We start from the raw sequence: 60,948 nt of genomic DNA on the forward strand, positions 1-60,948 counted from the left end.
CTTTAACTTGATTCCATGACCTCTTAGGCATATGTATTGAACCCATAAAGCATTGGAACCATTTCATGCTTCTCGGACTCTAAAAATGTACCAAAACAGTCACCCGGGTCCGTATCGGCTTCCACCACTTGGATGCTTGGAATAGGCTTTGTGTCTTCAAGTATGGACAAGCTCTGTTGAGATTGATTACCCCCTGTATAAATACTCCCAGTTTGTCCTTAAATCTCTTAATTTGAGCTCTTGTGATTGGCCTAGATTTCATCTGTGTCGAGTCAGCACCACAGCGGGTTATCGGTGGAGCGGGCTCGGGCAGAATCACATCAATAATCTCGTGTAGAAGCAAAAAAAAAAAAAAAAAATGAATGAATTGAAGAATGAAAAGTGCCAGCCCAAACTAGCTTCGCCAGAAGCGACTAGTCGCTTCCCGAATGCCTCTTTACTTTTTTATGGAAAAGTCTTTCCAATGCTTCCTTCCCTGCCATTAGGGCTTAGGTACGAGAACATAATTGGAAGAAATAAGGGTCAAAGTTTAGACCGCTCACAATAGTTCTACCTATGGAAAAGATCCTCACAACCATATTGCGCTGAACACTCACAAAAGCCGTGGCCTTCTGCTAGAGAACAGGTAGTTTACTACTTGAATATAGCTATGATCTGTCATCCCAGGAAACCTTTTTGGAAACTCACGATCAAAGATGTCCATTAAAACTATATTGAATAAGAATGGAGTTACCGAGCGGAAGCATCACCATATATGCATCATTGGCTAAACAATCATTTGGTTTTCCATTTTGGGTTTTGCTCTAACCGAAGCTATTGCATCCTTTGCCTCCTTCCAAGTCCTAAAAATGAGATAAGTGGACTGGATGGAATCAGCGGTACATAGATCCAATACAATGGTAAGGTCGAAATAACTAATAGCACCTTTCTACCACACTATCTATTGTATGAAGTAAGGAGTTTTTCTCTATGCCTATAATTTCTTTCCTTTTGTCCCCTCTTGGCTATCAATGACCTTCTCATCTTAGCCAATGTTGTGAGAGAAGCGAGAAACCTTCTTGAATCATGGTATCCCTAAAACAAGTTCTCAAATGAGTTGATTAGCTTAGAACTTTTATTACGTACGACAAGGAAATTCAATTAGAAAACTCTATCTTCTAGAAACTCAAAACTCAGAGTGAGACTTTACTTCCTCTTTGCATCAATTGGATCAAGGTTAATTGGTATAATGATCATAAATCCGGACCTCATGGACCAATTTCGTCTCAATTCATATTTAGCTATGAGCAATCTACGTTTGTGATCTCGTATATTTCGCTTCACCGATATCTTACTGAGTTTCCCCCTCATCTTTTTTATTCTTTTTTAGATATCAAAATCAAAATAGGATAGGATAGATGGATGGATCTATCTTTCTATTCATATATATTACTGAAAAAAATGGATTTTTTTTATATAGATTAGAAATAGAATAAACCACTTTTGCTTAAAAAGATAAGGATCTGCCACTTTGCAGCGTCTTTCAAACAGAAATGGTATCACTACATGGAACAGTTATGTCCCTATCTTTTATGCCGATCTCAGCAAGCAGTTCCAAAACAAAGGAGTGATGGTTTTAAGACTTGGTTGCCTGCCACAAGGCATAAGGGGCTATTGTTTGGCATGAGCTTCTGTCGTCAAACCCTTTTCCTGTTCCTGGTTTGGAGAGACCTACGTAGTGTAGTGTCGGTCGCACATTCAACATAGCGTTCGAACTCATGTGCCTTCTATGATTCACTACATAGGTCTAAGGAAAGCAGGATAATCCAATTCTTCATCCCTCAATATAAAGAAGGCAAGAATGATGAGCATTCGGGCCTCTAAAGCAAGATTAAAATGTCCCGTTGGATAAAGAGACCTAAAACACCAGTCAAGTAGATCAGCCAATAGCCGTTAGATCCGCTTCCTTTAATGACTACGGATCAGCCTGGAGGAATGCTTTTGCACAAGCGAAATGATACCTAGATTCGGCTGGGAAACAACAATATTTCTTAGGTTAGATTGGCCTATTTATGGGATATTAAAAGAATCCCCTTTCTACAAACCTTTCTATAATATAGGGGAACCACCCAATTGTTCTTCACCTTGGTATCTTCGGGCCTCTAGGAAGATGTTTCAAATACCAAATGGCTTCTTTAGTTTTTTTTTTTTTTTCTGATGGAAGTAGCCTTGTCTCATGGCACCCACTTGAGCTTGATTGAGAAGGGCCTCCTCCCCCCGCTGGTATTTTGCCAGTAACAAATGTCATTGTAAAGCGTCAAGTCTCCTGATAACACTCCATCACCTTAATTGATTCTTTTGTTGAGGGTCTGGCACTTATTCTGGCCTCTATCTACATAGTCCCGAAGTCTTTTACTATGTTGTCTGGTCCTTTCGCCTAGTATGTATGATGTACATAGCACTAACTCGAATTTAGAGGGCATATCTAGTGCACCATCTTCAACGAATGAGCCCGAATGGGGGTGGAAGACTGCTTTGCGACTCTCTGATGCATTCTTTTCGACACAGTACCGTATACTGAAAGTCGTAGGGGGGATATGATATAGAAACAGCCCATCATTGAAGTCAGAGTGTGGGACTGTGTCATTTTTATATGTGAGCAAGCATGGAAAGTAACAATTCTACTAATAGAATGGTATTTCCTGAGAGAAGTTATCCGAGTAGCTAGATTGTTGCTATCTTCTTTTTGGCAGTGGGATAGGGAAACTGTGAGGACTACCCATTAACTTCCTCCCATATATGGTATTGAACCATAAAAGGAAGGCTTAGGAAGGTAAGCTTATCTCTATAATTTGCTTTCAGCCGAACAAGAGAGGTTTGATGCTTTTGAATCCATTGTTAATTCCACTTCCTATTCGCAGTATGCTCTTTATGATCTTGGCTCATGAATAAAGTGCTATTACCCCTTAAGCAAGCAATGGCTTTTGCACTAAGGGGTGCTCATCTACCTACTGTTGCTATGCTACCTTATTGTTACAAACAAACGACCAAGCAAATGGAAGCGAAGCCGGAGTGCGCTACTAGGCTACCCTGACTTGAAAAGTAATAAAACCTGACTACCGGCATGGAATCGATAGAGAGATGAGGGAAGGAAGCTCGACCAATGCATCTATTGATGTTACCTATAAATGCCTATTTTATTGCTTTATTCCTTCATTCATGGAATTATATCATCTTCTTTAACGAGACTTGTTACAAGTGATGAACCTTCCACCTATTGGTGGAAGGTTCATCACTTGTAACAAGTCTCGCATACAGGCTTTAAGGATAGCTTGGTACCCAAACAAACAGTATCAATGATTGTGATCCTCATTGTGTTGATTGAAGCTTGCAAGTGATCCTTCATTGTCTTATGGGAATGAAAAAAGTCCATACTCTGGAGATACTAAAGAATTGGGAGGCCTATGAGGCTAGGAGCAATGACCGGTCAAGGTCAATCAAAGTGGGGATTCACAGATTATTCTCAGCCTTAAGAAGTAAGTGGGTAAGGGTAAAATTTCCTCTAAATGAGAGTCAGCCGAAGATGAGCCTATTTCTTCTCTTCTCTATCATTTTTGGCGGATCCTTTCTTTCTTTTTCTATATGAAAGATAACTTAGCGCTTGCGAAAAGGATCTAGTCAGATCAGGGTCAAACATAGATTTGAAAAAATGAAACTTTTCTGTTATTTTATTTCAATCTATCATAGGTCGCTCTGTCATTGTCTGATTTCTCGTTGTCTGATCACAGTCGAAATTATTCTCTTTAGCTTTTCCTTAGCCTTTAGAGCTAGTTGATAGGCCACTTTCCACATCCGATGCATTGAGATCTCATCTTGGATTTCTCTTTTTCCAATTTCAGTCTCGATTAGTTTACAAGATTGAATGGCCAATTCTCCTCCAGTATCCGATCAAAATCTTGGCTAATTGATCGAAGTGGGTAGCTACTATTGTTTCTATACGAAAATTATGTGAATTCATTTTGTTAGCAGCAGCTACCCATATCTTACCATTTCTTCGAAATTGTCCACTCATAGTACGATGGAATTGTCCGACAAAGGAAGATGGTGTGGATGAATGAGCTGCTTTTTCAATTATAGTTGTAGGACTTTCCGTATCAGTAGAATGGGGAACATCATTAATAAAGCTAGCGGCAAATTCTTTAGCACTCGTGCTTACATTATGGATTAACTAGCACGAGCAGTGGCTTCAGTAGCTTATCCGGGGTACCTCCTGTAGTGGAGGAGGCAAAGCACCAGTGGCAGCATCAGTACCAGACTAGATAATCATCTTTAATAGAAATTACATTAGTAGGAATATAAGCCGAAACATCTCCCGATTGGGTCTTAACTATTGGTAAAGCAGTCATACTTCCTTCACCTAACTGAGAACTTGATTTAGCGGCTCTTTCCTACTATCGAGAGACTGATATACTATCTTGCCTCACTTTCACTGGGGGCTTATCTTGATTTCTGATTTCTGAACAAGAAGGAAAATGGAACTATTGGATTTTTTTTTTACTTGCCCCTTTAAGAGACTATTTTAGCCCAGAGTGATCCCCCATTACCAAAAAAAAAAGACGTGGAGACCCATTTATCTCGTCAGCTCCTTACCTAAGGCTACCTTCACGTCACCACAAGATCCTATATCAGGTATACGTCCTCCTTGCATTTATTCCGAAGACGTCGCCAGCCCACAGCTTCAGTAGATTGCTTAGCCCCGTTCATATTCGGCTTAAGAGCGCTCGATCATTTTCTGCAAGTCATCTCGAGGCTTTGAAATGCATCCAAGCAATTGGTGCCGATAGTATGGCACATTCTTTCTTTAGTAACAAACTATACTAACAAGGCTTGTTCAAACAAAAGATTAGAGGTCGTGCGACATGAAGACATTAATAGCAATATAAGGGAAGTTCCCATCAGGCAACAACGGTTTTGCCTGACCCTACTTAGGCGTGCATATTATGTCAGTGAAGACTTGCCACACTTCTTGCTCTAACCACCACCAGCCATCAAAACAATCCAGACGAGTCACACAAAATCCTTTCTATCCCTATAAAAAAGAAAATATCATTCATACATAGCATAGTCCAAGCGAACCCACCTAAAGTCTCCTTTATCAAACCTTCCCCTTTCTCTAATAATAAGGTAAGCAAAGCATCAAAGCCCAAAACCAAATAAACCGAGGAAGCTGTGACCCATTGCACAGCCGAACAAAGCAGACATCATAGTCATGGATGCGTAATCTCATTTGCTAAATGAAAATTTTTATGACATTTTTTTTTTCACAAAAACCTACGGACCCCCCCTCCCCAATCCTGCCACTTCAGCAACTTGCGAGGGACCCCCCTCCCCAATCCTACCACTTCAGCACCTTGCGAGCCCTCTCCTAGATCTGTAACCTATAACATCATTAATAGAACATTCGCCTTTACTAATATAATAGAAGGGAAGGCAAAAGCAGTTGAAGCCCTTCTGATCACCCGAGAAGCCCTCGATGGACTGCCTATAGTATTATATAGAAAAAGCTCATCCTTTCATTGACTAGACTGCCTTTCATAGATAGATATATGATTCATAGAAAGGACGATGAAGGATTGAAATGGATTTCATTCTACTTACTTAATAAAGAAAGAAGGCTATGACTAGAATTTGGCCTTTGGGGTCAACCCAGCGACTTCTATGAGGAAGGCAGCCCAAAGGCCTAGACCAAGCTCCCTCTCAGAGTGAATATAACCAAATCCTTGATTTTGAGATTCATGATCTTTAGATCTGGGAGAAGAAACACTCTGTTTTCGCTGTTTCCCATTCCAGTCTCAAAAAGCACCAAATTTGATGACTTATTAAGGGAAAGACAAAATAAGAGCATGCTATTGAAGACGTTGCAACATATGTCGGGGCAATCAAGATATCGAGAAAAAGCCTAGATAAGAGGCTATTCTTCTTACCGTACTTTGGGTTCTATGATTCACCTCCGAATAATGAGTAGGTAGTTCAATCCTTTTGATTCTTCTCTTCATAGTAAACTGATGGGGGCGATTGCTAGTTAGCTTTCATTTTATTCAATAAATGGTAGGGCCCCTAATTTTCTGTTAGTATTATAGGCATTCCATTCGGTCTAGCTATTGATTTGAAAGCATAATCCAGGCTAATACTAATTTGAATACTTTAAAGCCCCTCTGGTCAGGTCATCCCCACATATTTGAACCAAATCTAGATAGTCGGCCCTTCTGTCTATTAGTTCAAGCGGAATCCAATACCTAATAAATTAGGGTGAGGTGGACTATTCTTGTCTACATGCCACTTAGCTAACGAAATCCTGAGTATCAACTGTCGAGTGAGTCTCGACCAATATGTAGCTTCCGTTAAAAGGCTATAAGTGATGGCATTCCCAGTTTATCATTAGGTCAATAATGTTAACCCCTCTTTTGCCACTCCTACTCCTAGGGCGGGATAAATCAATAGGAAATGCTATTTGCTTTGTAAGAATAAGAAAAAAATTCTATGAAATGAAAAAGTTTCGCGGGAATTGTCTTGATCATGTGAAGAAAAGGGTAGTAGATCTATTCCAGCTTTTTACATGTGTGTCTTATAAAAAGCTTTGACCTACTCCCTGCTGCTGGTGATGAAGTTAGTTAAGAAAACTCAGTTGTTAGAGAAAGAGCTACTATGTTTTCACGAATCCAACTGACATAGGGGGGTCTTTACCAACTTGAAAATATTCGATTTTAAGGAAGCCAAAAAAAGTGTGAGTGCCCCTACACGAGCCTTATTGAAAAGGCCCTTTACCTTTGGAACAAGCTTTGGGTCTAATCGGAGGGTATCAATTTATCCCACAACCTTGATCGCATCTTGTCTCATGTACTTCCCTATGCCTCCGATCTCCTCTACGCTTAGGACGTTGTCTGGGCCAAGAGCCATAGTTAGTTGTTGTTTCCATTTAGTTCTTTTTTATTTGCAGCTGCCATAAAAGTCAAGCCTTAGATTATTACAGGAATCTCACCACCCCCTTATCTTATTGAGCATAGCGAAATCAAGGTTTATGATAAATGATGGAATTTGGTGTAGGTTTATGTTGTTGTACCCTAGAGCACAATCATTGAAGGTGTTAGTCAAGAACGATTGTTGTTGGTTCTTGGTTCTTGATTTTGTTTTTTGGGTTTGTTAAGGTTTTGTTTCTGGTTTTAATGGAGGTTTGGGGTTCTTGAGAAGGTTGTTAGCTTTTGAGAAGAAGTAGAAAACAAATGTAGTAGTTGAGAGAGAGAGAGAGAGAGAGAGAGAGCCAAAATTGTTGTTTTTTCAAAATATGTTTTTTTTTTTTTTTTGGAATATTACTTCAACTTCTTTTCATTACAATTTTCATACTTTTAAATACATCAAAAAGGCAATAACACATTCTGCCATATTGAGCAATAAATACAAAAGCATTAAAAGTAACCAACCAAGCCAAACTACCTCAACTAACTCTAATCAATATGCTGGGCATGCAGGAAACCTTCTTTAATGGGCAGTTCGGCTTGTCTAAGGCATTTGAATTTGAAAACCAGCTCCATTTGAGTTGAAAATTGGAGGGAAGCCTTTTATATTAAACTGTGTTCTAGCCAAAAAGTAGATAAAACAAAGTCCATTTTCCCATTCAAAAATAATCAAACCCGAGACAGTTTTGCCTAGTTTTCTGGGCAACAAAACTGCACAAGGGTCAGATTGTTTAGGGCTTAACTCAGCCTTCCCAACTCCAAATTGGGCCATTCTTTTTGTTGTCGCTTTCTCTGCGTTTCTAGATTATTATATCCAAAATTCAGATCCAAATCTCAAACCTTCTTCAAATGGCATCAAAGGAAGTGGACTTATGTTGCTGGAAATACAATTCCAGCAACTAGACAAAAAGGCCCTAAGCTTTAGTTAATGAGCTTAGGGCATTACAAAAAAGATATTGTTCTTAAAAATTACAAGATAAAATAAAATGCATAAACATAAATAATGTTTGGTCTTTGATGTTGTAAAACAAAGAGTGCAAGTGTAACCGAACTACCTTGCACATTGTGGCAAGATCACCACATTTCAACACTCCTCCTTGATGTTGTTACTTGATATATTTAGAAGCTTCCTCAAGGTCTCAAATCTTGCTTTTGGAAGTGGCTTGGTGAAGAAATCTGCAAGGTTATCTTCGGTCTTGATATATTCCAAGCTTACTTCTCCATTTTCTTCAAACTCCCTCAAAGAGTGATACTTCATCGGTATGTGTTTTGTCCTTCCATGTTGAACGGGGTTCTTGGCTATTGATATGGCTGAAGTATTGTCACATTTGATGATGGTTGAACCCTCTTGAGGATAGCCAAGGTCCTCCAATAATTTCCTAAGCCAAATGCATTGATTTGCACATGAAGAGCAAGCAATGTACTTGGCTTCGGTGGTGCTTTGAGTGGTTGTTGCTTGCTTGTTTGCATTCCATGAGAATGGTCCACTACCAAGTGAGAAAAGATACCCCGAAGTGCTCTTCATATCATCCAAGCATCCAGCCCAATCACTATCCGAGTAGGCCATTAACCTCATCACATCTTGCCTATCATACCAAACTCCAAAGTCTTATGTTCCTTTTAAGTATCTAAGAATTCTTTTGGCATCTACAAAATGATTTTGGGATGGTGCTTGCATATATCTAGACAAAACACATGTGGCATGCATAATATCCAGTCTTGATGAACATAAATAGAGCAAACTTCCTATCATGCTTCTATATAGGGTCTGGTTTACCTTTGGTGTGCCATCCTCCTTCTTGTGTTTGTCTCCTTGGCTCATTGGTGTTGACATTGGCTTGCATTCATCAAGGTTGAACTTTTTCAAAAGATCTTTGATGTATTTCTCTTGGGATATGAAGATACCCCTAGAGCATTGCATCACTTCCACTCCAAGGAAGTAATTCATTTCACCAAGGCTTGACATGTCAAACTCTTTTTCAAGTTCATTTTTCAAAACTTCCACATTCTTTTCATTTTCACCCGTGACCAACAAATCATCCACATAGAGTGAGATAACAATCATGCCTTCTTCATTCCTTATGTATAGTGTTGGCTCATTTGAACTCCTCCTAAAGCCTTGGTAGATCAAGTAACCATCAATCTTGCCATACCAAGCCCTAGGTGCTTGCTTTAACCCGTAAAGTGCCTTGTGTAGATGGTGGACTTTGTCCTCATGTCCTTGAACAATGAAGCCCTCGGGTTGCTTGACATAAACCTCCTCTTGAAGCACACCATTCAAGAAAGCCGACTTTACATCAAGGTGGTACACCTTCCATGACATTGAGGCCGAGATGGATAGGATGAGCCTTATGGTCTCCATTCTTGCAACCGGTGCAAACGTCTCTCCATAATCTACACCCGCTTGTTGTGCATAGCCTTTTGCCACAAGCCTTGCCTTGTGCTTGCATACTGTTCCATCTGGGTTGAACTTCGTCCTAAAGATCCACTTTACACCAATTGGTTTCTTGTTTTTAGGTTTAGAAACCAAAGACCAAGTTTCATTCTTTTCTATCATATCCATTTCGGTTTGCATGGCCTCCATCCACTCTTTCTTTTGCATAGCTTCTTGAGCATTGGTAGGATCACTCAAGGCAACATTGCACCTTTCATATATTTTGGACAATGGCCTTTCTCCTTTAACACCATCTCCAATCTCCAATTCGACTCCAATGGTCTCAAGTGCATCCTCCTCATCATCTTCATTTTCTTCATTGTCATTGTCATTGGTTTCTTCTTCTTCATCATCCAACCGAGCATTATCTTCATGGACAAGAAGCTCCTCCTTTGTCCAATCCCAAACAGCATCTTCATCAATCCTCACATCCCTTGTTACCACAAGTTTCTTGGTTTCCAAGTTGAAAATCCTAAAACCTTTGGTAACCTCACTAAAGCCGACCAAGATGCCCACATTTGCCCTTTTCTCAAGCTTGTCTCTCATGTGTGGATGAACATGGAGAAAACAAACACTTCCAAAGATTTTTATGTTGTCCAAAAATGGTTTTTCTCCATACCATATCTCATAGGGTGTCTTGGACTCATTTGCTTTGGTGTACGCTCGGTTTTGGATGTAGCTAGCCGTGTATATGGCTTCGGCCCAAAACTTCTTTGGCATGTTCTTCTCATGTATCATGCACCTTGCCATCTCCATCAAGGTCCTATTTTTCCTCTCACAAACACCATTTTGTTGTGGTGTGTATGGTGTTGCGAATTGATGCACCATTCCATTTTCTTTGCAAAAATCCTCCATAGCCAAGCTTGTATATTCTCCACCATTGTCGGTTCTCAAGAACTTCATCTTTTCATTGCTTTGGGTTTCCACCATCTTCTTGAATTCTATGAACTTCTCAAGCACTTGTGACTTGGTTGTTAGAAAATATACCCAACACATCCTTGAGTAGTCATCAATGAAGGTTAGGAAGTACTTACAACCTCCAATTGATGACAAACCCATCGGTCCACACACATCCGAATGGACTAGCTCAAGCTTCTCCTTAGCTCTCCATGAACCGGCTTTAGGGAATGGAAGCCGTGTGGATTTCCCTAGTTGGCATACATCACATAGGCTTCTCATCTCCTCAATCTTTGGCATGTCCTTCACAATAGCATTGGTGTTTTTCATGGCACCATAACTAGAATGCCCAAGCCTTTTATGCCAAAGTTGAGAAATGGACTCCACTTTGGTTTTTAAGGCTTGTTCATTCTTAACTAGATCCAATCTATAGCTTTTGTCCTTCAATGGTACCTTAAATAGCTCATTACCACAAGCATCATATATAATACATCCATCTTTTGCAAAATTTAAAGCAAAGCCTCTTTCTACCAATTGTGCTACACTAAGCAAGTTTTCACACAAACTAGGATCATATAGCACATCTTTTATAATTTTGGTACCTTCCTTGGTGTTCAAGCACATATCTCCTTTGCCTTCTACTTCCATGAACCGGCCATCACCAATCTTCACTTTGGTTTTGTAGTTTCGGTCAAGCTCCATAAAACCATCCTTTTGGAAACTCATATGGTGTGAGCAACAACTATCCATAAGCCAACCGAGACCACTACTTGTGGCCTTAAGGCATGAGGCCAAAAATAGGTTCTCGGCTTCTTCATTAACCACATTGGCTTGCTGTCTCCTTTGCTTGCATACTTTGGCAATGTGGCCTTTTCCTCCACATCTTTCACAATATGCATCCAGCCTCCAAAAACACTTGGATGGTGGATGTCCAAGCTTCTTGCAATGAGGGCAAGGTGGATGCCCTCCTCGGTTTTGATGGCTTTGTTGTTGTTGTTGTTGATTCCATCCACTTTTGTTGTTGTTGGTTGTAAAACCAGTTTGGTTGGTGTTGTTGCTCTTCCTTCCTTTTATTCTTCTTTTTGTTGCCGTGGCCACCATAGAATGCACTCTCTATGGTCTCATCCTTTCTAATGGATCTCCTTTGTTCGGTTGCTTGAAGAGCATTGATGAGCTCACTCAAGGTTATTTCACTAAGATTTCTAGATTCTGCAAGGGAGGAAATCTTAGCTTCAAACCCTTCAGGTAAGCTCACCATACTTTCTCTACTACCCTTTGATCGGTCAATTGCTCACCAAGGACCAGAATTTGATTTACCACTTTGAGCATCCTTTCTGTGAAATCCTTGACAAGCTCATTCTCCTTCATCTTCGAGGTTTCAATCTCTCTTCTTAGGTTTAAAACTTGCATTTGCCGAGTTCTAGTATTTCCATGGAACTCCTCTTGAAGCTTTATCCAAACCTCTCTAGCACTTGTGCATGACATTATCCTTGTAAAAATGAAATCACTCACGGAGGAGTGCAAGGCAGTGAGGGCCTTGAACCCCTTGGCAACTTTGGCCTCATGTGCACTTCTTTGTGCTTGGGTTGTATTAGCTCTCAACTCTTCCACTACATAACCTTCTTCTATGACTTCCCATAAACCAAAGGCTTGAAAGTAGGCTTTCATTTTTATACTCCAAATGGAATAGTTTTGGCCTTCAAACTTAGGTGGTGTTGGGGTTGCAAGGGATTGTGAGGCCATTTGAAAAATCGGTTTTTTGAAAAGTTTTGAAAAATGGACACAAGAACAAGCTCTCGGGTGGTGGTGTTTTGGTGAGTTTCAACTAGCCTTTTTGGTTTCGGTTGGAAGGCTTTAGGTGGGGGATCCTCTCACAAATAAAATGGTCTAGGTTGAAAGCTCACAAGGTCCTAAGAAATTACACTATGCTCTGATACCATGATGGAATTTGGTGTAGGTTTATGTTGTTGTACCCTAGAGCACAATCATTCAAGGTGTTAGTCAAGAATGATTGTTGTTGGTTCTTGGTTCTTGATTTTGTTTTTTGGGTTTGTTAAGGTTTTGTTTCTGGTTTTAATGGAGGTTTAGGGTTCTTGAGAAGGTTGTTAGCTTTTGGGAAGAAGAAGAAAACAAATGTAGTAGTTAAGAGAGAAAGAGAGAGAGCCGAAATTGTTGTTTTTTCAAAATATGTTTTTTTTTTTTTAATATTACTTCAACTTCTTTTCATTACAATTTTCATACTTTTAAATACATCAAAGAGGTAATAATACATTCTGCCATATTGAGCAATAAATACAAAAGCATTAAAAGTAACCAACCAAGCCAAACTACCTCAACTAACTCTAATCAATATGCTGGGCATGCAAGAAACCTTCTTTAATGGGCAGTTCGGTTTGTCTAAGGCATTTGAATTTGAAAACCAGCTCCATTTGAGTTGAAAATTGGAGGCAAGCCTTTTTGAATATTAAACTGCGTTCTAGCCAAAAACTAGATAAAAAAAGTCCATTTTCCCATTCAAAAATAATCAAACCCGAGACAGTTTTGCCCAATTTTCTGGGCAACAAAACTGCACAATGGTCAAATTTTTTAGGGCTTAATTCAGCCTTCCCAGCTCCAAATTGGGCCATTCTTTTTGCTACTGCTTCCTCTGCGTTTCTAGCTTATTATATCCAAAATTTAGATCCAAATCCCAAACCTTCTTCAAACGGCATCCAAGGAAGTGGACTTATGTTGCTGGAAATACAATTCCAGCAACTAGACAAAAAGGCCCTAAGCTTTAGTTAATGAGCTTAGGGCATTACAAAAAAGATATTGTTCTTAAACATTACAAGATAAAATAAAATGCATAAACATAAATAATGTTTGGTCTTTGATTTTGCAAAACAAAGAGTGTAAGTGTAACCGAACTACCTTGCACATTGTGGCAAGATCACCACATTTCAACAATAAAGTCAGCGAAGTTTCTATGATGTTCGCGAAGACTAAAGTGGATAAGACAGCGTCTTCTCCTCTATAACAACCTAACACTAGCTACCTAGCTTTTCATAATGGATGACGCTCAAAACAATAATCTGTTGATATACGACGTAGATCCGGATGATTGATGGAAAAAACACCAAACATATCACAGAGGCCGCAACACGGGAGTTATGCACAACCTCAAAATAAGACTCAAGGAAGATTTTATCCAAAGAAAGAATTTTCCGGAGTCAAAAGAGTGGAATGAATTTTTAGCAAAAAGAAATAGGGGAGGGGGTATACCTTAAGCGAGGAGACCCAAACCAGTTATTGCATGCGTACCTTTCTGACTATTAGATAAAATTGATAACCTTTGTAGGCTTTTGCCTGCTTGAGAATCAATTGCTCATAACAAGAATGCTAGATGTCTTTATATAATTAAGTATTCCCTCTTCTCTTGGATGAGGCTCACATCCAGAAAGAATCTTTTTCAAGACCCTCTTATCGCAATGCAAGGGAAAGCCTTTTCTGGTAGACCTAGACTCTCGAGCGATAGTTCCACGATCTCTTCAAAACAACCTTCACTACAATAGAACCGACAATGAGTTTACAAGGGCTTCAATTAGTGAGAGATAGGCTAATCACCAGACTACTCTGGAATAGGTTAATCACCAGAGGCATGAACTGAATAATTGTGTGAAATAAGTGAATTTATCCAATTGACGAGACAATTAACCAAGGTTCGCACAGGGCTGATGCTGGTCCATAAAAATCTCCACCAGATTCTCTTATTGGACAGGCCTCTTAATTGCGCAGGAATATGAACAAAACACATGCATCCAAACACTCGCAAATGCCTATATAGGATGGTGCTGCTCCAGTAAGAAGTTCATGATTAAATGGAAAGGGGGAGCTGTTCAGGCCTACTCTTGTACTTTTATGCAATTTGAAAGTGGAAACAAAGGCAAAATATTGGCATGTAACTGAGAAAGATAGGATTCGGTCAACAAACAAAGGAAATTAAAACACTCCCTTCTTTCTTTTCTGTCAACAATGATGAAAACCAGATCAAACTCTAAAGGTCCTTGACTTGTCCATGATTGAAGCCAATGCCCAATTCATTTCTACCAATGCGAAGAAAAAATATTAAAATACTAAAGGCAAAAAAGTAGCTTAATCCCTATTCCATTAGGTGCTTAGAAATAGTATCCTGCCGAGCCTCTTCATTTTTCCTTAGGCTACCCTTCATGGAAAGGATGATTCATTCGGATCGACATGAGAGTCCAACTACATTGCATTTAGGCCTCCCTCGATAAGCTGATGCCAGAACTGCTGTGGCTAACCTAGGAGTTAGGTTGTTAGGGCACGAACTTCTTACTGGGGCAGCAACATCCTATATAGGCATTTGCGAGTGTTTGGCCTACCTCTATCTCCAACCACTGCTCGCCCCAATCACATATTGGCTGATCGGATCTAGTCGATCCAATTTGAATCGGAGGTCTTGATCAAAACTACACTAAGGAACAAGGAAGCTTGACCGAGCAAAGAAGTCAAGCGAAGGGAAACCAACCACTAGTAACAAAGCTCCAATAAGGTATCAAGAGGGCTATCACAGTAAGGTGCGAAGCAATTACCCTTTATTTGTAAAGTACCCATTCAGGGATTCCATTTTTTATTACCCCAAAATGAAACTCTAACAGCTAGGTTTCGAGAGGGCTATATATATCTCCGGAACAGCTTTAGGTGAATTATCGATGCTTGATGCAATAACCAGTGTGATAGTAGGGACTCCACTCTTGGTCTTATATCAGTTGCTACGGTTAGCTTGAGGAATTACTAATTGAAATGCCAAATGTCGTCCTTCATGCAGGCTAACTAACTCAACTCAGATGCCAAAACTCTTTTTTCCTCAAATGTGGGACTCTCTATCTTTTTAGGTAGATAATCGATTGTCTTTCATTTTTATAGTGAGTAGTTTTTTTTTATAATAAAAATTCAAGAATAATAATAGAACTGGAGGAGCTTGCCAGGATGGCAATTTTTAAGACTGAGGGGTTTGATGTGATTCCGCCCGAGCCCTCTCAACCAATAACCTGCTAGGGTGATGACCCGACACGGATGAAGACTAGGCCAATCACAAGAGCTCAAATTAAGAGATTTAAGGAAAACCTGGGAGTATTTATACAGGGGGTAATCAATCTCAATAGAGCTTGTCCATACTTGAAGGTACAAAGCCTATTCTAAGCATCCAAGTGGTGGAAGCCAATACGGACCCGGGTAGCAGTTTTGGTGCAAATATGGACAACGGGCAGCATGAAATCGTTCCAACTCTTTATGGATTCAATACATATGTCTAAGAGAATATGGAATCAAGTCAAGCCAGCTTCAAAGGCATTCAAAAAGGGGTTGTACAGACAGCTTCAAATTTGGCCTATTTTTTACTGTATTTTGTGCTGGCTTTACCGTATTTTGCTGAGTTGGCTTTTTCTTCCTCTTCCAAGCATGGGCAACGTGTGGGACTTCATATTCAGCTTATTTTGCATCCTAAAAAGCATATTGAAGCTGATTTAGAGCTCAATTTGGTCAAAGATTGGTCAAAGTCAACTTAGTCAAAAAGCTGGTATTATAGTTTCCTAATTTGATTCTACTTTTTTTTTTAGGAAATTACCATTACTTTTTAGTTTTTATTTATTTATTTTCTGGAACAATAAGTTTAGGAAAGTTATTATTTTATTATTTTCATTGTAAATTAATTAATTCCTAATTCAAAATAAAGGAATTAATTAATCCAAATTAGATTAAGAAAGGAGTGAGAATTTCGGCCACCATAGGAAACTACTTTGTATGGCCGATTTTTCCTTTGTTTTTAGGGTTTTATTTCGTGGCTTTGTAGCCTATTTAAAGGCTTATTTTCAATATGAAAACAACTTTGATTTGATTGACAAAATACTTGTGAGATTAATTATCTCTTTGTTCTTTGAGAACACCTAAAATACCATTAGAGAATTGGTTGTTTTAGCTTGACTTATCAATAGGTTTTCCATCCCCTATTGTGGCGTCTACATTATACCAAGGTTTCTAACCACAGGTTGGTTAGGGGTTGAGGTCAAGTCCATTAGAACTTGAACTTAATTAAGATCCGGGCTAATATAATACGGGTTTAGGAGCAGGTCGTCCTAGATTCGTATCATTTGGTATCAGAGCTAAATTTTGTTCACGTTTGATCTATCTTTATTTGCTTTATTTGTTTTTGTGTTATTCTGCAATTTTAGCATTAGTTTAAGGTTGCTTCTATCATCATACACATTGTGCATTTAAAAAAAAAAATTCATTCCTAGTTGAATTAGGATTTCCTAGTTTTATCGTATTTTTGTTTCCTAGTTTGTTGGTTGTTTTTTTTCATCATTGTTCTTGATAATTTTGGTTTTTGTTGATTTTCCTTTGCTGTTTTAGTCTTAGATATTTGCATTCATATATTCAAAAAAAAAAAAAGAGTTTGCGGCAACATTTAAAAAAAAAAAAAAAACTGCACATTTGTGTTTATTTGGAGGTCACGGGTTTGGTGAATTTTTGGAGTTGGAATTGCAAATTTGTTGTTTATTCTTGCTACTGCAGTTATGTCTAATATTCAGTGAGTGAAAAGAAAAAAAAGAGAAGAGAAAAAAAAAAAAAAAAAAAAAGAAGAAAGCCGAATATTAAAAAATATATATATATATATATATCGGTTTGTTCAAAATTGGTGTTAAAGTTTGTTGCTGGAAATTTCTTGTAACTGCTGCTGTGTTGATTATTTATTCCATATTTGGAGTTTCTGGAGAGTTATTTTTGCTGCTGGATATTTGAGTTTGAGTGCTAAATTATTTGGATTAAAATTAGTTCAAGGATTTGATACAAAAACTTGAATTACAAAGAACAACAACCAACAACTTTTCTATATTTTTGTTCTCTTTGATTCTTGTTCATATTTGAATTTTCTTTTTCTAGAATTTTATTCTTGAACTCATAATCTATTACCATCTGGTCCAGTTCTTCAAAATTCCAAAGTTATCTCATTAATTTGCTTTTTTTTTTTATTTTTTTTTTTGGTCTAGAAAAATCAAAAATAAGTATTTTCATTCCGTTCGGTATTTGTTTATTTTTGCCTACTGTTTTGTTGATAAGTTTAATTAAAACATACTAGTGATCTAATTGCTGTTTTGTGGGTGTTTTAATTAGAACTTTGAGACAATTCATTGAGTGGAAAAAGGCAAGAGAGTGTGAGCTTAAAAGAAGGTAAAAGCCGAAACTAGTGTGCAAACACGAGTGTCGAGACCTTGTTTAAGTGAAACACGTGAGGGAGTGAATATTGTGAGGATTTATTTTATTTTTGCAGTATTTTACTAACATGGTAGATTTTAGAATAACAAGAGGAGACACACCACTGTGAATTAATGAAGAAGAGTCCGTAGGATTTCATGGTGATCCACGAGCTACCGGGAGTGGTGAGCAAACGGAATTGAAAGCTGTTTTGGAACAATTACAGCGGGTGAGTGCTCAAGTTGAGCACATGAATCAAAGGATGGAAAGGCTATAAGTTTCCCAAGGATTTCCAAACACAAGAAATAGGCAAGATTTCCATGAAGGTTGAGGTCGAGGACGAGGAGGCCGTGAGAGACCAAGAGAGGAATTTGAGGAGGAGAATTTCGATGGAGACTTTGAGGAAGGCACGGATGAAACCTTTGCTGTCCAAGAGAGAGCTGGACATGGAAGGTATAGGAGGGAAGAAACATATGACAATCTTAGCAATATCAAGATCAACATCCCACCATTCATGGGAAAAAGTGAACCCGAAGCATATTTGGAGTGGGAAGAAAAGATGGAGATGATATTTGACTGCCATAATTATTCGGAGGGTAAGAAGGTGAAGTTGGCAGCAATGGAGTTTGGCCATTATGCACTCCAATGGTGGACAAATGAGCAAGGTACACGGAGGAGAGTTAGTGATGATTTGATCACAAGATGGCGACAAATGAAAGGAGCCATGAGAAAGCGGTTTGTGCCATCACATTACCATAGGTTGCTGCATCAAAGGCTTCAATCTTTGTCTCAAGGAAGTAGGTCCATGGAGGATTATTACAAAGAGATGGAGATGCTCATGATGAGGCTGAATATGAATTAGGATAAGGAGGCAACAATGGCGAGATTTCTTGGTGGTTTGAACCGTGACATTGCCAACCAGCTTGAATTGCAACAATACTTGGAGTTGGAGGAGATGTTGCATGTTGCCATTAAGCTTGAGCACCAATTCAAGAGGAGGGGAGTAGGATCACTTCTTGGAGGTGTTTCCAGCAGTGGGAGATTCAATTCAAGTGGCTGGAGAAACAATCCAACTAGTGAAATTAAACCAAAGCCGAAGGTGGGGGAAGAAAGCTCCAATCGGCCAAAGAAGGAGCATAAAATCGAATTTGTCCAAGTCCATAAAAATGAGGTAAACTCTGATCCTAAACCTCAAAAATCCAGAGAAATAATTTGTTTTAAGTGCCAAGGAAGAGGACACATAGCCAGCCAATGCCCAAATAGAAGAATCATGGTATTAAAGGGTGATGGTGAGCTGGAATCTGCAAGTGAAGAAAGTGAAGCTGAAACCGAGCAAGAGGAGGATTGCAATGATGATGAAGCCGAACCTGTAGCTACATCTAATGCCGAGTTGAGCTTGGTTTCAAGGAGAGTTCTTGCCGTCTACAAAGATGAAGAGCATATACAAAGAGAAAACATCTTCCATACTCGCTGCAAAATACAAGGTAAAATTTGTAGCATGATTATAGATAGTGGGAGTTGGACCAATGTGATAAGTAATCTTGTAGTTGATAAATTAGGCTTGAAAACAATTAAACATCCAGAACCCTATAGGTTACAATGGTTAAATGATAGTGGTGAGATGAGGGAAAATAAACAAGCCAAAGTTAAATTTAATATAGGTAGGTATGAGGATGTTGTCTTGTGTGACATTGTACCAATGCATGCCGGACATATTTTACTAGGTAGACCATGGCAATTTGACAAAGATGCTACTCATTTTTGTCAAAAAAATAGTGTTGTTTTCAGGTTTAAAAGGAAGAAAATCAAGCTGGAGCCATTGACTCCCAAGGAGGTCTACAAAGATCAACTACAAATGCAACAAAGGAGAGGGGCTGAAAAACTCAAGGAGAAAACAAGTATGGCACCAACGGCATCACCATCCTTTCAAGAAGGTGAGATTGAGGTTGCTGATCAAGGTAAGCTTTCTAAAACCTAAATTGAGTGGAAAAACCAAGAAAAAGCTGAGAGAAGGGTGAAAAAAGAGAGCAAACCCGAGAGCACCAAAAATCTGGAAATTTCCACCAATGAGAGCCAAACCACGGGACGAAAAAGAAAAGAAAGAAAAGAGAGGAAAAACCAGAATTTTTATTTAAGTTTTGGGGATGTTAATAAGGCTATCTTGGGTAAGAAACCATTGCTGGTTATGAATTATAAAGATGCTAATTTGAAAATGCTTTTGTTGTATAGAACTTTATTTGCATTGTTGAGAGCTTTACTTAGTGGAAATTTGAAAATTTGGGAAATATTGCTTGCTAACTTTAAAAAGTGTAATTTTTACTATAATGAGCATGTATTTCTAGATGTTGTTGTAATAGTGTTTGACCCAGGAGAATTGGTTTGGTTGCACTTACGAAAGGAAAGGTTTCCTAAACAAAGAAAGTCAAAGCTCATGCCGCCTATGGATGGACTTTTTCAAGTTTTAGAGCGGATTAACGAGAATATCTACAAACTTAATTTAATAGGTGACTATAGTGTTAGTGCTGCATTTAATGTTGCTGATGTAACTCCTTTTGCTGTAGGTGATGATCTTGATTTGAGGACAAATCCTTTTCAAGAGGAGGGGAATGATGTGATTCTGCCCGAGCCCGCTCAACCGATAACCAGCTGGGGTGCTGACCCGACACGGATGAAGACTAGGCCAATCACAAGAGCTCAAATTAAGAGATTTAAGGACAACCTGGGAGTATTTATACAGGGGGTAATCAATCTCAATAGAGCTTGTCCATACTTGAAGGTACAAAACCTATTCTAAGCATCCAAGTGGTGGAAGCCGATACGAACCCGGGTAGTAATTTTGGTGCAAATATGGACAACGGTCAGCATGAAGTGGTTCCAACTCTTTATGGATTCAATACATATGTCTAAGAGAATATGGAATCAAGTCAAGCCAGCTTCAAAGGCATTCAAAAAGGGGTTGTACGGACAGCTTCAAATTTGGCCTGTTTTTTAATGTATTTTGTGCTGGCTTTACCGTATTTTGCTGAGTTGGCTTTTTCTTCCTCTGCCAAGCATGGGAAACGTGTGGGACTTCATATTCAGCTTATTTTGCATCCTAAAAAGAATATTGAAGCTGATTTGAAGCTCAATTTGGTCAAAGTCAACTTAGTCAGAAAGCTAGTATTATAGTTTCCTAATTTGATTCTACTTTTTTTTTTAGGAAATTACCATTACTTTTTAGTTTTTATTTATTTATTTTCTGGAACAATAAGTTTAGGAAAGTTATTATTTTATTATTTTCATTGTAAATTAATTAATTCCTAATTCAAAATAAAGGAATTAATTAATCCAAATTAGATTAGGAAAGGAGTGAGAATTTCGGCCACCATAGGAAACTACTTTGTATGGCCGGTTTTTCCTTTGTTTTTAGGGTTTTATTTCGTGGCTTTGTAGCCTATTTAAAGGATTATTTTTCAATATGAAAACAACTTTGATTTGATTGACAAAATACTTGTGAGATTAATTATCTCTTTGTTCTTTGAGAACACCTAAAACACCATTAGAGAATTGGTTGTTTTAGCTTGACTTATCAATAGGTTTTCCATCCCCTATTGTGGCGTCTACATTATACCAAGGTTTCTAACCACAGGTTGGTTAGGGGTTGAGGTCAATTCCATTAGAACTTAAACTTAATTAAGATCCGGGCTAATATAATACGAGTTTAGGAGCAGGTCGTCCTAGGTTCGTATCAGGGTTGGATCGAGGTCCAAGGTCATTTGGCCGAGAAAACGTTCTATTCTCCGATGCGGCATCCTTTCTCTTTCATTTTGAGTGGGGGGGGAGGGCAAGTCCCTTACGAGGAGTCCCTCACAATTCCAACTAGGTGAGAGAAAGAAGACCAAATAACTATAGGATCAAAGTCAGAGCGGGGAGGGAATGTTTACAGTTGTTGTAGTATGACTTTTCATTTCCTGTTCGGTCTTTCAATAAGTTGCCCTTTCTTTGATTCCCCTTGCCGACTCTGAATGAACTCATGCTTGAAAAGCACCCTACTTCCTTTACGTACAGCTAAGGTTTTCCTAACTCATCAAATCAAGTAGACAAGCCGCCAGGAAAGCTTTTCTTTGATCTATCCCCGCGAGTCACTAAACTAACCTTCTCTGGTCCGCTTTGGCTGGTAGCATCTGCAAATGTTTTCTCGTGGGCCGACACCCCCCCCCCCCCCAAATCCAAGCATTGATCTATATCACTTCAGAAGAGACTATATAAAAGCTAAGATAGGTCAAGCTTGAAATCGAACAAGCAAGCTGGTGCTCACCTTCCTCGAAGTATTTCGAATGATGCCTTCACCAAAAGATTTCATTCCTTTACTTGAGTCCCCTTTCCTTTAAGCATTAAATTAACCCATAGAGGGCTTTACAAATTCCTTGCTTGTCGATCCAGGTGAGCAACTAGCTTTTATGCACATTAAGCCTGTTCTCGGAAAGGGAGAATGAGCGGGCGGACCTCCCACACAAACACAAGGGTAGGAGGTTTCGATGTACTAGCATATGTACTAGAGCAGTTGAGTATTCATTCCATAAGGACTAGCGAGTCAGCCAAGTGATTGAGCAATTTTCATTTCTGATTGGTTCCATCGATCCCCGACCCTTTGGAATTATACTGAAAAGGTCAATCCTCCGCTTCCATTTGTTTTGGTAATTTATGCTAAGGTCTCCTCACACATTTAGAAATTCTTCACTCATCTAATTCATATTTAGATCCGGTGGGGAATAATAAGTGAGATCATCTCGAATCCTAGTGGACAGCTCAGAAGCGGAACTATTGCCATCTGTCTTTCCCTTCTATCTCTTCTCTTAGCAAAGTTGGTTAAAGTCACACTTTTTTTTGAACTTTTTTTTTCCATCGGTGGAGGGAAGCCCTCATTTCCAGGGTCCCTTTTTAATTGATTGAGAGGAAATTTTACCCCTACCCACTTACTTCTTTAGGCTCCACACCTTTAATGGGCTGGGCTACAAAAGGAGAAGATAACCTCGTATTTTGGTAATTCTCTAGGAGTCATGTTTAACCTTGAATGCTATTAATAGATTCTGCACCAAATGCTCTTTTATTTGAAGTAGGTTCCTTGGGATTAAATCTCCTTCCTAAAGCGGTTTGAGATCCAGTTGAACCCCTGCTTTAGGAAAAAATGGAAGAGAAGAGGCTATGGGAACTGTTGAAGAAAGCTCCAAGCCTGTATATGGCTTAGCTCGTCTTATATGTTAAGTAGACAAAGCATTTTTTTTTACTACCCAAGGCTTCGAGACATTTCAAAATCAAGAAGTTTCTGAACTCTCTCTCTCATTCTTTGATAGGACAGTGGCAACAAGCTTCTATAGATAGGGGTGGAAATTTCACTCATAGTTTATTCGGAGTCTGAATTTTTCAGATTTCGAGCTAACTCCCAATCATGCTTTCCCTGAGGAGACTCGACTTGCTCCCTTTACTGGGTTGGGTGCTGGGGGTCGATCTAAGTAGGTAAGGGCAGTGGGACCAGCAACATGAACAATCGGACCAAGCAAGCCTTTCCATAATTCACTTCTGATATGGATAAAGCTACTCATAATCAATTGGTAAGAGGTCAACGATTACTTCATCATGGTAAGGCTAAAGGTAGAACTAAGAAGATAACATTCATGCACCACACCCACGGTTCACTCTCTCTCTTTACAGTTCATTCTTCTATTAGCTACTCTATTAATAAGAAAGAGCTACTTAAAGTTTCTATGGACCGTAAGGTTATGGTAAGAGGCGAAAAAGCGAGTTTGCCACCAATGGTAGCATCACCATCCGCTAAAATTTGTCCCTTTTTAATACATTTACCCCACGCGAAAGAATCTATTAATCATATCACAATGACCATAAGAAGAAGGTTGAGATTCAATGTGAACAATCAGTCGAAAGAGCAGAGCTTAGAGATTTTAGTTGAGATTCTATTAGGAAAGCGCCTAGGAAACCTTCTTTAGCACCCAAACATTGACCATCACTTCTAAGTAACTCAACTCAGATGCTAAAACTCTTCTTTCCTCAGTCGCTGCGGTATGAAAGTCGATCTATTATGACCAGCGCAGTTGTTCGTATTTCATTTTCTTCTTCCAAGCCTTAGAAAGCACTCACTGAGTTACTTACGGAATACCAAATAGTGGAGTTGATTATCCCTCTGGAAAATGAAGATTTGAAGTGGTTTATAATTTATTGAGTACTCAGTATCTTATCCTAATTCATTCGCTCTCCTCGAACTGTGTTCCAACAATGCTGCGGAATATCAAGCGCTAATTAAGCAGTGTGAGGGTCGATCTATGAGACCTTAGAAGATGATCGTCTAGAGATTTTCTTTCATCGAATTCACCTCTCCCACGCCCAATCTTTACATCAGTGGATGATGTAGACATGATTTGACGAAAGGATCGAGATTTGGAAGAAAGGGAATCATCGAAGAAAGTGCCAGTTAACTTCAAATGGAGTTTTCGGTAAGTACAAACCACGCGATTGAGAATCTAAGGCACTTAGATAAGAGTATTAAGCTTCAAAAAAGCATGGAGATTCGAGTCCCAGAAATATAGCCATCCCTACCCCCTCACGTCAATCCCACGAACCTCTTTATGGCATTTCCGCTAGCAAAAAAATCCAATCCCCCAAAGGATTTTTCATGGAACTACTATCGAGATATCTATCTGACCAATAACCCATTTTGTAATGAAAAAAAAAAACAATAACTAAAAGGAAGAAGAGAACTTATCTTTTACTTTTAATGTAACATGGCTATACTATGAAGAGAGTTAACAGGAAGAAACGCGCTAGAGAACAATAATCAGCAATCCTTATCGTTGCAAGAGATGGGCTTTATAGAATCAGATGGCAAAGCTAAAAGAGAAAGACTACCTAACACTCTCCATACTTTCTTTTATATTATATCACCCCATTTCATTGGTCTTGTTCTTGCACCAGGAGCCCTTGAAACGCTATTAAAAAAAAGAACCCGGGCCCTTCTTCAAGGCATCTTTAAGCAATTATTCCTTTTGTTCCCAGCTACATTTGAGAGTGGTCACGAGCTTATTGGAATCAGAGCTTTTTCAAGCATTCCCATTAGTTTTGATCCATACAGGTACTGAGTTATCATAACCACTTTATTGGAAAGGTCCTCGGTGTCCCTTTCACGCAGTGTCTCTTTTTCTTATTTTAGGCTTGGATCTATAGGCCCAACCCCAGGGGTCAACCTCTTTCAAATATACAACATGGATTCTGGCAATGCAATGTAGTTGGACTCTCATGTCGATCTGAATGAATCACTATTTGGGTACGACCAGACAACTACTGATACCTAAAAATATCCTTTCTTATAATGTTGTTGTTAATTCTGGAACTTCCAAACCAACGAAATGCAACATGAGAAAGGAGCAAAATCGAGGAGTAAGAAGAACTCTAAAGGGTTGACCTGTGACTAACTTCACTTCACACCAGGGATCCGCTTCCAAAAACAAAAAAGAAAGGAAATAGAAGCAGCCTAAATTCAAGTTAGTGCTATGTACATCATACATACTAGGCGAAAGAACCAGATAACAAAGACTTTGGGTGCAAAAGTGCAGGATCACTCCTGATCGATGAGTGTGGTATTTCAATTCCTATAGGATTGGGGCTGAATTCTTTTTTATCAAAGAATTCTGCCTACTAGAGCGGCTGAGTATTCATTCCATAAGGGCTAGCGAGGGAGGAACGGTATTTGCTATTGCTGTCATTAGTGCCTTAGCTGGTGTTCCCCTTTAGGTATGACATTGTCGGTGTTTGCTATGAAAATTTTTAGAACTAATTATTACGATCCTGTGTGGATAATTTAACAAAAATCTTGGTTGAGGTATTCACTAATTATGATGGAATGTATGGTCATTTCTTGATTTTGGTTATGTCGAGCTAGGAAAGGAACTCGTACAGTCATGCCAGCTCCAGATAAGGTTCCCTATCTTTCAAAGCTAGAAGTTAAAGCCAGCAGAGATATGGTATCAACCAGGTATTTGCATATTATATACATGTTTTTTAACTCAACGATTGCCCTCCTAGACGATGGGGCCTCGAAGAAGTTATCACCTTACTATACGATGCCTAGAAGTCTGTCTACTTGATTTGATGAGTTAGGAAAACCTTAGCTGTGCTTATCCATCTTCATTCCAAAGGCAAACATTTCCATTGAGTGACTGTATGAAAGGCTTCAATGAAGAATGAAGGCTCTAGTAAGGTCTCTCGAAGTTCCTTTCATTTCTTCTAGGTTAAAAAACAAACAGTCTCAATGATTGTGATCCTCATTGTGTACATAATTCGTGTTAGGATCTACCAAAGAAATTATTTGGGTATAGGGCATATAACAAAAGAGTTTCCATTTTCGACTTGAAATTATACCAATGATTCTCGGGTAATAAATCCACTAAAGCCTATGTTACCAACTTTTGTTTAGAGAAGTTAGAGTTAGGCTATGCATAAAAACTTTTTATAAGGAAAAAGAACATTAGAACCACTCAGTTGTTCAAATCCGATAACGCTTTTTATGCTCGGTCTAGTCAGCTAATCTCTCTAATCCATAAGCTAATGAGTAAGGAAGGATTAGAAAGCTAAGCCTAAACCCATAGCATAATACAAGATAAAAAGAATCTGGTCCTATTAGAGGAGCTAGCCTTTTAGAGTATGATTTTCGAGATGCTTTTTTTAGTAAAGTACCCGTGGGATTTGACTTGAGCATAGCGGAAGGCCAGCATAGCTTTACTCAATGGCTCTAAGCCCACCAGCAAGTAGAAGCTTTTCTTGAAGCAAGACGAGGAAGCAGAGCTGTCGTATAAGCAGTTTCTTCCTCCGACCAACTAAAATACAATAGTCGCTAAAAGATAAAAAAAAAAAAAAAAAAAAAAAAAAAAAAAAAAGAATGTGATTCGGGCATAGGTTTCCATGTTACTTTTTGATACTAAATTGTTCTGTATGCTTTGATTAAGGTCTCACGACGAGCCACTCACTTAGAGTTCGGTCACCACCGTAAGTAGTCTGAAGAGATGACCCATACTGTTTAAGATATAAAGACGTGTGGAGAAATCCTGACTTTTTAGCTAACTGTATAATTCTCTCTGTGGCTGGACAGGAGAGAGGTCAATAGCGACAAGGATAGGAGACTGACCCAGATACGTGCGAGGTTTGGAACCAATTTTTCAATTTCTAATTTCTAATTGACTCTTGGTTACAAATCATGAGAATGTTTATTCTTCCTCGAATAGTAAAAGACTTCGGGTGCAAAAAAGTAGCTTAATCCTGATTCCATATCGAAAAAAGCCAGACCAGTATGATATCCCTTTGAACGCTGAATAGGGTGAGGGTAGTGGCACTTAAGAAAATCCCAAAAATAGAGACTTACATAACAAATAGAAAAGCTCTCTATATAATGTCGTTCTCATGCTGTATTTATTCTAAACGAACTAAATACGTCTCAGAGTGTGAGTCAGAGGCTTAGCTTTGTATGCACGAGATAGAGAACTCAAAGTTTAATAAGGTTTACTTGAATAGGCAGGTGATGGTCCCACTTCACCCCTTGTAGATGGTTTTTAGTTGCTTGGCCAGTTCATTTGATCTCCCAGAAGTGGAAGCTGAATCAATTGCAGGCTATAATGTGGAATATGCACGGATGAACCCCCAACGAGGAAGGTGTTTATGGTTTATCATTGGGTCAATAATGCTAATCCCTCTTTTTATGCCACTCCCTCCCATGAGAAAGAAAGGCGCCTAGCACCCTTTTATCGATCTATTCCTGGTCGAATTCCCTCCCTGTCATCATATCTTGTTTTAGAATCGCTTTCGAGGTTCTTAGCGCATTCCCATCAGTGGCTGTTTTGTCTCCCATCCCCACCGATAGTAACTGATCAACCTACTGTTGGAGCTTTTATAGTAATGGCTGGATCTACTACTACCTCATCCATTGAGTATAACAGAGTTGTCTGCTGATATTGACTTTATATATAAAGATTTGATGGAGAATCTTTCATTTAGTATGTCTCCTGTTGACTCAAGAAAGCGGGTCAGTTGATTGGCAGGCCGACTGACGGGGCCCCGAAACGTCCAATGAATCGTGGATCGCTAAATGCTTAACACATATTCGCAAAACTCCATTTCCATCGAGAATTGAATGGAGTTTTTCCGTATTTCGATCGGAGAATCTAAAGCCAGAAGTAGAGAATTGGGCTATTTCAGCTCACAACTTGAAATATTGAAGACTTTAGGCATTGACTAACCTAACACTTAATTAAGGGGGCCTTGCCATAGTTGGGTTCTCTGCTTTAGTGTGATTGATGAAGGCTAGGCTTCGAACAAATATAGAACCCGAGTGGATGATTTTATGTCTATTACCAATTTTTCCTCCCAAGTTGAGACCTATTATTCAGATAGATGGGGGTAAACTAATGAGCTCGGATATTAATGAACTCTAACAACCCACCCTTACTAAAAAAGTGAATTTGCCTCTTTCTTCCTGGACAGAGCTCAACAAAGGAAGGAGCTTGCAAAACTAAGCAAGGGATGCCATTAAGCAAGAAAGAAAAGGGCAAGAACAGCAAGTAAGAATCCTACCAAAACCTTTGAGAGTTTTTTTTTTTTTTCACAAGGTACAAATTTCTATTTATTTACATTAAACACTTTGCGAAGCACAGAATGGAATCATTGCAGAAGAAAGATATAACGGTTGGGGACTAAAACAGGATTAAGCCTTTAAGCATGTCGATGAGTGTTTGCCCCATGCACAATCATGTGAGCAATAAGAAATTTCTTTTGAGGAGGAGGATATTTAGACAAAAGGAAGATATTGAGGATGCCGGGTGGTGTGCCTGTCTGGCATAGAAATCTGGAGGGCAAGGACTTAGATAGCATGTTTGGCATTAGAGCCATTGAGGAGTGGCAAGCACCTACCAAGGTGAGTGAGCTAAGATCTTTTTTAGGGCTCGTGAACTATTACCGAAGATTCATCTTAAGTTACTCGAAGAGGGCTACTCAACTCAAAAATTTCCTAAATAATTCAGTTAAATGAATGAGTCACAGTTTTGTTTCAAATCCAAGAAGTCAAGTTCCATGGCACCTACTTTTACTCATATCTTTGGTAGACCTCAATACAAGACAAGCACAGGAAAGGATATTCAATCAAAACTGGACTATCACCCTATCTAAGCAGGATTCCCCTCAGCTTCACAAGGTCGCTTGGAAATGGCATACTTATTGCGCCTGGCACTAAGAACTCGAGTTCCGACTGATGCTACAGTGTTTTATCCCGTTGGACGGCTATGGCTGGGATGTCTAATCTCTCGATGACAAGCGACTCTGTGTTTCGGTGATAAAAAATTGGAATTGTATGATAGCTTAGCTCTTCTACTCTTTGCTGAAGCTATCGTGTTGTATGGATGGATGGGGTGCGAAGAGCAGAAGCAAGGTCATTAGATACCTCAGGAAAGCCCGGCCAGAACCACATGTGTAAGTTTCCTTGCATGTGGCTCGTCCATGATAACTTCTTCTGATTTGCGTTAAAATATTCAATGAGATATAGGTATTGAGAAAAGGGAGGCCTTTTTACATCGCTTTTCAAGGCTTTTTTTTTTTTAAGTAATTCAAGATTTTTCTTGTTCCTATATAATTCTCATGTTTGTGAATATGAATCCATCTTACTTTTTTTTTCTCTGTAACCAATCTTCTCATTTATGATTAACATCTTCTTGGGGCTAAGCATTTCCACTTTGCATATCCCCCACTGTCAGATAAATGAAAATGCTAGGTCATTGGTTGTTATCTTTGAAATTCAAACTTGACTTCCAGCTGTGGGAAATCAAACTCATTGGATTGGCATCTAGATTTGATTTGAATTGTTGTGGCTTTCATTCAAGCTAGAATAACTTATGGCTACTATGGAGAGACTAAGCTCTATTTTAGAGATTGGACTCTCTTTACGCTCCTACTAGTAAGCAGCTGTTCCCGAGCCAGGTTCCCTGGATCGAAAACTCCATTTGAAGTTGACTGGAACTTTCTTCGATATTTCATAGATCCTACTTCATCCTTCCCAATTTTTACCTAACTTCAAAATCTTTTATGCCCGGCCATACTAACATGGGAAACCTAGCTTTCCTCCCTTTGAAGTGCATTTGTCAGATCAGCTCCTCGAGTCACTAGAAAGAGGGTGAAAGGCCCACTACTTCCTCATTCATGGCCTATTTTTTTGATTGAGCACCGGAATGAGGAGGTTGTTCCCATCATTGAAGTCAGAGTGTGGGACTGAGCCTTTCGAATGAGTAAGATAGGAACGAGCATTTTTCAACTATACAAATGAAATCCAAAGCAAAAAGCTCCATTTCGAAAGAAAGAAAAAAAAGAAGAAAGGGAAAAGCTCACACACACCGACTAATGGAGGGCGGGATCACATTCACTTGCTTGCCGCCCACCCACATAACCACACGGGAGGGTAACAAGATTCAACTGGATGGCTCCTTTTATTCTCAGCACATAGGGGGATTCCCCATCCATTTCTCTTTCCATTCCTTCCCCTCATTCCAATCTTGGGGCATACTACCATGATTCCAGAGGCTTCCTTCTTCCTCTCATTATTCCACCTGTTCTCCTTACTGCTCGCACTAAAGTAATTGTAGCAGCAAGGAAAGCGTAGCCAATGCGAAAAGAAAGGGAAGGGGGTGCTTTCTGCTGTCTATCTTTCCCTTCTATCCCTTCTCATGGGTTGCTTCTTGCTTCTTTCTTAGGCGGGCCTTTTCTTATCTTCTCTCTTTTCGTTCCCTGTACTCTTCACTCCTGTAGTCACTAAGTGGGTCCTTCGTTATTTGAGAGGCACAAGTGGTTATTCAATATATAGCAAAAGTTCCTAGCTAATTTAGCTGGGTCCTTAGACTTCTGACTAACATTCTCCTGATGATAATGTTATTTAATCTAGTACCTATGATAGCATTTAATGGATCTTTGCACGAGCCACTCTTTCTCTTATATATGCTATTTGAAGATAGTGATTTGAATTCCTATCATTTCTATATTCGGGCAGGCCAAGAAGGGGAGGCTATAGAATAGTTTGATGGGGGCGTTACTTATTAATCTATGTATTAACTATGTTCACCTTCAGGGTAAAGCACGGTAGCTACGCAGCTCGTGTGGGGCATATTAATTAATATGATTTAGGTTTCAAAAGTTAGATTACCAGCTATACTACCATCCTGACTTCTACGCCAGCCATATGTAGCCTTTTTCTTTACTTGTTCAGGGAGCTGTGCACCTCCTCGCTTCCAGTTCAAAGAACCCCGGATTGCAAAAGTGGATCTATTTGATGCATCATCACATGGCTATCGCGTAACTCCTCAAGAATCATGTCATTCACCTGTCACATGTTGCCACCAGCATTCTCTTTTCTAGCGGTTCCTGTTCATGTCCGATCCAGACGAGCCTTTTCTAGTCCTTCTACTTTCGAGCAAGTACCATAACATCGTCTTTGGGGCATAAAGTAGATTTCCCTTCTCTTTCCCCTGGGAGATGTGATCAAAGGACCGAAAACCCATATTGGCTGTTAGACTCGTTCTTCTTGAGTTAAGGTGCTTCCTATCGTTTGTCTGCTTGAAACCTGGCATTGAGTGTGTACCTTGGGAATACTTGAGTTTGGAGAACTTCTCTTTTCTATGGGAAAGGTTTCTAAGCCCGATAATCAATGCACAAGGCTACCACTTCTTCTGGGATAAGTAAAACAAATGGGTGCTCCCCCCCAGCAAGATAGGGAAAAACAACCTTGGAGGCCCCTGGGCGGCTCTCGGTTCTTGAGCATGTTGGGAGATTAAGCAGTAGTTGAAAGAGCTGCTCGAAAGCTTGACAAACAAGCGAAAAAGCCCTAACTCTTTTTTTTTCCATTTTTTATGTAGGCTCGCTCCCCAGGAATTCATGCACTTCCCTTTACTCCATAGGGCTTTCTCTATCTAATAGGGGAAAAGCCGGGGAAAAGCCTTCCATTTCCGTCAAATGACCCGACCTCCCTTGGCTCTTAGAGTCGCAGCACCTTTTTCTTTCAAAGGAGGCAGACATGTATAGATAGTAGCTGATAGTGGCATACCTTCTGGTTAGTGATTCAATTCCTAGTCCGACAACTGCAGCAACTGATATAAGACCAAGAGTGGAGTCCCTACTATCACACTGGCCTCAGCACTTAGTTAGTATCCCATCCATCAAAAAAACAATTTCCATTTTATGGACACAAACAAACTAGATTCAATGGAATTCTCTTGCTTAAGCACCTAGCATGTCATCACAAGAACTACAAGCTAAAACCTCTGATGAGGAACAATAGGCTTTACGAGTTAACTGTGTATTCTGCTAGTGCATCAGCTTGGGTGTTCTTTCCCCTTGACACATATTCTATGTTGACCTTCAAGTTCAGGAGTCCAACACCTTATACCTTATAAATAGAAGATCAGTTCACTTCATCTATTTTCTTCTAGCAGCACAGCAGGAATTGTGTTCTGCCACCTTACTAAGGCCTTTTTTTTTAATATCCCTAGCTCTGAGGGTTATTCGATCTAAAAGATTCGCAATATAACTAGGAAGATGTTTCAAATACTATACATGGGTTACTGGGCCGATCTAAACCATTATGACTCTTCTCTAACCCTACAGTTAACAAGGCGGCGAAATGGGGATTCTGAAAAGGGGAAGGACTACTAGGAATAGAAGCGCATGGTCCGAGAAATATCATAAATCCTATAACAAGAATATAAATTATAACAAAGAGGAGGACACAACATTTAAGTCACTTCACTCTTCGGTTTTTTTTTTTTTTCTTTACTTCTGCGACTACTCAACTTTTGCAAGCCCTTATCTCGACAAAATCTCCTTAAATATCAAATTTGGAAAAGTTTTTATCATTATTCAGAATAGTCGTGTCTCCCGTTTTGATGAATATCTTTCTTCACCATCTTGATGTTGAGATTAAGGCCTTTATGAATTGAATTTCCATTGGCTGAGAAATTCCTCTTTGTTGCAGCAATCTCTCATACACAAGATACCACTCCTGAGGTTGTGGAGATTACTAGTGAAGAAGGATATTGAATGGAAAGAATGAAAGCAACATACGTACTAGATTGACCAGCGTGTGCCAACTACTCTACTTCCCTTCCTTGAGTTTTCAATAAGGGGCGTGTTAGCTAGGTCGTTTTCTTGCAATCCCAATGCGAGGACTCATAGAAATACCTTGGGTGGTGCCACAATCTGTTCTACATACAACAATGTGTTGAACTACTTCAACAAGTCTGCGTGTAAGATATCCAATTAGTAATTCCTCGAGCTAAGTAGGTAGGGAAGGCTATCGCATCGGTATCCAACTGGATGTTACCGAAACCCCAATCATTCTCTTTAGTCTACGACCCCTGGAAGAGAAACTATGCTAGCTCCTTTCCTCCTCGAGTTTCTTTTCGGAAATTAGATTCATATACTTGGTGGGTTTGACTCCGTACAGGTATATGAATGTATCAGTAGATTAACTCTACCTCTTCAAGTTTGAGTCTTTACTGTCTGTATCGCTAAATCTCCCAAAAAAAAAAAACTGTATGTGAAAGTTTCCCTTCATACGGCTCGAATCATTCTCAGATGCCCCGAGAGGCATTCTTTCCTTGTTTGTGGGTTGGTTCACCCCAATCCCCATATGAATCGGGGATGCCTAACCAACGGATCCCGTTTCTCTCGAATAATTTGAATATAAATTTTAATGCCGAGGCAACCTTTATAGAGAACAATAAAGATGGAAAACTGAAAATTAAACCCAAGAACCTAGTTGTTGTTCATCTATATTTTATTTTATTTTTCCTTTTACAATTGACCTCGTGTTATTTAAGCTTTTAAAATTTGATCTCATTGAAATCTAGGGTTATTACTCTAAGATAGGTGAAACAGCAGAACAAGAATGGTGGACAATTGAAAAAATAATAACAACAAAAGAATAGAGAGGGAGACAAGTAGAGAAAATGAAGAAAGAGATACAGATGAAGAGAGGATTAAGGTGGGGTGGAAACCCAAGCGTTGTCTTCTGGCACCAATGGACCATGCCATCCCCCTTCCTTTAATAGATCTAAGAAGCCTAATGAGAAGGCAAGTTAACGGCATTAGTTTGTTGATCTGTCAAAACTTGACATGTTAATAGTAAGACACATGTTACAATTTGATCAATTATATGTACCATTTGGGGTTCCATGTTAATACACATTGTGTATTGAATAATTTCTCCAAAGTTATATAGCTTTTATTTTTTTGGCTTATAAACTATGTTATGTAATTGATTTTTTCTTTTTAAAATAAAAGTTGCTATTTGATTGCCAATGTATGACCGTTCAATAATAATAGTGCATTTAGTAGTTATAATTTTAGTAAAATTTAAACTAGCTTTTGAGTTTTCGTAATTCATTTTTGTGGGATACAATTAAAGAAATGTTCCAAATATTATCTTAGTATGAGAACCGACCAATTTCAATTTGGAACCTCATAAATGTTGCTCCTCTACAACCGCTAGGTTGCTATTATGCAACCTTATTCATTTTGGCAGAAATGGTCAGAATTTTTAATGCATAGGTAGAGTTGAGCATTTAGAGTAAGCGTTAGATATATGGAACGGTTGTATTACTCCAGCTATGCAATGACGAAATTATTATGTGCCACATAATTTTAATAATTAATTTTTACTAATATCAAATACTTAAAAAACATGTTGCACCTACAAAATAATTGACATATATTGAATTAGTAATAGCTTTTCCGAGATCATGTGACCTTGTTTCCATTGTAAAAAATGCTATTTGATCTTGATCGGTTTGACTTGCTTTTGGAATGAGAGAATGAGATTTTCTTCATAGTCTTCGACTACACTCTCAGAAGACTTATTGAAAATCTTCTGATTAGTAAGAAATTTGTATTAGGGTTAGTTAAATTGGTACCTCTAGTTTTAGGATGTTGTAATTTGTTCTAATCCTTGTTCCTTAGCACAAGAATTTCCAACCTAAGGCATGCATTGTTCACTTTTGCATGTCTGTTCAAAAGGCCGGGCTAAGGTTTCATAAACATTACTTAAAATAAAATATAAAAATTGTTTTTGTTAGCCGTTAGCCCCCTAAATATTAATCTACAATTACTTTCTTCTTCTTCTTCTTCTTCTTTTTTTTTTTTTAATTTTAAATTTTCATTAAAAATGGGGGCTAATCTATGTATACTTTCGTGGGTTAGCATTTGCGGCTCCCTAGTTTGAGATCCACTGATCATGTCTTCAAAGTTGGTTTTAAGCTTATTTGAGATAATCCTTTTTGCGGTAAAGAGCAGTAGTATAGATAGGTCGTTTCCTTTTTTGTTTTCTTTCTTTCCTTTTTTTTTTTTTTTTTTTTTTGAGAAAGACAGAGTAAAAAAGTTATGTCATTGCCTAATAGACCAATATCCAGTTCTTCCTTAATTTTTTGTGCAAGAACAAGGTGAAGCGAGATGCTATTCGCTGTAGACTCGGAATTTGCTTTGGTGACTTTTATACAGAAGATAGTTATATATTTTTCTACATATATTTTGATTCGCTCACATTTTTTCTATTCGGTTGTTTTATTAATTTATGGCATCTTAGATCTAATAAATACCATGTACTGATGTACATAATTTGAATTCTTTTTTAGCATTTTTTGAAACATTAAAAAGAAAAAAAAGGTGTTTTCTTTACTTGACAAATGAGAAAATCTTATTTCAATGAAAGAACAGAAACGTAGAGAAAAAAAAGCTTCATATAAGGTTACAGTGTCAAGGAGAGTTCAAGGGCAATTAGGATTTTGACCAGGGCCTCCAAAGTGAAAAAAAACAGGTTCAACACCATAAGCCTCCATGTAACATGCCGCACCTTGGATGGGCGATGCGTAATTTCCACTCCCCATCGTCGTTGTCGTATGAGGTGTTTTCTTGACGTTTGGGCTATGCACTTGACCACCCCACTCTACGATTGTCGCGCCCACTTTCACGACCACGTCTCGACCCACTTTGAGCCACCAATTTCCTGTATTTGAGTCCTGGAAAATTGAGATTAATTTTGAGTTTTACCACAACACCGTGACATAAAGTCTCAAAGAAAAAATATACCAATTACTACAAATTTCTTTTTTGAATTTTCATTAGGCTATACCAGGTTGATGCCAACTGCGATTCGTATTGGGGTCCCATTTCGACTGACCAAGGTCCAAGGGATGCACCCAGGGCTATGTCATTGCCGGTTTGGACAAACCCTGTGCATTTTAGGTCAAAGCAACCTGTTGACCTGTGAGCATCCACCTAATCACAACAAAAAAAAATTTTAAAAAAAAGAAGTGAAATTGAGTTGCACCGACTTAAAATTAATGTTCTAAAACATATAAATACATGGTTCGTTACTTACGGTCCAATATGCGAAAAGCCTTGTGAGTGTATCTCCGTGTAACTTTGGATTTACCTGGCCAATAAAATGGAATAAACATAAAAGAAATTGAAATTACAAGCAATATTGATGCAATATATTAGAGATATGGAATGGAAAGCTCCTAGCTAGGTATAATTTCTGGTTAACGAACTAACCACATAGCCTGATTCGACGGTTTCAAAGTTGTTACCAGGACCATGCTTAAGCCATATTTGAGCAGTGGTGTAGTCGTCTGCTGATTCAACACTGTGATGCCAAAGATTTAGTGATCCAGAAGCACCTATATAATTGTATCCTAATGTTACCAAAGTAGCCCCCTGCTTCATATCCATTAAACAATACAATAACTATTCAAATTACGTATGCTTGTAACAATAAATTAACAACCATAGATGGCTTAGAAAAAAGCACTACTTTTTATTAAGGAAAAGAAAGTGGAAAAAAAAAAAAAGAATTAACGATTTTCTTATGATAAATTTATATAAAATTTATGCGCGCCAAAATAAAATAAAGGAAATAAGACATATCGTTTTAATGCACTTTATTGAAAGAGAAGAAACAATTAAAAGTTCAACTTACAGCCCGATTGGGAAGTGAAGGCATAGAGACATTGGTGTTGTTAATGTAGGCCACGTTATTTGGTAGGTGATATGTTGCGTTGTTTTCGTGGGAAAGTTGTGGAGCTTTTTTCCCAAAGTTTTCAAGAGAAGAAGCTCTCTCAGTAAATCTTCCGTTCGAATTCTGCGAATGGGAACTGTCCCATTCGGACAGCGTCCACTTTTTTGCCAAGTTTGAGATACCACTTGCTTATCATGTGAAGCCTTGTTTTTGGTACTCTGAGTCTCTGATTTTATGTGATAACTGGGCCTCATCTGCAATTTATAGATTCAAATGCACGTAATTATTCGGCCCTCTTAAAAAAAATTAATGTAATGGCTAAGCCACTATTTTCACCTAAAAAAAAAAAAAAAATCCAGAATGCATTATGAGATGGGATTGATAATATCGCACCTGAATTTTATGGTTCCTCAATGCTGGATGATCAAATGCAGGCTGTTTATAGATGTCAACAGGGTCAATAATATCTCCATCTTCACTCTGTAATAAGCAAGTCGTTATTCATAAATAAAATAATAAGTTCCAATACAGATGGTCATATATATATATATTTCGTGTTAAAACCTTACCTTAATGCTCTTGACTGGAGGCTTATTGAGCAACTTCAACTTCATATCAACATCCAAAGAAGTTTCTGTAGCTTTATTGTTAGCCATCACATCATCACTCAAAAATGTCAAACTCATTGCCGACAAAATCATCAAAGTACTACTAGTTTTCGCCATTGCTACAAGCACCAAAAATCAAAACAGCAAGAAAAAGCTAACCCCCCTCAGCCAAGTTAATTTGAGGTTGGCACTCCGCCTTTCCCTTCGTTTTCTTTACTTCATTTTGTATTTATGATCGACCCAAAAGAATGGCATTAAATGATTTTCCAAGTGTAGTACCGGAATATTTTGTCTGTTTTCAGAGTTATTTGCTTGTTGCTCTTAAGCTGTTTTATTTTCGACTGTTCATTATACTTAATTTTCCCCGGCCAAAGGTTTGTTACAAGGGATTCCATCAAAAATTAAATAAATAAAAGTTATTGACAACTGATAAATGTGAGATGTCAAGATAAACGTATTTCCATTAGGATAATTACAGAAATTTATATTTATATTGCGTCTTTGCCATCTGCATTATTTAAGACTGAGCATTAAGATTTATAATTTTTTTGGTTATCTCATAAGTCAAGTTGAAGAAGATCCCATCAATGACATTGATTTTGATGTAACCAAAATAAAACATAAAAATTGTATATAAATATTGTTACGTAAATGTTCAATTATGAATGATTTGTATATGCTCAATTACCTCATAAAATTTTTCACTTTGTATTATAAAAAAATTATATTTATAAATTATTAGTGGTCCATCACCAATAATGAAAATTTAATATATTATTATTATTAGATTTTATTTTTTAATTTTAAATGAGACTCAAACAATTATTATGACATCAGCATAAATTTCATTTATGACTATCACCTATGCTAACAAATAATGATCTTATATATATATATATATATATATTTTCTTTTTTTCTTTTTTTTGGTAATTACTAAATAGCTGATTCACTTTTCAATTATGGAGCATGCCTTCAATTCCAGCAACAACTATTCCCATTTTTGAGTCATAGATTTCTGGCGCCCCCTGCCTCTTTTATGTACCTACCTAGAGTGATTTTGATTGAAAAATTGTAGTTAGGCTGTCAATTTCAAATAAATGATAAGAAGGTATTCTTTTTTTCTTAAACAGAGACAATTACATTACATTACATTACATGATTAGAAAGAATACAAGGGAGTTGGGAAATGAATTAATTAGAAAGAATACAGGAGAGTTGGGAAAGGAATTAAGGGCACCTATCACTTCTTCCAGGGCCTCCATAGTAGAACTCAGGATCTTCAACGTAATCCCCTATGTACTGAACATCATAGCAATTGAACTCGTCGGTAAAAGTCTCAACCCATTCGGGAAACTTCAAGGTGGGAGAATTGTCACGGATTCTCATTCTTTTTATGACGCCTGAACTCCCAAAGACATAGTCTGGATATTGTCCACTCCCCATATCTGTGGCAGTGTGGGGTTCACGCCCTACATTTTTGCTGTAAACTTCACCTCCCCACTCCACACTCGCTGCGTTATAACGAATTGCCTTGAATAATTCTGCTGGCCAATACCCAATGTTTACATTTTCTCCATATTGCATCCACCAATTGCTTGTTATTGGATCCTAAACAACATAAAATAAATTAAAATTTTAAGGACATTCGTTGGTGTTAATATGACCTTGTTGCTAAGTTTGGTGGTGGGTTTTCTGACCTTAAAGATATAAATGGTTATTTGATATGGAAGCCCATTAGGAACTGAGATTGGATAGATTGCTGCACCAAGAGCAATTTCATCGCTGGTTTGAACAAAACCAGGGCAAGTTAGATCAAAGCACCCTGTTGTTTTTGAGGCATCGGCCTGAAGACACGAGTAGAAGACACCAAGTAAAAATCGATACCGCAGAAGCAATTTTGTTGTTGTTAAAGTATAATTTGTTCATGTTAAACTTTTAAGTATTACCGTCCAATATACAAATAGTCTAGTCTGTCTGTCCCCATAAACACTTGGATTTACCTGAAAAGTAAAGAAAATTTACAAATTAATCAAATATATATATATATATATATATGAACTTGATTAAATTAGTGCAATTGGCAATATATTGATTGAAAATGTATTAGTTCTAACCGCCCATCCAGATTCAACGCTCTCAAAATCATAGTAAGGACCATTGACGAGACATATTTGAGAAGTACTATATTCATCATCTGACTCAACAAAAGGGTTATAAACTCTGATATCTCCTTTAGCTCCTGTATATCTGTATCCGAGTGTAAGCAAAATTGCCTTCTGAATCATATAATTAAACACCCTGTTAGCATAATCAATGCGAAACACCGTGCCATCATCCGAAGAAGCTAATCATTCACGCACTAAAAGATCTTACCGAGTGATTTGCTAGTTGAACTTGTAAATTCTTACTCTCATTGAGCTTGCCGACTGGATAAGAATATCTCTGTTTTTTCCTTCCATAATCTTCAATTGGAGTACTGGTTTTAAGTAAGTGCCTTTTTTGGGTTCTTCGTACTGGTATTGTTCCCTTTGGACAGCTTCCACTTCGCTTCCAAATTTGTGTCACAGTCATGGCAGATTCTTTGCTCCTTTCCTTCACTATATCTGTTGGATTGTATGTGGGTTTCATCTGAGGAAGACATGTTTCATTGTTTGAGAAGCAGACAATTAATTGAGAGATTTTTTTGGGATTTCAAGAAGCTCATGACCTGAATGGTGTGGTTCTTTAAAACAGGATGATCAAAAGCTGGTTGCTTGTAAATGTCAATGCAATCAACAATATCTCCATCTTCACTCTTCAAAACCACAACATGAATGATTTCTGAGAAATTCTTGTAAATTCATTAAAGAAGAAAAACCGAGGGCAAAAAGAGGAAATAAATTGGAAAAGGAAATGGGTGGTGGGAAAGAACTAAGCTATACAACTACCTTTTAACCAACACCCCCCCCCCCCCCCCCCCCCCCCAAAACAAAAACAAAAAAAAAAATGTTATGTATTACCTGAATACTTTTTAGTATATGCCTTCTAAGGTGGTTGGTTTTTCTTCCGACTTGTATAATCCTCTGTTTTGACAGAAATTTAGCCTCTGAAAACCAAAACAAAATGGGACTCAGTATTCCCAACAGGATGACCATTCTCCTGAATCTAAAATCACAGAAGATGAGCCTTTTCCCCATTCTTATTGCTTAAAATTTTCAACTAACTTCTTCATTTGGAGCAAAATCTCAGGTACTGATCCTATGTTTCTCAATGAAGACGGATTCTTTCAGGATGTGCTTTTTTAAAGCTTTTTCGCTTTAGATTGATCTTAATTTATTGTTGAAGTCCTAATTTTTCGAGATTATAAGACCTGAAATACGCCTAAAATGAAGGCTTATATATGGGTGATGTAGAGGTTAAAGCTTAGAAGTTAGTTTTGAAAATTTGGAGCATATTGGCAGAGGAGTTCAACAAATAAATAAATGAATACAACTACTTTAAGACATTTTTCCTTTCAAAGGATATATTTTAATACCATTTAGTTCAAAAAAAAAAAAAAAAAAAAAACTCATTCTATTTTGACCACGAACCGTCCACAAATTATAGTACATACATATGATTTTGGTTTTTTGGTGTTTGATTCCCAATCTAACATCCACCCAAATTATTTGTTCCACATGAAACTCAATGTGGGCAAATTTTGCATGATTCGCCTTCTAATCATTCGAATTTTATGTTATATATCAAGACCTATCATGTAATGTAACATAAATCTGAAAAACTCAAAATGGGGTTCTGAAAACAAATTTAAACCTTTTAACTCAGCCAGTTCGAAAATAGTTGAACACTATCAAACACCACTAACAAACGTTTCTTACCCGTCACGTTTATTTACCAAAAGACAAAAGCTCACGAGGACAAGTGCAGGCAGCTAGGGGTGGGCTCGGTGCGGTTTGGTTCGGTTTTATAGATTTTTTTAAACCGAACCGATCAATTCGGTTTGGATTGGATACGAACCAAACTAAATCGACCACCATGTTCAACCCGAACCGAACCAAACCGATGATCCTTGGTCGGTTTGGGTTGGGTTAACGGTTTAAATCGGTTTGGATCTCGGTCCAAATTTTTTTATTTATGCTATTTTGAGACAAAAATTGTACACATTGGGTTCAAAATTGTATAAAGTTTTTTTAAGCCTTTTTAATTATCAATCTTCAATCATATTCATGCATTATATTTTGAATTAAGTATCTTTTTCAAGCTATTATCTAAATTAAATAATATCTAAATTAAATAATTTTAATATACATTCAACTAGCAAAAATACCAAATAAACTAACTATTAACTACAATGCAACATGAAACCATACAACTACAATACAAGTAAGATAATACAAAATAAAATCATATAACTATAATATAAGTCTACAACTACAACCTAATTATACAAATACATCATACACCAACAAATAAATTCTATAACAAATCTACAACCATTATTAATTATAAAATAGAATACAATCCATATTTGAAATCTTAAATTTTAAAATGAACTTATAATTAAATAAACTAACAATCCATAAAAATAAAAATTATTTTAAAAAGTCTTCTTCCATACTCTTCAATCCCATTCTCACAATAAATAAAATAATAGTTTTATTTTATAATTATATACTATATTTATATATAAAAGTAAAATAAAATATTAGTTTAATTGATGATCGGTTTGGTGCGGGTTGGGTTGGATAAATTTCATCCAACCTACAACCCGAACCAACCGTTTCGGTTTTTTTTATATATTTAACTGAACTAAACCGATTAATAAATTAAAATCAACCCAAACCAAATCAAATATGTCAGTTTGATCGGTTTGATCGGTTCGGTTCGATTTTTGCCCACCCCTATGACATAGGTCGTGTATCAAATTGACCAAAGAAACGACTATACCATCTAGTTGCTACGTGTCGATTTTCAATTAGGCCACTTGCCACCACGCTGGATATAAAATTCATCGTCACTGCTATATAATGGAAAGACTGCTGCTGACTGAAGGTGAAGGACCTCCTCATCAAATACACATAGAGACATAGTAGGCAGCTGCAAATTGACGCCAAAGCTGCAAGAAAAGAAAATGGTGAAATACTTGCTTAAGATCACCGCCGACCTCGAGAACCTTACGGACCTTCAGCCCCAAGGGGGTTGCGACGACCCCAACTTCTCATACCTCTTCAAGGTCTCCATCTTTTTTTCTTCTTTTTTGTGCTTCCAATGCTGGAATCTGACTCAGAAGCTTAAAATCATATGGATTAGTATGTGTGATTGTATGGATGTTGAAGATTTCGATTACTTTTATGTCTTTTGTTGTATAATTTTAGTTGCATTTATTTGATTAAAATGAATACGTCCTAGGGTTTGTAATGAACTTTTTGTTTCCCATTTTAATGCGTGTGGAATAATCTGATTTCCGGTGCTTGCTCTTCTTTTAAATTTATAATTTCCCCCCAAAAAAAAAAAAAAAAATTTGTAGTTGAAGTGCGGAAGATGTGGAGAGGTGAGCCAGAAAGAAACTTGTGTTAGCTGTAACGAGACTGTTCCTCTTCCGGTGGGCAATGGAACCACTAATCTCATCCAGAAGGTAATCTCTCTCCCATTCCCTCATTCCCTCCATTTCTGGCTCTCTACTTGGATTTTGTTTGTGTTGCTTTTGTGCGAATTCACAATGTAATAACTAAGCCATGGACTTAACGGAGTTTATTCTCATAGTTGAGTTTTATAAGCTTCATTGAGTTGCTGAGAAGATTGGAGGAAAATAAACGTAATAATTTTTACGGTTTTCTGTTTATCATCTATGATCTAAACCACTTATTCTAAAAGCGGTCTCAAGCTTATCTTGGCAACCGAATTTTTATAGACTTATGGAATGGAACCATTGTCTTTTTCTTTTGATATGATGCCCATCCAATGATTTGACTGATTGGGTTTCTTGTTTTTCCCCTTGATCTTGGTAGCTTGACTTTATCTTTTGTATGACTCAGAGTTTGAGGTGGTAAAGTTTGGTTTATTATGGTGTCTTTGGGAGTATACTGTGACGTATGACAACTTATATCAAACTTTGTGGTTTTCTTAATTTCATTTTGGGCTTAGTGGTGCAAGTTTTCTTTCTTTTCTTTTCTATCCTTAAGTGATAGATTCTGGTACAAGTCCTTCCGCACATGTTTTACGTCTTACTTTTTATTTTCCCTCTTTTTAGTGCAAGTTTTGTGGGAGAGACGGAACTATAACGATGCTTCCAGGCCATGGTCTGCCACTATCCCAGGAAATAAGTCAAGCAGGGAAGTATTCTCCCTTAATGACATTTGATTGCAGGGGCTTTGAACCCGTGGACTATGTTTTCTGTGGCGGATGGAAGGTTCTATCTGTAAGTTACTCTTTCCAACAACCGCTTCTTCATATGAAACATGCAGCATAATTATTTATTAGATGTTATGTCCTATGGACCTTTGGGCTGAATAGCTATATGTTGGTGAAAATAGTTAAATGCACCATCTATTATTACCTTGTATCGTGCATTTCTGTTTTCACTTTTAACATTTCGCTGGAAATAATAAGGTAGCAACCACTTGAAGCATATAACAGGATTTCTGCTTTACTCAACTTTTATCCAACTTCTTGGCATCCTACTCCCAGTTCTTGTGTGTTCATGTATAGAACTGGTAAACCATACTCTTCAGATATATATATTTTGAACATCCTACTTATGACCGCTGGAGTGGATTATGAATCCCTGATACTGTTGCCTTTAATTGATGACCAATATGCTTTTCAATGCGTTTTGTTTTGTGAGTAGGGTCTCCATCTGTTAGGATTATTAAGCATTTTTTCTTTCACATTGGGGCTCAAGTTTCTGGTCATAGACTCGTTAATATTTTGATACATCACTTAATTTGATAGAAAATTGATTATTTTTATTTCTATCTGTGATTTGCTTTGTTGCTGAAATTCTTTCATCTCCCTGCACTGAGCTCACATTATGTGGTAGGAATGGTTTAGAATGGAATTCGTTAGCATTGAATGTTGGGTTAATAAATGGTATTCACTTCTGTAGACGGAGGGAACAACATTTGAAGATGTCGACTTGTCAGGAGGGGAGTTTGCTGAATATTGCGAGAAGGGAGAGTGCCCAGTTATGATTTCCAACCTCCGTGCTATATTCGAAGTGGTGAAGTAGAGACTCGTTAGTCATGCATAAAATTCCTCTCGGTGTATAAAAACAACTGTTTCCCTGTGAATTAGACGATAGTACTTCTTGACCATAGTATACGCCCTGGCTATGGATGATGGAACCATCCATATATGGTTTGACTTGCAGCTACTTTTCTGCTAATTTACTATGTTCATAGACAAACTTACTATAGCTTTCGTTTTCATTGTTTTCCAAGTGTAGGGATTTAGAATCTATCTTGATTATTTTTGTTCAAATATATGTGGGTCAATGGGATTGGTTGAGAAGTATTATTTCCAAATATGGTAATTAGGGTGATAAATTCATGTCGTGGAAAGTTTTCTGATCCTTGATTCAGTTGTTAAATTGGTACTGTTTGAATTAATGGGGTGGTTGAAGAGAGCGCATCTTGAAGTTGTACAAAGAATGCATACCCCATGTTCTGGCGAAGCCCTTCTTTAAACGTGCAAGGTCAGCCAACATTAGGAGCAACCTTCTTACAGGTTCAATGTCCAAGCGTGTTAGGTAATGGGGTAATAGATGAAAATGCGATTATTAGCTTCTTCTGCCCATGTGCACATTTGAAGCCTCATTTCCATCAAATATTTCATCTGAAGATTTGTTCCATCTCTACACGTCTACTGAGGTGGGAGTCGTAGAAGACTAGAAAACACGATTTTGGAATGAAAATGAGAATTTATTCAATAATAAATTTAAATATCTATATATATATATATATATATATTTGTCTTAAAAGTGGTAGATGAATCCATAGTATCCTGGATCTGCCACTCACGAGTCAACAGTGAGAAATATATGAAGTAAAAGACGCATGGTTCATACACACAAAAAAACAAAAAACAAAAAACAAAAACAAAAAAGCAAAAAGTAAAACAATAGTATTATTTATTCAACGGTTGCGGTGTCATTGGGAAAACAAAGAATAATGATCCAACCGCTAATGGAAGTGCTAGGCACTAGAGGAGGTGAAGTTTGGTTTGGGATGGAGCAGGGAGGAAGTGCCATGCACGTAGCTTCAGCGGCCACAGTCTAAAGACTAGGAATGCAGTGAGGTTGTAGGAGGTGGTCCCCACTTGGGAGTAACACACACCTAACTCCAAGCGAAAGAGGAGAACCATCCATCATCCATGCATACCTCTAAAAATCTAAAGTGCTCAAAACCCAAATTTGATGCATATAATTTATGTCGTCGAGGAGTTCAACCATCCATATCACTCTTATATTGTGGTCCTTTTTACTCTTCAATCTTATGCCCGTTTTGTAGGGTTCACGTATTGGACAAACTATTGCAATAATTGAATATTTTTCTTTTTTATTTTGGTATTTTGCTTTTCGACTAGGAATCCTCTTTGCTGCTGGCGACGTAAGAGGTTACCAGGTATGTGTATCCATCAACTTCCTTTTATTCGAACTTAATAATATCTAACAGAGTGCTATTTGATGAGGACAAGTCTCTTCCTGCTGCTTATTTTCATAATTAATACATCACTATAAGATTCTAAATATTTTATACTTGAAGCATAAATAAATATTATATATTTGGAGCAAGACACATGGCCAGAGCATTGTCCTCGAGCCATGTTACAGATCTGCTTATAAAATCATGTATTCGCTGTGCCATACCGTGATTCATTTTTATATGTATAAGCCGTCATAATATGGGAGCGTATATTTTTTCCAAATAAGATATTTCTACATTTAAAATTACATTTGTTATTTAGCAATTGTAGGATTTTTTAAATAAATAAATACATATATATATATATATATATATATATTTTGGCCAGGAAATTAGTCCTATTGGTAGAAAATGATAGGTATTATTTCTTATTCAACTTTTCAACTACGATAAAATGCCATTTGTCAATAAGTCTTTATCCTTAACTTAAAAGAATCGAAAGAGACAAAAAAAAAAGAGGAAAAAAACAAAAATGAAATGTCAAAGCGGGTAAATGAGGAGAATTGTGTCCTTTTACAAGAATCAGGTGCCCCAAATATCAAACAAGGGAGTGCTCGTATTGTATTTACTAGTTTCGGGTTGCCAACCTCAGTGAAAGAATACATAACACCCGACACAGGCCAACTCTTGTTTCCCTCCCTCGTTGTGTGAATTACAAAGATACCTCAATTTCTCCACCCCACGTACCTCGCACGCCCTCATGAATTCCAATCCTTTTGGACTCTCATTATTGGCCTCTGCACTTTTTCAAATTATTATAATTAATTATTATTAATTTTTTTTTTCTAAGTTCTAAGAATCTAAAATCACCTCCTCTGCCGAACCATTTTTGTCCCTCTGTTCGATGCCATCTCAGTTACCATCAATTTCTTCCTCCATTCCGTCTGCCGCAATTCGAGTCGTGAAAGTAAAGGATCTGGGAAATCAATATTGAGGTTCATCAATTAAAAGCTAAATAGTATGTTAACATTCTCTTGACTTTTTGCTATCTGCTTGTCTGATTCATAACTTTCGGATCTTGGTTTAAATTATTGATAAAATCTCTGTTTTCTTCATACCCATCTGCTATATACTAAGGTTTATGTGGATTATATGTTCAAATTAGCATTTGGCCACCGTAATATAGCTTCAGATCTGTGATCGTTTGTTTCTGATTCCAGGTGGCGGCTTTCTGTTTTTGCCAATAACTGATTGATTCAAAGTCCCCACATGGTAAAGTTTAAATCCACTTTTCCCTTTCGGTTGTAATAGCAAAAGTCTAATATTTTGAGAATTTCGAAGCATTTTCAATGCCAGAAGGGTGCTTCTACTATTTTATAGACATTACGAAGACCCAGAGGTTTAATTTTGGTCTAGTATTTATATAAGATGCAATCAAGGGTCGTGCCACTGGAGGAAGGCAAAGACCCTGGAGGTGTAAGCAGGACAAACCAAAGTAAGGCATTGCCGCTGAGACTTCTTCAGCTTTTTGTTCTCTTTCTTGCTGTGTGTATTACTTTCTCTGTGATTAGCATGTATACCATTCGGCGTTTTGGAATTTATAGCGTGGGGAATGCATTTAAGTCCACTTTCCAGCCGTGTTTTGAGGTACCTGCTAGTTTGGGCCAGTGGGTTAGGCCACCGTCAAATCTGATGCACACGATGAATGATCAAGAGCTATTGTGGAGAGCTTCCTTTGTGCCTAGAATAAGAACTTATCCTTTCAATAGAGTTCCGAAGATTGCATTTATGTTCTTGACTAAAGGGCCATTGCCACTAGCACCTCTTTGGGAGAGGTTTCTTAATGGACATGAAGGGCTTTATTCAATTTATGTTCATTCGTTGCCTTCATTTGAACCTAAGTTTCCCACTTCATCGGTTTTTTATGGCAGACATATTCCTAGCCAGGTACTTATTTCATATTTATCTTGTATTCTGTTTTAACAAGATTGCATGTTGCTGCATAAGCTATAGTGAATGCTAAGAAATGCATCTAAGTTTTCTTTGCAAATGGTAGAGAATTTTAATCTAATACTTGTTTGTTTGACTTTGTGTTTTTAATTCTTACCATGATGTGGAAACTATATTTATATTATTTTTTCAATCTGTTGTCTTCCCCCTCCCAGCTTCAAGATGGCCCTTTTTGTAGTTAAAAAAAATACCTGAGAAGCTTCTTCATGCTGGGAAGTTGCCTTTACTTTGTTTCTAAGAGTTAAGTACAATGTGACTAAATGATTGGTTTTGTCTCTGCTATTGGTATATGAGCAATTTGTGTATCACTGTATATTTGTCACTCCATTTTGAAAGAGCAAAATGCATCTGAATTATTTGCTGTGTTCACTGCAATTTGTTTATTAAGAGTAGCTACTTAAAGTGAAGCTAATATAAATGTGTAACTGCTTGGGTTGCTCACCAGACCTTTTAACATCTTCAAAACTGCTAAATTTTCCTATAAATCCCTTTTTAACAAAATGATGATTATTTCCTGGTTTGAATAGCTACATTTGGCCATCCATAGCACCCATATTCAGTGTGTCTTTTCTACTCATTTTAACCCTTCACAATATTCTGAGGCATAAGGGTAATTTTATTCTTGTGGCGGCTATATGGTTAGAGACTTTTGACTACTTTATTGGTTTTAACTCCAAAGGACCATAAACCTTTCGTGTTTATCTGTCTCAAGTTGATTGTTTTGTTGATATTCTCCCCTGCAGATCTCTGAATGGGGAAGAATGAGCATGTGTGATGCTGAGAGAAGACTCCTAGCCAATGCATTGCTTGATGTCTCCAATGAATGGTTCATTCTTCTTTCTGAATCATGCATTCCACTCTATAATTTCAGCGTCATATATCAGTACATCAAGAATTCCAGATACAGCTTCATGGGTGCATTTGATGACCCTGGGCCATATGGAAGGGGACGATACAACATGAACATGGCACCTGAGGTGAATATAACCCAATGGCGTAAGGGATCTCAATGGTTTGAAGTTAACAGAAGACTTGCCATCAACATTGTTGAAGATACAAAATTCTACCCAAAATTTGAACAATTTTGTAGACCTGCCTGTTATGTGGACGAGCATTATTTTCCTACAATGCTAAACATTCAAGCAGGGAATATGCTGGCAAATAGAAGCATCACTTGGGTGGACTGGTCAAGGGGAGGAGCTCACCCAGCTACCTTTGGAGGAGCAGACATCACGGAGGAATTCTTTAAGAGGATTCTTGAGGGTCGTCGCTGCAGTTACAATAACCGGAACTCTACAATTTGTTTTCTTTTTGGAAGAAAATTTGCTCCAAGTGCTTTGGAGCCTCTGTTACATTTAGCACCAAAGGTTTTGGGGTACTAAATAAATAAATACACGGGCAAATAGAAACGTTGATGGAATCACCCATTGCAGATATGTTGCAGCCATGTAAATTTCATTTTTTTGGCAAATAGGTAATATAAATATGCATATATTTGTTATGTAACAATTTTGCATTTCAGTTTTGCATACTTCTATGGCAGTTCCGATTGTCCCCATTATATGAAGCTGTACAGAGAGCTTACAAACAGTTTTAACATGCATTTATATTTTCTTCTTTCTTTTATTATATCATTTTGTTGTGTGTTTTGAATTACAAGTCTGTCCTTCCGGAGTACATAAATTGTCTGTTACGTTTTACATCGAACGCTTAAAAACCCGGGAGACCACAATTTCCCTTTTTATTTTTTATTTTTATCTTTATTTTGGTTGAGTAAAAGAAAAACGTGGAAGAAATGGTTACTTGAGCCACCTTGTGACAAATTGAGAATACAACAAAGTTGGTTCTGAACGGACACGGCGGTCATAGATACATCAATTGAAGGACATTTTCGTAACAACACAATCGCAAAATCAAAATGGATACCCTCGAGGAATGTTCTGGAAAACACATTAAAATCAGAAAAGAACAACGAAAGAATAAATCCCACCTTACACTTGTCATATCTTTTATCTTGTAATCAAACGATGCCTTTCCCATAAAGAAATCTCTGCACATTGTTGGCCTAACCTGAGCGTCAAAAAGTTGGTAACCAGTGGGCCGTTTGGATTGCGCGATTGTGGCGGTTCTCTTTTATGAGTCCCTTCCAAGCCCCGCGACAGCGTCCCTTCGACATCGCGTGTCGACACGCGCACGAACCGTGATGATTGATGACCCACTCGTACTTCCCCCCGCACTCACAGTGTGGTTTATAATCTTCTTCAGCTAAGAGAATTTTGGAATATATTCTCCAAAGAAAACCCCTTTGCTTAAGCTAAGTCAAGTATACGGCGTCGTGTCCTGTGTCCTGTGTCCTGTGTCGTGTCCTGTCCACCCCACCCAAATGAAATTGCGGACCGCATATTGAGGGTGGGCTTTGCCTTGGTCCAATCATGCCCACATGGGTGTTAAGAAAAACTAGTGGGGGCCCACATGAAAAAATAACAGCTGTCGCTCGTATAATTGCAAGGCTGTACAAACGGGCAGCTGTCCGTCCTGCCCTAAATCCCTCGGTCTTTTTCCTTTCCTTCTCTCTCTGCTATATATACTACACTCACCATTTCTGCATCTTCGTCTGCGCGAAACTCTCTACCATTGTCTCAAAACCCTAGAGAAAAACAGCGCGAAAGCTTTTGCATTCACCAATGGCCAACTCCAAGTCTTCTCTTGTAGCTCTCATGGCGGTTCTCTTTGCCGTCCTGTCTTGCATGGTAGCTGCTGAGGTCGCCGAGGCTCCGGCTCCTAGTCCCCTCTCCCCAGCCGTCTCGATCTCCCCGTCTTTCGGCTCTGTTTGCGTTGCTGCCGTTGTGGCTGCGGTGTTCGGTTCTGCGCTCAGGGTTTGAGAATTGGTATTTGGTTATGGGGTTGAGTAGTGTGGATGGTGGTGGTGTAGAGCGGTTGGATTTGATATGTAGGGATTATTTTTTGGTTTTATTAGGTATTTGAGATCATATTATTAGTAGTTGTGATGGATGTTTAGAATGGTAGTGACTGGTTTTGTGGTTGACAGATTATATTTATATGTAATGCTCTTGGATTTATTATATTTTGACGATTATTCGTAAATAATCGGAGATTTTATTTTATTTATATTTATATCATTTTCCCTTTGATTGGCTTTTTCTCCTACTTTGCCTTTCCGATCTTGTTGCTGGCTAATCAACCTAAAACCATATTATTCAAATTCTTTTGTTTTGTGTTTTGTTGGATTTGTCAGGACAGCGACATAGACGATTAGTATAAACTGATTTTTTCAGTCGACTAATTTTTACCAAAAACCAATTAGTTTGATTATTAGATTTGTTTTACTTTTTAATTGCGTTTTTTTTTTTTTTTTCAAACTAACAATTTGATATGTCGATCGGATAACTTTTGTCTGAGTGCAGTTGGAGCTTCTTTTTTACATTTTTAATTTCAAAACATTAGGAACAAAAATTAACAATTTGTCAAGGAATATAGGTGTTATGGGTATGTGAACAATTTTTCACCATTAAATGATTATATGGTTGGTCATTTGAACTATGTCATTCTTAAAGGAGAATTTTCTTCGTTAAGTGTCCCTTAACTAGATTAGTCGTTTTAAACTTATTGGTTAAGAAGTAAGTGGTCAATGACGAATGTGTCCTCCTCCCCATTCATCCGTATCATACTTCTCTTGCTTGCCAGGTAACACAAGGTGTACGTTTTTTCTTTCCTCGGTATATTTGTTAGAATTTGAATTCGAAGACTTGAACGTGGCTTGTGTACGATCTGGGGCGAAAGAAATGTTGAGTCACCATCACATTCTTTAATCTACGGAAGAGATTACATTTTAAAAATAAAAATAAGAACTAAAACGGAATAGGTTGTAGATGTAGAAATATATCTATATATATATATATATATATAAAATGCTTTGCAACATTTTAATATAAACACGTCTTTCTTCTTCCGGCTGTAACCAAAGTTGAAATAACCTCTATGTCCTCCTTACCAAATACGCAAAGAACGAACATGCAAGTTTGCAAATTTCTTCGAAATTACCCATTTCAATTTGTACACACTTGGCGTTTGTATTCCATTGTCCTTCGGGAAGGGAAAAAAAAAAAAAAAAAGTAGAAAGAAATATATTATATAACGCAATTTTTGAAGTTATGGGAATCCACGCACGCCATTATTGGTGGTTGGTGCTAATATAATGGAATCTATTGTCAGTCCAATTGCAACCCATTACTATTTTGAACATAATGGAACAAGGATTTGCTTTTATTCCTTGGAACAAGGATTTGCTTTTATTCTTTCTTTCTTTTTTATTTTTGTTTATTGATTTTTTTTTTTCTGGAGAAATCTCAAAAAATGTCTTTCTGGAACCATGTGGAAGGTGCCTTACAACCTCCTTTTATTCCACAAGGCGTAATAATATTGTTTTTGATATCTCAAGGGGAAAACAGAATTAGCTGTAAGAATAAGGTCTCGGTTCCTGATTATGAAAATATTGACTGAAGTCTTAACCGGAAGACCCGTGTCGCTTTGTCTATTAACCATCTGGGCATTTTGGTCAAATGGCTAATAGATATTATTTGAGAAGCATTCAGTAAAAAATAATAAATAAGTCTTCCACGTCACATCCATAACCAACAAAGAATGCCACTTAGCGAAATGAATGTTTGGCAAGTCATGCTTGAAACTCACAAATTGGTATTATTATTATCATTTATTGTCATTATTGCGGTTGTGGAAGTTGATTGATGGCCTTTTATTCCGCCGACAAATTGATGAGTTTTTTTTTTTTTTATTTGCTTTGAAACTCATTCACAGGCTTATCACTTACCACAAAACCTGAATTTCATATTTATAGTATAAAATTATATTTTAAACGGCACAAGACCAGTAAATTAGCTTTTTTTTTCTTTTTCTTTTTTCTTTTTTTTTTGTGTTTAATTTGAAGATTATTTGTGGCTTAGGTAACTACAGAGGATTTTTGTTTTGCAGCCCCACCAAAAAGGCTACGTGGAAGCAAAAAAATGCAAGTATAAATAAATAAATATATTTTATACCACTGGAAATTCATCCCTTCATTCTCGCAATGGGTGAAGGGTGAAAATTTACATGGTTCCAACATTTCCCATTTCCTCGAAAAACTAAACGGCTTGTCACATGTCTATCATTTTATCGTCGTCTGCTGTCTTCTCCTAACTCCTATATGTTCTTATTCGGAGTCCGATTCCATGTTTCCCATAGCCTTCAAGCCTCTTGGTCTCTGCATCAATTCATGCAACACACAACAACATCGTCAACTTCCCTTCACAATTTCTAGATTTTTTTTCCTTCTACATTTAATTTCAAAATCGTAAAAAGGATCTTAAACTCGATTCTAGAAGAATTGTTTTAATTTGTTTTCCAAAAGGGAATTAAAATTAAAAATGCTTATATTAGGCTACATATTGAACAAGTTATGACTATCTATTAAGAATACCTTCTTGGAAATCTTCTTCTCCCTGACCTCATAGCGTTCTAAGGTCAAATCACAAAGCCATGCACCTGGACTCACCAGCTGTGTGACAAAATAGATAATACATTATCTTAGCCATAATCACAACAAATTTTTATCAGCTTATTAAAAATTAAAATAAAAATTAATTAAGACGTGGAATTTTGGCTGTTTTGAGAATTAGATTAGAAGCTAATGAACTATTCCCCAAATAAGTGCTTAATTAATCAAAAGTTAAAACCAACTTTTTATTATTATTTTATTTTTATTATGATTCTTTTTTTTGGTGTTGATTTTAGTATGCCAGTTTGTTTCAAGCTGGACAACAATGATGCATCCAGCACCATAATCATTTTTTATTATTATTAATTAAATAAAAAGCGTGAATAATTCTCAAAAGCAAACTCTATAATGTAAAATGACAAAAGGTACCCTCAAAACAAAGGTTCGGTTGCTCCACGCCGCTTTTGTCGTGTTACTCTCTAATATCTAAAGAAGACCACTCCCTTAGCGGGTCCACTGACGTCTACGACGGCATCCAATTTATCAACGACACGTGCATATCTGTCCCCACCTATCACTTCAAAGCTTTTTTTCCCTTTTTCATTCGGCTTTTTTTTGAATTATTATTATATTTTTATGGCTAATGAAAATGATCCTACCATCCCTATAAAACACACCCTCTAGACGACTAAGCAATTTAGACGCTCACTCTTTTTTTTTTTTTTTTTTTGTAAAATAATTTAGGTTCTCATGTTTTACAAATATTTTTAAGGGAAATATATAAATCTAACTCAACCGAAACCCATTTAAAAAGCTAATAAGGACATGTGACTACAAGACTATTACATTATTATTATTATAATATTCAACGCCTAACCAAAGACTCGGTCCCAGGCTTTCACTCGGATCCGCTAACAAACTTTAGGTCACTATTAGGTACATTTAACCGACACCATGTATGTTTTGCTTCTTCATGTCACTTTTACACACTTTTTTGGCTTTCTATCACATCATTATAAAAATAAAAGAAAAAAAGAATAGAGCTTAAAAGCATTTTTAATTTCTTATCAACAAAGCTAACTCCACTCCACCATCAGACACCCAATCACATAAACTAACAAAATAATAATCAAATCAAGACTTTGAACATTAAATTAATAATACCAAAGAAAATTAAATAAAGAAAGAAACATCCCCTGCAAAAACTGTCCTACCATAAAACAAATTGAAAATACTGGCCGTGAAGTTTTTTTCTGTATTGGTACTTTTGACCTTTCTCCAAATGCAAGTATTATTTCTCAATTAGTTCTCAAAACAAAATAATTGAAATAATAAAAGCGGAAGATAATTATATTAAAAAAAAAAAGTAGAACTAAGTTAGAATTTTGTAACCAAAAAAAAAAAAAGGAAATATTTTTAAAAAAAAAATGAGGAGGAGATCAGAGGAGGGCTTACATTGAGGGTTCGTTGAATGAATTTCGCTCTCTTCTTGGGTCTCTGAGGCAGCTTAGACCCTTTAAAGGCAATGAAATCCTCTTCTTTCTCTTTGTTGGTCAAAGCAATCACGAATTTTGGCGGCCAAACGGGCGGCGCCACCGCAGCCTCGCCGCTTCCCGAAGAAGACCCACCCTTCTTGCTATCGTGCGCCGTCTCTGAAGAAGCTGCGGATTTGTTATTCTCATTATGGTGGTGGTGGTTGTTGTTGTTGTTGGTGGTGGTACCTTTCTTATCGTGCGCACCCCTATCTGGCGAAGCAATTCCCCTCACACCTCCGTTGCTTTGCCCTCTCATGGCACTTGAAGTCTCCGAGTTCCTGAACTCCCACCAAATATCACACAACACACAAAATCACCAAAAGATAATAACAACGTGCATACCATTCCAGACCATACCATATAAAAGCATTTAAGCATAAACACTCAAATCAATAATTACTATTTTTTTTCCCCCAAAATTAAAATAATATAATTAAAATTAAAACATTCAGCAGAACCCATAAAAAAAAAAATTTAAATGGTAATTCCGAAATTACTGAATTGACCTTGGGATGATCTAGATCGCTGGGTTAAGAGAGGCTAAAATATCGACGGATTTTGCGTAGAAAATGGGGTGGTTTTCGGCATCTTCGAAGGACTTTTATGTTCAGCTTTTAAGAAGGGAGTTGTTAATTTCTTGTTCTTTAATGAAAAGTTAATTATCTTAGAGAGAGAGAGACAGAGACAGAGAGGGATATGATTCCGTATGACGTGCACGGCTGGCTCTAAGGCAGGTTTACAACCGTCAGATCAAGAGTGGCTTTTGGGAGGTTAGGGTTGCGTGTTGATATAAGGATTGGCATACAGGGATGTGGTGGGACCAGACTCACAGTCCAGTAAAAAGATCAACGGCTACGATGGGGTTGTAATAGAAAATGGATTTTGGCAGACACGTGGTGTGGAAATTGTCTATTCCAAGTTTCCAATGAGTCCATTGTGTGAGAAAGGTGTTGGGCATGGTAGATTAGATGCAACGGAGCTATGATCAGGTGTGCCCAATCATATACTAGGCTAATCCTACAAAGAAGACAAAAGGAAAAAAGGTTTTCATTTTAACTTTTTCTGATTCGCAAAGATAAACAGGGTCGAGCCCTCTTTTGACTAGCTAAAAGAGAAAGATAATATTCAAGCTTTACGATCAAAAATCTCATATTTCTTTTGGCTTCCATCTTCCAACAAAAACAATAAACATGGTTTTAATTAATTTGAACAATAATAAACGAATTAGAGAATACTAAATCTAGCGTAAAGATTCATATGATCATGTATCTTGCATCTTTAAATGCCATATATTTAATACACAAGCTGGCAAATTTATTCAAGAGAAACAAAATTGGATGAAGACACATAACAAGTATTCCAAGTTTAAAATTACCCAAGATAATAAAATACCAATTACTCCAGAGACATGCTATAATATAAACAATAGCATCGAGTTCAATAAACTATTTGCCACGTAAATTATATCTTAAAATCTCAAACTTATCTGAGCATCACATATTAAAATCATGACTCTTTTATCACTCCCCCCCCCCCCCCCCCCCCCCCCCCCCGCGAAAGACTCAAACCAAATCTACAACCAAATAAAAGATTTATTAAACTAAAGTTGATCATTTCAATAATTTAGCTAGTAAAAACTTATTAAAAAGAGGGGGGGGGGGGGGGGGGGGGGGAGTTAGCTAGTAAAAACTCATGAAAAAGGAGAGGGGGGGGGGGGCGCGCGAAGCTAGATAATTAATAATAAAATTTAAAAACCCAAGGATCAGGATCTAATTTAAGATGTGCTTATCAATATATTAACATAAGTTATTCAAAGGGCACACTCCAAAGCAAAAAAAATAAAAAATAAAATAAATAAATAAATAAAAGGATGTTAAATACAGATCTTTTACCCAAGTCAGAAAATCAACATAAGCAGCCTAGTGCTAGGAGTTCCTAAACGGAGAAGCCTAGAGGTTACAAAGAAGGCGGCCTCATGCACTTACCATGAGCTCTCTCCTCCTGAACCATACACCTATCTGCGCCCCACCTGACCAATTGGAGATTGGACAAATATAAGCCTCACAAATCACAATATATATATATATTTATTTTCATCCCAAACGCAACGCAGCACTAAATTCCAATCTCAAAAGCCTCCCTACTAAACCAAGCTTATCATCAGACTGTTACCAATCCACGCTAACAATAATAACACCAAAAGGCATTCCAAACAGAAAATTATAAAAACAGCACACAACATCTTGATAATGCCCAATGAGACACAGGGATATAAAACTAATCCACACCAAGCCGTCGCTTAAGAAAAGTCAACGGCGCCAACCTCCTACATATAGCCTTATCCCATCTACATCCACTCTCTTGTCCATTCCACCCCATTGATTCAACATGACCAACATATCGCACGTGACAAATTTAATGGAACATATTAAGCTTAGAAAAACCTAAAGAATTTACCTTACCAACGAAAGGTAATAAGATGTTATTGCTATAAACTGCTTTGCTTTTGTGATCCACTCACATTTCCAAGTCTAAAACGACTTTGTATATGTTCATCCACATTCCACCACCAATAACATTATTATGTGATCTAACAAAATGAGAGTGCGTTGCACCATCAAGATTCGACGATTACGTTCCCAACCAGATCCAAATCTTTCACCAAAACTGTTCCAAATCCCCAAGCTACGCAAACAAACACATAAATAGACAACAAAAAGAAAGAGAGTACGCTCATTCCCACACCTGACCCCCACGCGCCGCTAATTAATTTATTATTATCATTACACACATCTCCATATTAACCTTCTCTAATGACCTCAATGATGACGTAAAACACGTGATGAAAAGTGAAAATTTCAAATCTAACCGGAGCGTGCAACACAGTTGCCGCAACACATCGCGTAGAAACTAAAACAAAAGTTAAAAGCCAAGAGACTAAAAAGGAGTAATGGCATGGGGATTAAAGAAGGTACCTGAGAACACGGTGAGAAGGCGGTTGCTGAGGCGAAGGTGGCCGTTGACGGAGATTTAAATAACCATTTGTATTATTATTATTATTATGAATAGTGGTAGTAGGGTGATTAGCGTCCTTATCGGCTCTGACGACCCGACGGTCTACTCGAACGGTGGTCCGATGAACCGGGGCGGAAGAGTCATCCTTGACCTGGATCTTCATACACCTGAGCCGCTTCCGATTCCCCCACTGCAAAACGAAATCAGACGGCGTGGATTGTCCGATAGCATCGGAGCTCGCTGCTCTCAACAAAAGCGATCCATCAGCTCCGTTTCTGTCTCTATTGCTTGAATTGGAGTTGTTATTGTGATGGTTGTGCCTTGCACTCACAGACTGCTTATCCATCGCCTTTTTGTACACCTGTACCAACCCCACAAATTCCCATCAACTGCGGTTAATTCTTTTTTTCTTCTTTTTTACATTTAACCCAGGTTAAACCTCCAAAATTAAACTATATCGTATATATTATTAGAAGTTAAAAAAATAAATTAAAAATAACAAAGATAAAGGTAAAAGCGCCTCAAGAGGCAAATGGGAATCAGGATTGGGATGTGGCCGGCTGCTATCTGCAACTTCCACGATATTCAAAAACAAAAAGACGATGTATTATTGCTCTTTTTTATTTTTTAAGCTAAAAACTATAAATTAACGAAAATACGCGTAGGAGGAAGATGTGCATCGGATAGTCCACGATCAATAGGAAGATTAAAAAAAATTAAAAAATTAAGAGAGAGAGAGTTTTTATGAAATTTAGGTACTGTTCAATGCGAGGGTGTGTATGATATTTCGAGAACGCGAGACAGAGACACAGGAACTCAATACGATGATGATGATGATGATTAAGAGAACAGAAACATAAATTTCGAAATCCTTCGTGAAGAAAACATGAATATTTCTCTTCAAGCAAAAAGAAGAAAAAAAAAAAAAAAAAGAATGAATATTTCTCTTTTCCCAGCAAGCTTTCCACTGTTTGCCTGCCGAGAAAATGCAGGATAGGAATTAAACGAATGAGAAGGCCGAGAATACACTTGCATCCACTTAGAAGGGAGACTAAATCTACAGATTGAAATAAAATACATCGTCATAAAAAATTTGCTTTCTTGAACAATGGAATTCTCGACGAAACTAGACGAAACAGGGACAGGTTCAGTATTTTCTCATCTTCTTCCTCAATTTTCTCGGAAAACCAAACGGAACGTCTAGACCAAACCAAATCATACATTAGAAACATAAACAGACATATTATATCCTACAGAAAAAGAGACGACTCCGAACAAAACTGGCACAGAGGATGACGATTTTCACATAAAAGGACTTGTTTCTCCGTTTGGAGGAGTTTCAAGGAGAAGACCAAAATCAAGAGAGGTACAAAATATAGAGAACAAATTGAAAAGAATCTTTTCACAGACAACGCCAAGCTTTCCCACTGATCGAACTTTCTTGGAAACGCCAGATTAGAAAAAGAACCACAGAGCAGAAGGTAGGATCCAAATGTACACGAAGAACAGAAAGAGAGAGAGTTTGGATACACTTTGAAGACACACTGACATCAGGGCATTACCTCAAAACTGAAAAAATAAGGCAATCTGTCTCCAAAGATCGAAGTCGAATCCAAACAAACGGATTGTTACAACCTCGCTGCAGATAAGAAATAACCAAATGAAAGTCAGAGCTTCTCTTCGTAAACCAAGCACAGTAGATAGAAATGATAAATTCAATAATTGAATATACGAACAACAAATCCTCCAGCAATATCCTTCAAACTTCATACAACGTTCCTCTGATCTACGAATCAGATGAATTATTCCTCACCTGTATTACTAGATTTGCCCACAACCATTATAGCAATTCTCGGAATAAATTTTGTTTCTTTCGGTCTTCAGACTTCCTAAAAATGCAAATCTGTAGCCAGAATTCAAGGAAATTATTGCATTTCAGAACCCGATTCTCCAACTCCGATGAAAGTTCTAACACCGGCGATGATGGATATCCGTATTTATCTCATAATACATTCAGATTCTTTCAGAAAAAGCGCTCAAATCTCTTCGAAATGTGCCTGAGGGAAAAACCGATCAAAAACAGATAGTTAATGCCAAGGACAAGTCGCTCAAAAACGATTAAGGACAAGAAACTTTCTTTACCTCATAAACTCAGAATTTCTTGAACAGCTCTCTGTAAATTTGCAGTGGAATTAAAAAATTTCCCACAATTAGCTGAGAGAATTGGAACCGAACCCAGATGATATTCCGTCAACAGATTCTTCAAAAACTGTTTGAATGTATCTGCAAATAGAAATTGCACAGAAAAGAAAATAAAAAATGAAGTCATTCTAGGAAAATTGATCATATGAAACCGATAAGAATTAGAGTTTTGTTCCTAATTACAGACCTCTTAAAACTACTCCCCTATCTCGGAAGCTCTAGATCGTCAACATTTCATTGTCCAGCTCTCATCAATTTCCTCTCAAAACTCCCTTGACTGCTCTTAAAAAGCCCTGATGAAAAGTAAACGAAAATTGGCAAATAGAAGGGCAGAGAAGAAAGCCAAAACTACACAGAGCTTCTTCGTCTTCTTCTTTTTCCTCTGCTTGTTCTCTGATAAAACGAAATACTCTCTCCCCCTTTCAAACCCCGTATTTTATACCATCTTTCCGACTCTCCGTTACATTCTAACCGTCCAACAATGATCATTCTTGACCGTCGATCTATAATCTGGCTGTTCCCACATCCCCACCCTCTCTGACACCGTCATCTCTCCGTCTCTTCTTAATCCCCGTTACTATCATCTTAGGGCCCTGTTTTTACATTCTAAGCTCACGGCGTCAATTGTTTCAACGGAATCTTCCACGTCGTTAAGTTGCCCTTCTTTAGATTAATTTCTTACAATTATTCTGCATATTTTATTTAGTAATTTTGTAGTTCTCTGGCGAACTGGTGTGATTGTTTACTGTACCTAACACCAACCATGGTCAATTAACCAAGCT

The 60,948-nt window shown here is 37.6% G+C and overlaps 4 protein-coding genes and 1 pseudogene across 4 annotated transcripts; 2 read left to right on the forward strand and 3 right to left on the reverse strand.

Annotated features, from left to right (window-relative positions):
- Positions 1 to 35,408: 35,408 nt before the first annotated feature.
- LOC107420037 (protein neprosin-like) lies at positions 35,409 to 37,386 on the reverse strand (annotated as a pseudogene).
- A 972-nt stretch (positions 37,387 to 38,358) lies between these two features.
- On the reverse strand, positions 38,359 to 40,589 carry LOC107420036 (protein neprosin). Its single transcript, XM_025075158.3, has 7 exons — positions 40,271 to 40,589; positions 39,979 to 40,065; positions 39,645 to 39,899; positions 39,386 to 39,547; positions 39,218 to 39,271; positions 38,969 to 39,115; positions 38,359 to 38,879 (listed from the first exon to the last, which is right to left on the reverse strand). Exons 1-7 carry the CDS (start codon positions 40,445 to 40,447, stop codon positions 38,499 to 38,501), a joined length of 1,263 nt encoding a protein of 420 aa, XP_024930926.3. The 5' UTR covers positions 40,448 to 40,589; the 3' UTR covers positions 38,359 to 38,498.
- Positions 40,590 to 42,290: 1,701 nt separating this feature from the next.
- LOC107420048 (uncharacterized) lies at positions 42,291 to 44,818 on the forward strand. The gene is made up of 4 exons (XM_016028905.4): positions 42,291 to 42,483; positions 42,778 to 42,885; positions 43,501 to 43,668; positions 44,356 to 44,818. Exons 1-4 carry the CDS (start codon positions 42,382 to 42,384, stop codon positions 44,476 to 44,478), a joined length of 501 nt encoding a protein of 166 aa, XP_015884391.1. The 5' UTR covers positions 42,291 to 42,381; the 3' UTR covers positions 44,479 to 44,818.
- A 1,699-nt stretch (positions 44,819 to 46,517) lies between these two features.
- LOC107420110 (glycosyltransferase BC10) lies at positions 46,518 to 51,037 on the forward strand. Its single transcript, XM_016028983.4, has 3 exons — positions 46,518 to 46,910; positions 47,113 to 47,839; positions 48,646 to 51,037. The coding sequence occupies exons 2-3, from the start codon at positions 47,321 to 47,323 to the stop codon at positions 49,282 to 49,284; spliced, it is 1,158 nt and encodes a 385-aa protein (XP_015884469.1). The 5' UTR covers positions 46,518 to 46,910; positions 47,113 to 47,320; the 3' UTR covers positions 49,285 to 51,037.
- Positions 51,038 to 52,953: 1,916 nt separating this feature from the next.
- On the reverse strand, positions 52,954 to 60,598 carry LOC107420111 (SWI5-dependent HO expression protein 3). The gene is made up of 8 exons (XM_016028984.4): positions 60,354 to 60,598; positions 60,107 to 60,247; positions 59,778 to 60,021; positions 59,527 to 59,603; positions 57,925 to 58,325; positions 54,870 to 55,227; positions 53,397 to 53,474; positions 52,954 to 53,180 (listed from the first exon to the last, which is right to left on the reverse strand). The coding sequence occupies exons 5-8, from the start codon at positions 58,308 to 58,310 to the stop codon at positions 53,130 to 53,132; spliced, it is 873 nt and encodes a 290-aa protein (XP_015884470.1). The 5' UTR covers positions 58,311 to 58,325; positions 59,527 to 59,603; positions 59,778 to 60,021; positions 60,107 to 60,247; positions 60,354 to 60,598; the 3' UTR covers positions 52,954 to 53,129.
- Positions 60,599 to 60,948: the final 350 nt, after the last annotated feature.

This window comes from Ziziphus jujuba, chromosome 5 (assembly GCF_031755915.1).
Source record: "Ziziphus jujuba cultivar Dongzao chromosome 5, ASM3175591v1".
Classification (NCBI taxonomy): Eukaryota; Viridiplantae; Streptophyta; class Magnoliopsida; order Rosales; family Rhamnaceae; genus Ziziphus; species Ziziphus jujuba.

What these genes read in the sequence shown, in the direction of transcription:
- LOC107420110 (XM_016028983.4), top strand. Translation starts at nt 47,321, where the DNA reads ATGCAATCAAGGGTCGTGCCACTGGAGGAAGGCAAAGACCCTGGAGGT. An exon ending in GCAGACATATTCCTAGCCAG is followed by an intron (nt 47,840 to 48,645) that starts GTACTTATTTCA and finishes TCTCCCCTGCAG; the next exon opens with ATCTCTGAATGGGGAAGAAT.
- LOC107420036 (XM_025075158.3), bottom strand. Translation starts at nt 40,447, where the DNA reads ATGGGGAAAAGGCTCATCTTCTGTGATTTTAGATTCAGGAGAATGGTC. An exon ending in TAAAGAACCACACCATTCAG is followed by an intron (nt 39,900 to 39,978) that starts GTCATGAGCTTC and finishes TGTCTTCCTCAG; the next exon opens with ATGAAACCCACATACAATCC. An exon ending in GCGTTGAATCTGGATGGGCG is followed by an intron (nt 39,272 to 39,385) that starts GTTAGAACTAAT and finishes TTTACTTTTCAG; the next exon opens with GTAAATCCAAGTGTTTATGG.
- LOC107420111 (XM_016028984.4), bottom strand. Translation starts at nt 58,310, where the DNA reads ATGGATAAGCAGTCTGTGAGTGCAAGGCACAACCATCACAATAACAAC. An exon ending in CCTTCTCACCGTGTTCTCAG is followed by an intron (nt 55,228 to 57,924) that starts GTACCTTCTTTA and finishes GTGGGAGTTCAG; the next exon opens with GAACTCGGAGACTTCAAGTG. An exon ending in TCATTCAACGAACCCTCAAT is followed by an intron (nt 53,475 to 54,869) that starts GTAAGCCCTCCT and finishes TTTGTCACACAG; the next exon opens with CTGGTGAGTCCAGGTGCATG.
- LOC107420048 (XM_016028905.4), top strand. Translation starts at nt 42,382, where the DNA reads ATGGTGAAATACTTGCTTAAGATCACCGCCGACCTCGAGAACCTTACG. An exon ending in ACTTCTCATACCTCTTCAAG is followed by an intron (nt 42,484 to 42,777) that starts GTCTCCATCTTT and finishes AAAAATTTGTAG; the next exon opens with TTGAAGTGCGGAAGATGTGG. An exon ending in CCACTAATCTCATCCAGAAG is followed by an intron (nt 42,886 to 43,500) that starts GTAATCTCTCTC and finishes CCCTCTTTTTAG; the next exon opens with TGCAAGTTTTGTGGGAGAGA.